This window comes from Haemaphysalis longicornis, unplaced genomic scaffold, assembly GCF_048455015.1.
Source record: "Haemaphysalis longicornis isolate Haplotype H1 unplaced genomic scaffold, Haemaphysalis longicornis Haplotype H1 scaffold_10, whole genome shotgun sequence".
In the NCBI taxonomy this organism is placed as follows: Eukaryota; Metazoa; Arthropoda; class Arachnida; order Ixodida; family Ixodidae; genus Haemaphysalis; species Haemaphysalis longicornis.
The window spans coordinates 143,111,687-143,183,775 of NW_027526204.1; the positions used below are offsets into that span (position 1 = coordinate 143,111,687).

At 46.7% G+C, this 72,089-nt stretch overlaps 1 long non-coding RNA gene and 1 other non-coding gene across 2 annotated transcripts; both read right to left on the reverse strand.

The window, feature by feature from the left end:
- Positions 1-1,958: 1,958 nt before the first annotated feature.
- LOC144157979 (uncharacterized) lies at positions 1,959-55,576 on the reverse strand. Its single transcript, XR_013319919.1, has 5 exons — positions 55,443-55,576; positions 41,947-42,151; positions 22,802-22,923; positions 13,024-13,195; positions 1,959-2,216 (listed from the first exon to the last, which is right to left on the reverse strand). It is a non-coding gene; the product is annotated as an uncharacterized LOC144157979 (long non-coding RNA).
- On the reverse strand, positions 9,103-9,175 carry Trnat-ggu (transfer RNA threonine (anticodon GGU)). The gene has a single exon. It is a non-coding gene; the product is annotated as a tRNA-Thr (tRNA).
- Positions 55,577-72,089: the final 16,513 nt, after the last annotated feature.

Below are 72,089 nucleotides of genomic sequence, written 5' to 3' on the forward strand. Positions count from 1 at the left end.
CAAAGATCATTAGTGAATAGCTGGTGGCATTTTGAAGTAATTACCACCTATCAATGCTGTCGGATTACAAAGCTGACAACATTATTTGGTATTTGACTTGCCAGGAGCCTTTTGACAAAAAAAATATTATGGTAGTGCAGCCTAACCACGATCTGGACCCTTTTTTGTTAAGTGCAACAGCCACGCCCCCTTTCTCAAAAACACACGCACCTCAGCTCGCAAAAAAACGCCGTCAAAAATCTCAATGTCGCCGGAGCGCGAAAATTTAAACTGATTCTAAAAGTGCAGTGCCTTAACCACTGGCCGCATTAGGTGTATGAGAAACGACTACAACATGTCGAAATAGGCAATATAAATCATCGATCACCGGTGATCGATTTGAATAGGCGTGGTAACGAAACAGTTAATGGGAGAAGCCTTTGCCATGCAGTGGGCGTTGATAGGCTGGTGGTGATGATGATGATGACAGACATTATGTACCCTAATATAAAGGTTTGTTATGCACCCGTTTTTTAGTTCGTCGCTGCAACTGCATTTACCATTTTGATTTTGGTTACTCGTCACAACTCCCTCTGCAAACATCTCCTTAGCTCGACACAAAAAACCAATTCTAGAAACACCTAGAACTACTTGCGTGCTTTGAAGGCGAAAGCCCGGCCTGCTATTGTAATGGGGACATTTTATATACCCGTCCACTCATCGACAGAGCTTTTTCTCTATTTTACCGTCCTTAATTCATCTTAAATCACCGTAATCCTTGTTAGGCCGCCTCGATCCATCTTAATTATCCTCGATTTATCCTAATCCACCTCAACTCCCTTACCAATCCTTACTATGAATCCCTAGCCACAATTAGTAATTATTACCTCACTTACAAATATTTCACTAATCATTACTATCAGTCGGTAATCAATAATTGTTACCCTCTTCGATTAGTCTTGAACTATCATGATCTATTCTTACCTACTTTCATCCGGGTTATTCTATCTTATTCCACATAAATCTCAACTTATTCCACCTGACTAATTATTACTATCAATCATCACTGATTACTAACTAGTTTTGGGGATAATTAATCGTCTCCTGAACACGGCTGCCATGCTTTAGCATGGTTCAGGGCTGGCCTTAATTTGGTTTTTGTGCCGTTCGTGCCGACCCTGGAGTCATTCGAATTTGCCGTTTAATGAGACATATAAGGAGTCCTGCCTGTTTATTGATATTTCCAAATTTTCACAATAAATAAATACAACAGCATTTCCGTATCACAGGGGGCATCAGGTTTTCCGTGGTTACATCTCTTTCAGTTGGTAGGACGCGGAGCAGTATTTTTTTAAACGCCCCGCGCCAGTCTCTTACTATTACCAATCACAAGTACGGCCGTTTTTTCCGCTTTCTTCCAAAAATAAGCAGTCTTCGTTTGAATAGTTAGAAACAGTCATCAAACAGGCTTTATTTGAAACACCGCCGAGAACGAAACGTCTTTCTCGCTTCTTCGAAGATAGGTGCAGCGTTATTCTACGTTAAAAAAAATGCAGCATACTTTCTTGGCTTATGTCATTGAAGCTGCGGCTGAATCATAAGATGCGTGCGTCATACCATGCATTCCTTTTCTGCTTTCGCGCAGTACTGTTTGCAGACCACAGCGGCCGTATGAGTACAATTCTGCATTCACCACGTCCAGCCTGTCGTTGAACAACTAAGGCACATGCAGGCTCCGCAAGACAAAGTAGGTTTAAAAAAAACATCGCGTAATAATGGCACTGCTACAAACGAAAAATGCAGCTTTCATATCATTGTTTATCCCCAGGGGTCTTCTGCACCTTAATACATTCTCATCGTAAAGCTGTAGGCATTCATCCTCCGATGAAATCTCTCAAATGGTCCACTGCTTCCCGAATACAGACAGCTGGCAACATTGTTCATTGCCGGATTCGGATACATTATTGTAGCGGATTGCACTAAAGAACGCAAAATTTATTCAAAAACATTTACATGCTTCCGAAACGCTACATCACATATATTGGCTTGCTGATACAAATTCTACGCATGCGCAGCCAGGTTTTCATTTTATCATGAGTTTGGAACTCCAGAATCTATGCTGTGGTACTGCAGTGTTGTGGTTGTACTGTGGGCTCCCTTTTTCGACACGCAAACTTGAATTGGCGTCCTCGTTGTTGCAGGGGTAAAAGAAACGAAGGTTCCGTTGAAGCATCGCACTGGAACATAAATAAAAATGGAGAGTTGGACCGGAGAGTAAGAAACAAATCAATGATATTTATGAATACACAAAGGCACGCGACTGCAATATGTCTGCTTGGAGTACAAACAAGCGAGCTGATCTCTAGAATGTTCCATGAACTTAAAGAAACCTCTGATTGGGCACCTCCCTAGATTTTGAAGGCTTTCCCTAAGTGCACCTCGAGGACCATTATTGAATTACGCCTTCTTATTTATTGATTTATTGTAGGGTTTAACGCGCCGACGCAACGCAGGCGATGAGGCGCGCCGTAGTGGAGGGCTCCGGATTAATTTTGACCACCTAGGGATCTTTATCGTGCGCCGAAATCTCGTACACACGGGCGTTTTTGCTTTTCGCCTCCATCAGAAAAGCGGCCGCCGCGGCCGGGAATCGAACCTGCGACCTAGTGCTCAGCAGCGCAACGCCTTCTAATGGTTTAAGTGCCTCTAAGCCATTTACACCATACATAACACTCATTATATATATATATATATATATATATAATAAAAAAAAATAAAAAGAGTAAAAAAAATAAAAAAGAACCTAAAAACACCCCTATGCCTTCTTTGGCGTTGTAGACTGCCGACCTATCTTTCTGTATATATATTATATATATATATATATATATATATATATATATATATATATATCAAGGTTGCAGTCGTCATTGCCAGTGCTATTCGGCTTTTTTTCGAAATATTTAATAGGGCCGAATGACGTGTGCTTGTCACGTTTCTTTTTTGATTCATTGATAAATAACCGAAAATATAAGTCGAGAAAAAATCCGCCGTTTTCCGGGAGCGGGACTCGAACCCACATCTCCGCATAACCGGTGCGGTGCGTTAGCCATTACGCTATCCCCACAGCGGCTTCTCTCTCGACTTTAAAGCGGGGGTTTATATTTACAAGAGCTCTGAGGCCGGTCAACTAGCGCCGCCCCTATTAAATATTTCGAAAAAAAGCCGAATAGCACTGGCAATGACGACTGCAACCTTGATATGTATCTTTACCGAGTCCCTCGTCCCGTATCTCTCTGTTCTGCTACATGCATTACGAGGCACTGGCTCCAGCAGTTCGGATATGCCAATTGCTAACCCCGACCTCCGACCACGTTCTACGTGGCGGCCGCTGGGAAAGAAGACGTTCTACGTCTCCCGCGGTAGTCGAGGGGCGGCGCTAGTTGACCGGCCTCAGAGCTCTTGTAAATATAAACCCCCGCTTTAAAGTCGAGAGAGAAGCCGCTGTGGGGATAGCGTAATGGCTAACGCACCGCACCGGTTATGCGGAGATGTGGGTTCGAGTCCCGCTCCCGGAAAACGGCGGATTTTTTCTCGACTTATATTTTCGGTTATTTATCAATGAATCAAAAAAGAAACGTGACAAGCACACGTCATTCGGCCCTATTAAATATTTCGAAAAAAAGCCGAATAGCACTGGCAATGACGACTGCAACCTTGATATGTATCTTTACCGAGTCCCTCGTCCCGTATCTCTCTGTTCTGCTATATATATATATATATATATATATATATATATATATATATATATATATATATATATATACATACATATATACAGAAAGATAGGTCGGCAGTCTACAATGCCAAAGGAAGCATAGGGGTGTGGTTAGGCTCTTTCTTTTTCACTACGGTTAATTAGGTAAACATTTTTTTTAAATATACAGAAGAAAGAAAGAAAGAAAAACACGCGCCCAGAGTGGGGACCGAACCCACGCCTTTCGATTACATGTCGAATGCCGTACCAATTCGGCTATCTGGGCGACTGTCTCACCCAATATTTTGAAAAAAGCCGAATAGCACTGGCAATGACGACTGCAACCTTGATATATATATATATATATATATATATATATATATATATATATATATATATATATATATATATAGTGTTGGTGCCATAGGGAGCTTAAGAGGGTTCAACGCTGGTAGACCCCTCTTGACATGTCATAAAAATTCGAGTCATGGCCCGGGGGTTAAATGAAGGTCCCTTTCACCCCGATTAGTCCGAGTGGCGCTGGCTACCACCCGCAAGCGCAGGAAATAAACATAAATACCCGAGAAAGTGAAGTGGAAACAGCCCCGCCGGTAGCGTAGTGGTCATCACACCAGACGCGTATTCTGTAGGTCGTGGGTTCGGATCCCATCCAGCAGGCATTTTTTTCCCACTTTCATTCAAAAATTAAGTATCTGTGTCCATCACCTAACGCAGTCTCCCCTTTGCTTTCCGGATCTTTAATCCGCGCACCCCCGGAACAATCGCCCCCGCTTGCGCCCACTACATCAGCAACAACTCAGCCCACTGCCCACTCTCACAAGGAAGCCCCTCAATCCCCACGCAATGCAACATCCAGTGAAAGTACTAACCACGTCCTGCAAACTTCTCAGCAGCCACAACCCCAGCCTGATTATGAGGCGGTATTCTCAGCACGCCTAGCACAACTACAGAGCAATATCATGACACGGGTTCAGACTATGATTGAACGCGCAGTTGAAACATGCGTTCGCACTGTCATGGAGCGTCTCATGTTCACTGGAACGCTCCCTTTTGGGGGCTCCATGGCCACCCCACCGACGAACGGAAACTCCCTTTCTCCTGCGAATGCCAATTTTCCCAGTCAACCCTTCAACGTGAACCATGGCTCGCTTTCAGTCTCAAAGTAGCGCCTCAGGTCGTGGTCGGGATGCAGGGGGAGACATACCGACCGTGATTCAGTGGAACTGCCGTTCCCTAAAGAAAAAGAAAGCAGACATGATATTACGATGGGGACTGTCACACAGCGGGCGCAAACCTGCTCTGCTGTGTTTACAAGAGGTAAACGGACCCATTCCACGTCTTCCAGGCTACGAAGGCTATGGTTCTCCAGAAGATCCGGGCACACCAACACGTACGGCCATGTATGTAGATAGAACCCTGACACACACTAGGCTGGATACTGATCCTTGGTGCTCAAGCAGCGCCAGCGTCACTGGGTGTAGACTTCAACTCGCGTCAAAAAGAACAATGGTCGTTTTCTCGGTATACCTCAATCCAGAAAATACCAGAAACAAGTCTAAGCGCAGTCCGGCAGACCTCAGCTTCATACCACACTTCCAGAAAGTCTACCGTAGTGAAGAAGTGCTTGTTTGCGGCGATGTTAATGCCCAGCACATAGCCTGGAACTATACCAAGTGTAGCCCCCACGGAAGGCGCATTCTAGGCGATCTCGACCACTACGGACTCACGCTTCTGAATTTACCACAAGCTCATACTAGACTTGGACAGGACCGACGCCAAGCTGACACTACTCCGGACCTGACGTGGGCCTCGCGACCAAGTGAATTTCGATGGAGCCTTCTTGAGGATCCGCTGGGTAGTTATCATCTCCCCATAGCAATAACTGTGAAGAAAGATACCACGTCCACGCGACGGTCTAACAGGCTTAAAAGGGAATGCAAGGTCACTCATTGAGACAAATAAAGAGCACTCCTGAGGGAATGTGACTCCATACAGAGCATAGATGCGCTTAAAGAAGCCATGGCTAATGCCAAACGCCAATCCACCAAAACACTTCGCGTCTCTTTTGACGATCCCGATCCCGATCGACACCTTCTTCATTTATGGAACAGAAGACTACGAATACAGTCTTCTTTCCGAGCCAGGGGGCGTCCTAAAACACTAAAAGCAAAACTGAATGCTGTCCAAAGAGAAATCGAGCAGTATACCGCTGAACTGGCGTCTATACAGTGGGCTCGAATGTGCGAAAAAATCAACGGTTCAATAAGCTCTCGTCGATCTTGGGGCATACTTAGGTCCCTTCTGGGGCAACGTAGGACTGCAGATGGGGCAGCCCGCATGGCTCTCAAAGAAGGCATTGGCTCTGAAGCGTTCGCAGAGAAAGCGGCTGAGGTCTGATTTCCACAAGCATCGAGTCCCAACTCCCTAACCTACGAGAAGGACGACACTCCTGCTGGATAGGACGAACTTAACCAACCTTTCACAATGGCAGAGCTCGAAAATGCCCTACGCAGAATTAACACGCATGGCGCGCCAGGCGCAGACGGTATCACTGGATCGCACATCAAGAACCTCCCAGAAGAATGCAAGGTGACTCTCCTTGCGGAATTTAATCGCGTCTGGCAAGAAGGCTCCATTCCCGATGACTGGCGGCACTCAATTGTAAAACCAATACCGAAGCCAGGCAAAGAACCTAACTGTCTGAGGAACTTGCGACCGGTATCCCTTACGTCATGCTTGTTTAAGCTTTTGGAGAGCATGGTTAACGCTCGCCTTGTATGGTGGCTGGAGGAGCGTAGCCTTCTTGCTCCCACACAATACGGGTTCCGCTCCGGTCTGACGACACAAGATATCATGTTACGCCTCAAAGAAGACGTTCTTGACCCGTTGTCTACATGTCCCCGTATGGTAGTAGGTGTTGACATTAGGAAGGCTTTCCTCATACTTCGATCATGCAAGCCGTAAGAGATCTTGGCATCAAGGGATACATGCACAATTTCATTGCCGCCTTCCTTCGGGATCGAACTTTCCAGGTCAAAGTTGGAAGTTCCCTAAGTCGCTTTCATTACAACCGGGTAGGAGTCCCTCAAGGCTCTGTCATCGCTCCTACATTATTCAACGTAGCACTGGCGGCGCTTCCTGGAAGACTGGCCAAAATCGAAAACGTCGAATATGCAATTTACGCAGACGATGTGACGCTCTGGACCGAACAAGGTTCGTTAGGTGCACAAGAGCAGGCACTACAAGCGGCCCTGGATGCTGTCTAAAGCTACACACAGCAGATAGGGCTAACGCTAGCACCCGAGAAGACAGAGTTTGTGGTCATCCACGGTGGCAGGAAACCCCATCCAAGGATGAGGACAAGGCTAGCGTCTACCTCACAATTGGGGAAAGGCCTATCCTTAGAAAACGCTCCATACGTATACTCGGGATGTTTATCGACGAGCAGTGCATAGCATCCACCTGGTTTGGCCGGACAGTTCGTGTCACTAAACAATTCATCCAAGTCCTACGCAGGATCGCCAGCCGCACGAGAGGAGTCAAAGAGAACGAACTGCGACATTTTGTACGTGCATTTGTACACTCCCGTATCATATACGGAGCACCGTTCCATCCGATCACGCGCACGCAGCTAAGCCTTCTTGAGCGCCTAAATAATGAAGCCAGGAGGTTGATAACCGGGCTTCCGCAATATACGCCGCTTCCGGCTCTCAAAAGCTGCAGCGCGTTGAGCGATATAGCGGACCTCATGTCTACTCATGAACTCACGCATATTGCGCGATTAAAGTCCACCAAAGCAGGCAGATTCACTCTTAGAAAAGTTGGTTTTGAAATCTCGACATTACGGCCACTCCCAGAAATATCTCCCCCCTGGGAGCACATCGACATCGTAGACTCCAAGCCGCTACCCCAGAACATGGGACAAGAACAAACGGCAAGGAGAAAAGCTTTAGCAAGAAGACACAACACCCAAGCAAGGCAACTAATCGATAGCAAGGACCTTACTCGCAAGACCCATGTCATCTATGTAGATGCAGGAATCGGTGAGCAGGAGCAGCAGCCAATGTTCACCACGGCATGGACAAGCCATGATGCAACAACGCGAGGAAACAAACTCCACCTCACCCGTGAAGCCGTCAGCAGCTCCCTTGCAGAACTGTGCGCCATTGTATATTTTGCCGAGCACGTCAGTTTGGCTCAACACCAAACGGGGGAAGATTGCTCCCATCACTACCGAGTCTACACGGACTCGCATGAAGCCTATCGTGCCTGCCAAAACACTCGCACTACTACCGTCGTTTTCAAGAAACTTCGTCTCCACGTTAGCTACCTCCGTGCTCTGGGACACGACTTTCACGTACACTGGATCCCAGGACACTCCGGAATACCAGGAAACGACCGGGCCCACCGACTAGCGCACGCTTTACTTCTAGCCGCGCAGTCGAAACCATCCGAGCGATTTTCCAGCCGGTTAGCCGACTACGTGGAGACGCACAATCAGTGGCTAGATCCCGCAATAACAGTTTCTTTTGCCAAGCATCACCGACGCAGCTTTCTACGCAGCGCGTGCAATCCACTTAATATCCCTCCACTTCCTCGCAAGGCTGCTACCCGCTGGCAGCAAGTTACGCTCCGGCGGGTACAGACTGGCACCCTCCTTACCCACTACCTTTTGCAGCGCTTCCGAAGCAAGGAAAGCAGCTGTTCCCTCGACCAACCCAACACTGGAATGTGCAGCCTATGTGGAACCCGGGCTGACCTGGAACACCTCCTGTGGTTCTGCCCGCTGTACTCGGCTCCTAGAGCTCGTGCGCTGGCCTCACTCCCGAGTGAGGTAAGGCCGAACTCCCTTCAGAGCTGAGCTGCACCACCCCCGTGTACAACTGCAGTGGTCGCCAACGAACTTTGGCGGTTGCTAAACCAGTTTATGGATGATGCAGAAGCTCCTGCCACCGGTTCCCGGCTCGGACACACTGCCAGAACCACAGCCCGTCACGACCGAAGCCAGTGATCAAACGACGAAACGTTTACCTCTTTTTTTTCTCTCTCTTCTTTTCTTTCACAGCAGCCTTAAATTGGCTACAACATGTGAAATAAACGTGTTCAACAACAACCTTCGCTTTCCAAGGTTTTGTTGACTGCTAACATTTATTTCTGTCTTAATTCAACGAGGCCCTGACTTGCGAATCTGATTCGCTACAGGATATACATACACATATATTTATATATATATACAGAAAATAAGGGTTGGCAGTCAAGAAAACCTCGGAAAGCAAAGGGGAGGTTGTGGTGGGTCATAGAAAGAGATGAAATTTTTTTTTAGTGGAAAAGAAAGTGGTGAAAAAATGCCCGCCGGGTGGGATCCGAACCCACGACCTCCAGAATACCGGTCTGGTGCGATAACCACTACGCTACCGGCGGGGCTGTTTCCCCAGCACTTTCTCGGGCATTTATGTTAACTTATTTTTGTTTCCTACACTTGGGGGTGGTAGCCAGCGACACTCGGAGTACTCGGGGTGAAGGGGACCTTCTTTTTAACCCCCGGGCCGTGACTCGAGTGTCTACGACATGTCGAGAGTGGTCGACCAGCGTTGAACCCTCTTAAGCTCCCTTTGGCACCAAGACTGCCAGAACAGAGGCCCTCGCTAAGCATGTAGCGAATCAGAAAATGGGAAATGAGGGGCTCCGTGAAATAAGACAGAAAATAAGGGTTGGCAGTGAAGAAAACCTCGGAAAGCAAAGGGGATGTTGTGGTGGGTCATAGAAAGAGATGAAGATTTTTTTTTAGTCGAAAAGAAAGTGGTGAAAAAATGCCCGCCGGGTGGGATCCGAACCCACGACCTCCAGAATACCGGTCTGGTGCGATAACCACTACGCTACCGGCTGGGCTGTTTCCCCAGCACTTTCTCGGGTATTTATGTTAACTTATTTTTGTTTCCTACACTTGGGGGTGGTAGCCAGCGACACTCGGACTACTCGGGGTTCGCTACATGCTTAGCGAGGGCCTCTGTTCTGGCAGTCTTGGTGCCAAAGGGAGCTTAAGAGGGTTCAACGCTGGTCGACCACTCTCGACATGTCGTAGACACTCGAATCACGGCCCAGGGGTTAAAAAGAAGGTCCCCTTCACCCCGAGTAGTCCTAATGTCGCTGGCTACCACCCCCAAGTGTAGGAAACAAAAATAAGTTAACATAAATACCCGAGAAAGTGCTGGGGAAACAGCCCAGCCGGTAGCGTAGTGGTTATCGCACCAGACCGGTATTCTGGAAGTCGTGGGTTCGGATCCCACCCGGCGGGCATTTTTTCACCACTTTCTTTTCGACTAAAAAAAAAAAATCTTCATCTCTTTCTATGACCCACCACAACCTCCCCTTTGCTTTCCGAGGTTTTCTTGACTGCCAACCCTTATTTTCTGTCTTATTTCACGGAGCCCCTCATTTCCCATTTTCTGATTCGCTATATATATATATATATATATATATATATATATATATATATATATATATATATGTAAAGAATGTCAAGACGACAGCCGACACGCCGGTAGCCGTTTGAGGTTGTTTATTTGCAGGAGCGAAGCCGATGGGAACGCAGGTCTGAGCGTTGAATCACCAAGCACGTTTTTTTTGCGCATGCGCCTCCTGGGGTTCCTGCCCTTACAGTGTGTGGATTGGGCATAATCCTATATGGTCTGTGCTGGTGAGGCACATACCCCGATGTCTTGATGACGTGTTGCGTCTGTTCATTACCCTCGCTCTAATACATATATATATATATATATATATATATATATATATATATATATATATATATATATATATATATATATATATATATATATATATATATATATATGTATATATATATTTAGCACAGTGGCTTCACTAATCCAAATTTGACCAGCAAGTCTGAACAATATGTTCTGGGTATAAGGCTGCGGTACCATTTTAGCTTTGATACTCTCACCTTGTAATCAGTTTGTGCACGCGAGCGTGTGTGATTGCTTTCCTCTCCCCTTTCCTTTTTGTATTGCTGTTTTCTAATATTCGTTGCTGACCGCCTTGGCGTTCCCTGAACTGGTGCCATGTGCCGACCAGGCGTGTACCGCCCGGTGTGCGTCATGCGTGTGCACCTGCCTTCTGTTATCTTCCTTTTCGTGACCTTTTTGACCGTGTCTTTTTTCCCTGCTTTTGTCTGCTCTTTGTATACCAATGTACAGTCATTTCCTGTCGAAACTGCCTGTAGTACTGCTTTTGGGCCCGACCCTTGCCTCCCACGAACAGAAGGCAAGTGTCTCATGTTTCAATTTCCTGACTCTGATTCTTTAAACGGGTGTGTATGGGCAGATGTTCGCCTTTTGTGTGCATAGGCATATCTTCTTTGGACCTTCTTCATTTCGCGTGACTGATTTTTTTGCCTATGCCAAACACTTGCATGGGAATATCTTGTTTGGCGCCTCTTTCACGCCTGTTGCCACAAGGGAGGGGGGAATTACATTATTTATTTTTTTCCGGTTGTTTCTTTTCTTGTTTGGCTCTTTTTTCTCATGTTCGTACCGCGTGACTGTGGGTTCTTGTTATCCGTTTTATTTATTTAATTTAATTTTTTACCTCCCTCTTCCACTTCTCTGATTTCTTTTGCTGCCCACCAACCATGATCCCACTGTACAAACTCTCCCTACCCTTGCCATGCCCTCGCCCTTGCTGCATTTTCTGCATAAATATAACCCTGAAACCAACTTATTCTGTACTCTGAAGAAATAAAGTCGTCTTCCTGAAACATCAGTAAACTTTTATTTTTATTTTTAATGTCTTTGTCGTGTGTCCCTGTCTCTACTTAACTCATTTTTTCGCGCCGTGTGAGGTTTTGTTTCCAGATATATATATATATATATATATATATATATATATATATATATATATATATATATATATATATATATATATATATAGTCGAATCCACTTATAACGATACCGCTTATAACAATATATCGGATATAACGATGGACAATGATTGCACCGTCCAATTTTGTATGCTTTCTATGGTAAAATAACCCGCTTATTACGATGCTCCCGAGCCGCGATATCGGATATAGCGATTGAATCCGCTTACCGCCCGCGCCAAAAATGCGAAAATGCGTCACGAGGAGGGAGCAGGCGAGTAGGAAGCGATCCCAGGGGAGGCCACGGAAGCACCCAACGATGAAGGGGTGCCACAGTTATGGTCGGCGCTTCACGAAGACGCGTCGGGTCTCGACGATTTTCTCCATGCCGACGATGGTGTGGAAACATCCGAGTGCCTCAGTGACGAGGCGATCGTTGCGAGTGTGCGTGGTGCAGCGGACAGCGGTGAGAGCGACGACGACGACGACGCGGCTGAGCAACCTACCCACGTACCGTCATCGCACGAGGCCCAACGAATGATACAGTCCCTACGGGACTTCATTTTTGCGAAGGACCTCCCACTCAGCTATGTGAAGCAATTAGATGCTCTCGAAAAAGATGTGCGTCAGCTTCGCGTGAAGCAGTCAAAGCTGACTGACTATGGCTTTTCTGCAAACGAGTAGTTGCACTACCTCACTTGCATGCTAATAAAATTTTTTGATCTCTCTTGTGGCTTTTTTTTCTCGACCCGCTTATAACGATTATCGGTTATAACGATGGGATTTTCTTGGCACTTGGATATTGTTATAAGTGGACTTATATAGTATGTGTGTGTGTGATAAACTTGCCCACAACATATAACAGACCTAACAATGACTGCGGCTACAATACAATTATCAATGTTTGGGAAAATGCGGGACCTTATTGGCGCTTTCCTTCAATACTCCTAAAGTGACGTGCAGAAAGATTCTTTTGTTTCCTGTAAAATGGCCTTTTTACTCCCTCAAGGGAAGGATAGGAAACCATTTGTATGGCAGTGCGCGTACTAGGGCTATATAGCGGAATGACATGTGCACCCAATACATATTTATTACCTGAATAAGACAACCGTTATTGATTTTTAGAAACGACTATATATTGTTCGCTAATGAACGCTCAATAAAACTGAGAAAACACATATTTTAATTGATGACGCTGCTTCTAGAAAAACAACCATGCTGCTGCCTCAGTGTGTGCGTATATTTGCTTCCTTTGAAGAAGTTCGTAATGTTTTGTAAGATGTTTCTCTTCGTAGTGGCATTATAACCACCTAATGAACACAAGGTGATCATTGATATGCATTTTGTATCAGGATATGTCTGCGTGACGTGACACTGATCTCCACTTACACGTTGCGTTGCAGGGGCAGCGAGTAATGTAAACGTTTTCGAATTTTTCCTCGCCGCACAGGCTCCCGATGGTGCCAAGCTTCTCGCACTTGGATTTTCCGGAAGTAAGGTTGTATACACAGCAGCCCGTCTTGCATTGGTTTGAGTCTCTACACTCCAATTCGGTTTGTGTCTTCCTCATGAAAAAGAAAAGATGTGTTACAATTACACAAAAGGAACAACTGGAATAACAACAAGCATGTCATTAAATGGTTTTATTCACTCCGGTAGCTTGAAACTGCTTCCACAGATATTTCCGGCGGTAGATAATAACTCGCACACGGGCAGCACATCTGGGCGGAAAATTATGTAATGTGAGCGAAAACTGTTAGCTACAAGCCGACAGCTAAGGACAAAAAGCCACAGCATTTATTGCTATTCGATCTAAAACACCCGAACGTGGAGGTTACAAACTTTGAAGAGACCGACGAGGGAAATTTGTTAAATAATGATGCGAAAGCATCGATTGTCCAATTAAGCGAAAATTACGCGCGCAGCGCATAAAAAGGGGGCGGTGGTTCAGAAAATGGCCGATAGCGAATATCGATTAAAAGATTAAAAACGAAGTGGTGAATTTGTGTGTTTGCTGGCAACGGTGCTGTTAAACAATTATACGGGTGTTTTAGGCACCACTGACATCATGCCGACTTGTCCTCATCCAGAAAATGTAGCAGCCAGGGCACTTATCCGCAGCGCAGTATATTTTAATTTGTTTTTGAGGACAAAAAAAGAATATTAAACACAATGACATAGATGAAAACAATGTAAAGCAGCATGATCGGGACCTTTTAAAACGAACGTTGGCTCTGATTCCGTCATTGTTACGCGTTTAAAGTTTTCGACGATACTGGTCGGTACTAGTGCATTAAGTTGATTGATTGCGTGATGGGGTTTAACGCGCCGACGCAACGCAGGCGATGAGGCACGCCGTAGTGAAGGGCTCCGGATTAATTTTTACCACCTGGGGATCTTTAACGTGTGCTGGGGACCTTTAACGAAATCTTGTTCACACGGGCGTTTTTGCTTTTCTCCTAGCTCTGAAAAGCGGCCGCCGCGAGTGCGTTAAGTTGAGATGCGGCGCCTGCCAGGAATGGTGCGGGCACACGGTGTTGCTGGGGATGATTGGACCGTGTAAGGACACGCGAGCAAAACGAGAAGATGTGTTTCTTGATGCGGGGTGTTAGACAAGAACTCTTCGGTGGACGTGTCCGTAACAGCCTCGAAAGTGGTTGCCGAATACACCCCTGATGATGCCTTGATTGAAAATATCTTGAAAATGCATTCAGGGCAGTATGACCGCCAAACTGGCCCCTTTGAGGCCAGCTACGCCGACGATACCGGAGTCTCGTGTAACCTCATACACGAAGCCATCTGCGCTGTGGCACATGAAGAACTAAGGAAACTTCTCCCAACGGCACTGCAAACACATGTCGCTTCCTTCATCGACACCATGCGTGGAGCAGGCCAGTAAGTGTTGGGTACTTCAATATCGTTAGAGGCAATCAGCGAGCCACACGCAATCCATGGCTTCCTCCGCTACTGTTCGCCGTACAGGTCCCTTGCCTCGTCATAGTGGCCTCGACAGTTACCTGCCGCCCCCTATACTGCAACTTTCCCCTAGAGAAAAGACCGATGCGTTGCGGACATCGGATGGTCGCCCGCTGGGTAGCTTGCTATTGCGGAGAAGCAGGTCTCATATACCATGTACACCCCTACAAGTGACTCGGCCGGCGAGGCTTTCCCCTCAATTCACCACGCCGATTATCTGGCGAATGCCCAGACGAGGTCGTCGAGTATCTGCCACAAACCACGCATCCCTCCAGTTTGTTTCAACTGTTCCCCTCATTCGCACGAATCACCGAGCTACCCCAGAAATTATTACTTCACTGGTGGAAAGATCCCCAACCCACGCGGAGGACACTGAACGGAGCAGCTTCGTGTGGAGATATCGCTTTATGGAAAGAAGGTGTACCTTCCAACGGCACAGTGCCGTGCCGGTTAACAGGTCCCGCGACGCGCACACAGCCCGGCGGTGCGGTGTAGCACTCACGCAAAGAGTTAACAAGGCGATGACCACACGACGCGATGCTAACCCGGCGCCACTAAGCCCGCTAGGCAAATGACTACAACGTGCAGCAATCTACCGTCAACATGCACTACCCGCGATGAACGTCCTGACGCAGACGAAGTTCTGGGACAGTCACGTTTTACATACAGCTATCCATCGCCGGCCAAGGTGTAGTAATCGTGATAGACAGGGGAGCTGTCATGGCGCTATTTGAGGAATTGACAAAAACAAGCAAACAAACCTGCAGAGACGCAGAGACGTCTGCAAAAAAGTTTCTGAATTTTTCTCTGAGAAATTAAGGGAGAAATATCGTCTCCTAATTCGTATCCGTTCTTATGCCATTTGTCCGGAGTGTGAGCTCTTTACAGCAAAATTTGACTATGAGTATCCGAATACTTTGTGTATTCTAATATTTTGCAGTTTTTAAACAGCAAAGCGGTCTAGAAAATTCTAATTTTTCACGTCCGCAGAATCACCGCTGGGGAGCCGGAGTAAGCGGACGTGTGTCACGTCGACTCCGTGAAATGCCCATTTTCTCTGGCGGAAAAAGATAATGCACGTTGATAAAGTGCTGCGTGTGTGTTCCGGATGTTTGAAAGATTTTTTGCGTCTTTTGTGTTCGACCACGCCCATCGCCTCCTGTATTTTAAAATACAGGAGGCGATGCCACGCCATACGCCTCGCTTAGCCTAAAATTAGGCCTAGTGTCGAGGCAGCCGGCGCATGACGGCCGAACGGCCCAGCGTTGGGTTGCGAAGAGTCTGTGGCGGGACCATGGCGATTGAAGTGAGCGTAAACGGTACGCATGTCGATCCGCCACATTTGAAAGCTCGGACTGGGTAACGAATGTGTCAAAACGTGCCGTAGAGCTTCGGTCACGTCAGGATAGCGCTACAAAAACGGGCACGCCAGGATAGCGCTACAAAGATGACGTCCCTCGGCCGCGGGGGTGGGGAAGACGGCAAGATGGCATCGGCCGGCTACAATAGCAACAAGCAGGGCCGTAGCCAGGACATTTTTTCGGAGGGGGTTATGGGTTTTGGGAAGGGGGTAGTTCTGCCGAAACCAACAGTAAGTATTCCTTACGCGCTCCCTCGAAAATATTTCGGGAGGGGTTCGAACCCCCAAACCCCCCCTCTGGCTACGGCCCTGGCAACAAGTATGGCGTCAGCGGGGGAGCCTCGTTGAAGGCGGAGGGAAGAAAGCCCCGCGGAGTGTTCGTTGGCGTCGCATTTGCCGCGCCTTGAAAACGCGGATCACAAGATTACTTACAGGCTCAAGGAGTATTCACCCTAACAAAGCTCTCACTGCCAGTGGTTGGGGGGAGCAATAAGGATGGCGTCGGCCAATGCGTGGCGAAAAGGTCCAGAGGATGACAGGATCGTTGTGAACGATAAGAAGGGAACACTAATATGCAGAATGCCATACGGGGACAATACCAAGAAAATGTTGGCGCTGAAGTTCATAACGCTAGATGGGAAGGAGTACGATGTGACCCCCTACATGGTAGCACCCGAAAGCTGTGGCAAGGGAGTAGAGCACGGACTCGATCTGAGGCTGCTTATAAAGAAGTGGAATTGGCCTTCTGACACCGGCAGAATCCTCCCATTGTTGGTGTGTGCTGAGGATGGGCAACTCAAACTCCGCGATCATCACCTTTGCTGCGACTATGTCCCGAGATGGCTGATCTGTTTCGGGGCGCCGATGAAGTGTTTTCTGTACAAGAAAAGATACGAAGTGTGTTACAAATGTGGTGAGCTGGGACATCGAACGGACGTGTGCGACTCCTCCGCATGAAAAGTGCAGAGGATGTGGGGAGACCTCCTTGACAAGGAAACACACTTGTGGGCCGAGGTGCTGACTGCGTGGTAAGGATCGCATTACCGGGGACCAGAGGTGCAATTCACTTTTCCCAACGCCCTATATTATCAGGAAGTGACAGTGATGAAGCTGGAAGATGAAGCGACGAAGCTGGAAGATGAAGCGACGAAGCTGGAAGATGAAGCGACGGAGCTGGAAGAGGAAGCAAGGAAGCTAGACGAGCGTTTCAAGGCCGACGCGAAAATCAGCGCCACAGCAGGAAGGATTAGTTCCAAGATCGTTCTTAGAGTAAATCCAAGAATCGCAGCCATTCGAGAAGGCATTCGGAATCCTTCCCTTGACTGTCACCGCTTGAGAAACAGGGGCCTCACCGCAAGAAACCTCAGGACAATGGTTGCGGCACCCAAGTAAAGCCAAAGTCTGCTGGATTCTCAAAGGTGAGTTGGGTAGTTGATTAATGCTTTTAAAAAGCAAAACAGAATTATACAAGAGCATAATGTGGAATTTCGGAAACAACTTGATGAGATTAAAACACGACTAGCCAGTAAACCTGAGCCGGAACCGGAAACATCCGTAAAGAAGAAGAAAGCCGAGGAGAGAGAATCCGGGGAAAATGACGGAGGGATAATTTAGCGCTTGAGGCTGAAGCACACTTGTGGCATGGAATGTTTCAGATGGTACTTGAGCAGCTGAAACAAGTAGGCAACGTTATCGAGCAGATGAGGGGTGAATGTGACTTTAGGGACAAGCCGATCCAATAGCTCTACGAAGAGGCCCAATAACTCGAACAAGATGGCTCTGCACTGCAGTAACAAGACGTTTTGCAGTGGAACTGTGTGGGGATTCTCCCGTACCTTTTTGGCCAATGGCGATCTACCGGAGGTCATTGCGGACCAGGAGTCCGAGAAAAATGCTACATTAGTGGGTTACACGTCATATACGTGGTCGAGTAACTATAACCAAGTTACTACCTTCGTAAAGAGAAATATTAGAAGGCTGCAGCACGAGACGGGGAATGCAAGGGTCGATCATGTTTTGGTAGAAGTCATACCTCGCAAGAGCAAAGACAAAAATCTCTCCACCCTGCACCTGTATGCTTCACCCAAACAGCGGAAATGTGACTTTGAAGATCTTTTTAGGAAAACCAAGGTTATTACAAAAAGCAGTCCACTTTTGATAGTGGCCCACTTTAATGCGCACCATCCTGCATGGGGTTATAAATTCACGCAGGTTAAGGGGAGAAATCTATGGGATGAAATTCAACAATGTGGATTGACGGATTGATCTTCATTACGAACCCGATGAAGCAGACGAGGAAGGCAAATAGCGTATCTGCAGACACAACACCAGACCTAACCTTGATCGGTAGCGGCATCGAGGCCACGTGGTTCGACACCGGGGAAGACCTAGGTAGCGATCATAGGCCTCTAGAGCTCATAGTTCAGAATGGCCCGCCAGTGGTCAATAAGAGGACAGTTAAGGCTACAAACAGGGACGCCTTTATAAGAATAAGGTCAGGACAGGACCTGACAAATAAAATTTACGATTCGAATAACGGGGTTATGCAGTACGTTCAGGATGCCACCGAAGAGATTGAATTTGAAGATGATCAGAGAGTTCTTAATAGCCATATTGTGAGTTTATGGAAGCAAAATAGCCATATTGTGAGTTTATGGAAGCAAAAGAAAGAATTGGAGCAAAATATCAGCAAAATGTGACAGGAATAACCGAAAGCAACTTGCTGCATTAAACAAAGAAATTGAAGAGCATGCTTTAAAACTGACTAAGCGAAATTGTGGTAATATTTGGGATAAAATGGATGGAAATTAGCAGCGCCGGAACATGGCATCTACTCCGACGTCTATTAGATCCAGAGAAAACTAAAACAGAGGCTCGGCAGCAGCTTGAAAAGCTCGTGTACAAACATGAAGGTCCGACGAAGATGCTGTTAACCGAGGTTAGGGATCGATACCTCAGTTGTGCTGGAGTTTAGAGTCTTCCTGACTAAACGGGCGGGCTCGGAAAACGTGGAATTGGACAGTCTCAACATGGTCGCGGAAGTGAGGGGCTGAAATCAACCGCCTCAGAATCAAAATAGCTGCCGGGCCGGACAAAATCAGGACGCTCAGGAATCTCGACAACAGTTCTATTAGTAATCTAACACCCTATATGAAATAACGCTGGGACAAGGGAGAGATACCGCTAGTGTAGAAAGTGACGAACCTGTTTTTCATTCGGAAGCAAGGGAAGAAGCAAAGCTTTGAGCACCTCCGGCCAATTTCCATCACATTTTGTGTTGGAAAATTGATGGAGCATGTAATCCAAACTAGACTGAATAGGTTCACGGGAGATAAATACCTGTACCCTTATACTATGATAGTCTTCAAGCCACACATGTCGGTATGTAATGTCATGTTGCAGCTGAAAGAGCAGGTTATCGACAAAAAGACTCTTGATACTAGGGTAATTGTGGGGCGGGATGTCTCAAAGGATTTCGATAATGTAAAACACGAAGCAGTATTCGAGAACCTCAGTTCACTAAACGTAGGCGTGAAGACGCATAACTACGTAAGGAGTTTTTACTCGAATCAGGCTGCAACCATCCGCTTGGGAGGACGGTCGCTCGAAAATATTAAATTAGGGAATAGCGGGGCAGCGCAAGAGTTCGTCCTCTCTCCGAAACTGTTTAACGTGGCCATGATCGGGCTTCCAGGGCTGCTGGACAAAATACCTGCATTACACCATACATGCGGACGATTTCACGCTGTGGGTGAACAGGGGTAGTGATAAACAAACTGAAAGCACACTTCAGAGGTTCATACATACAATAGAGAAATATCGTAAGCCGATCAGGTTGAAATGCTCGGGAGCAAAATCAGAGGCTGTTTTTCTACCTTCTCAAAAGAGGAAAAGCAAAAGTCCCCCTAGCAAGAGCTACGGCATAGCTTTACGAGTGAACGGCAATGCCATTTCGACCGTAGACAGTATTAGAGTCCAAAAGCAGAGCATTGAAACAAATGGTAAAAACACTGAAACTATCAGGAGACTTGAAGCGAGTGCCAACCAGACGTTCCGTTTACTGAAGCATTTTTAACAACGATGTGGGGATGAAGGAGGCCAATCTTTTGAGATTGGTTCAGGCTTTTGTGATAAGGCGTGTGCTATTCGCTGCCCCCTATCTCAAACTTGGTAAAGCAGAGAGAGGTAAAATTGAAATCATACTCTTCAAAGGGATCAAAACCGCAGTAGGTCTTTCTCGGAACACCCTGGCGGTAAGGATTCTAAGACTAGGTGCCTCTAACACTCTGGATGAGCTCATAGAAGCCGCCATGGTGTCGCAGCATCAAATACTTTTAAGAAGTAAAACTAGAAGGAAAAGTGGCAGTATTTCCACTCCATGGATGATGGCGAGGGTGTAGAGTACGGGGATTCGAAATGACATACAAGTTGCGCCCCGAGTGATATTCGATTTTCGCCCCGACCGTCATTCGATTTGAGCCATGAGGTGCACAATGATTATTCCATACATGAAACTGCACCTCGCGGCCCAAATCGGATTTCACTTGATTTTCGCTCGATGGTGGTATGCGCACGGATGGCCGCGGGCGGACATTGGGGGGTCCTAAGGAACTCCGCAGCGTTACAGGCGAGGGAGTAAGCCGTTTGACTCTCGGGTACTAACTCACGGTCGTAGCCCCAATTGGTAAGTCGACTGACACTTAACACTTCTGGTTTACCAGACGCAGGTTCGAATCCTGCCGGCGCCTGTGTGATTTTTCGCGATTGTAAATGCTATGCGCACGGACGTGGACGGACATTGTGCGGTCCTACTCCGCACCTAAAATCATGGAACGCATGGGCTTCGAACCCTCTTAGTGCTCCAAGCAGACTGATACCATACCTAGACCAATTAGAAATAGTCTCTTGATTATAAACTTCACCCAACAGACTTCACCCAACGACAGAGTAACGTACTACGGTGATAGATTAAAGCACGAACAACGGAGTGCGTGGCTTTCAGTACATGCCGGGCATCCTGGCGACGAGCCGCGCATGCATGCGCACAACTAACAAATTAGGACGGTTCGTGTCCAACATTGGTATGTAATGACCATAGTCTTTCCATCATCTGTATAGCTCTGAGCTCGAAATGTAAAAATTAAGGAATATGGCTGCGTGCGCTGTTTTCAATCATCGCCGCGACGAGGTTAAATAACGCTCACGCGAGCAGGCGGTGAACGCGGGGGAACACAAACCAAAATGGTCGCACGTCGAACGATGGCTTTTCCATACCCAGATTGGACACAATTCGCACTCACATACGTGGCTCGTCGCAACAATGCGTAGCATGTACTGAAAGCCACGCGCTCCGTTGTTCGTATTTCAACGTATCATGATAGTACGTATTATGAAAAAAATATCGTTGCGATTAACTCTACGTTAACGTACAAGAGGAACGGTCCGCAAGAATCGGCACTACTTCATCTCCCTATCCTGATTCTTAGTAGTGGATTCGGTCAGCAGCTGCATTCTCCTAAAAATGTCCCCGTGAAGTCATAAACGTTGGGAAAGAAAGTGCTTGGTAAACAGCGACGACCTAATCTATTAGTGCGCAGCACTTTGGCTGCCGCTACTGTGGTTTGGTGACGGCGATGGCCCCGGCGCCGGAATTGTAACCGAGCGAGTGAAGACATAAAGAAAACGGCGGAGGAAAGTGTGGCGAAAGTGTGAGGGGGAGGACGGCACGCACTCCTATGGTGTCATCTCTCTCACTGCCTCCCCCTCACACCTTCGCCAGCCGCCCATTTTTTGTTCGTGGCTTTTATTTATTGTTTACTTTGAGAGATTTTTATTTGATATCCTGGATCCAAAGGGCTGCTCGGCTTCTTGGTTGGGTTACAGGGAGGTTCTTACATGATTTGCAACAACATGCGCCGCGCTGCGAGATCACTTCCTGACACGCAGTAGATATGCGCCATGACCACGAAGACTATATAGATAGAAGACTAGATAGATAGATAGACCGAGTAGATATGCGCCATGACCAATTTCGGTATAGGGAGCGCAGTAATCGTCAGTGCATTTTTTCCTGATTATCTAGCCTACTTGTTCAAAGTTCGTAATGAAGTGGAGATCTTTGCTATTAAGATAAAGCCGTCTTTTACATGAACCAAACTTCCATTTTTCGGTCCTGGTCCCTTTGAACTACAAAGGTCGATTTTTTTCACACTTAGTCATTTTTCTTAGCGAACCGGTTCCCGATCCGTTTAAAGGCTTGCAAACCGGTTCACAGACCGGTGTGGTCTAATTTAGTTGAACAGGTGCTAAACCAGAATGAAATTATTTCCAGAATACAAACCTTAACACAACCGCTATTTTTTTTTCGGTTCGACCCACTGGTTTTTGTCCATATAAACTTCTCGTTTTTCTTTCAATTCTTGGCTGGGTGGCTGAATTCAGGGACAGACCGACAGCCAGACAGTGAGGCGAAAATTTTCGGGTTTAAGTAATCCCATCAAGACTGTCGTCTTTAATAAACTCTTATTCAGAAAATATTCTAGACGTTGATAGAATATTATACCAGGGCTCTAGATTACACCGGCCGCTTTCTTCTGGAATGAAAGCTTACCTGGCGCACACGCAGTCACCGTGGCACCTATGAACATAAGTTCAATGGGCGCTAAGGTCTGCTTTGAGTGTTTTAGCTCTGTACCACATGACAGAAACCGCCTCGTCAGGTTTTACACCTCTGTTGTTTCTATGCACTCGCGCTACACCCAGCGAAGTGGCGAGGGGAAGGAGCTACGTCCCCGTCGATTTATTCTGATTTGTTCTTTGCTGAGGTCTTACCGTTGCATCGGGATTTTTCGTGGTTGGTCGTTGGCCTTGAGGGGTGCAAGCATTCCGCCACTTGACTTCGACGAAGTTCATATTGTCGTCAAAAACAGGGTGGTTCCCCTCTACACATTTCACTAGAATAGAAAGATGACCTGATAAGCATTTTGAACACCCTCAAAATTATTTTCGAAATTGGTGTTTTAGACGTACGAAACTCACTTCCGCTACGAGGCACTCTACAGTGGAGTGCTGCGTATTAACAGAGCTCTTCCATACTCTTCTGGTCACGAAACTTCCGCGTTACTCCAGTGGAGAGCTTGATATGCTGCCAAGCACGGTGGCTACGGGGCGCAGGCGGTCGTAAAGGGGTGGTCAGTGGTCGCTTCCTATCAGGCCTGCCGCAGCCGACGTGCCGTGGCAACGGCGGCTGCCCGAAGGTATAGTGTGCTGCGCGTGGCATTCTCAGCAACAAAGTTTATATCTGCAGTGCCATGCGAACTTCATGTGCATGTGCACCGCGCACAAGGTAGACGACATGAAACGTGGGATCAACAATGCCTAAGACGTGGTGTCCGTGTCACGGGCTGCCGTTACGAATACAAAATCATAAACGAAAATGGGTCGTCATTTTATTTTCCGACCAGCGCCCTGCTCCGAGAGAAATTATAAAGAGCCATACCGCAGTTGGAAGCTGGTGGTTTTAGCTATAACTCTAGGAATGTGCATGTTTACTAAAAGCATTTCGATGCCACCGACATTATCAGAACTGATTGGCACGGGATGTTCTGTGGCTAAAGCGCGACCAAGCAAGGCTTAAAGGGACACTGAAGTGATTTGTAAACATTGCTGGATTAGTAGCGCAAATTGTAGTCCGAAGTCCCTAGGCCACGTTTCGACCACTCTGGGTGCGCTTATGCGAATTTATTTATTAAAAAAAATCAATTCGAAAATGCTGTCCTCCTCCCTGCATCCTCGCCCATTTTCTGTGGCGTTTTCGTGTGACGTCACGATCACGAAAAAATGACCTGGCTTCACTGCGCGACTGCACGGCTCGCCGACCTTCGGACAGAGTCAGTCGGCCCAGCGTTTAGTCCACCAGCCGCCGATGGGTCGTCGCAATTCGTTCGCTCAGTTGAAATTAAGCCCCGACACGTTTGTGAATGAAAGAATGTGCCTCTCTTTAGTTTGTTAGTTTGTACACTGTAGCAAGCTCCAAGTCCAGGTCGCTCCACACAAGAGCTGCACAAGCGCACATGCGACGATTCGCTGACTGGTACGCTAGTAAGAAAATCTAAGGCCAATTGAAGGCGGGAGAAGAGTCAGCGAAGTTTATACTATAAGTACTAAGTAAACAAAATCAACTGAAACATTTACCGCACAGCGTAAAACTAGGGAGCAGGAAGCACTTTTTTGCGCTGGGTGAACAAGCACAGCAGTAAGCAGCACGACCACATATCTGCGAACGCTTTTCTGTCTAAGAAATGCAATTGCTAGACGTGAGATATTGTGGAAGTTTGTGGGATGCTGTCTGCACGAGCGCAATACAACAAATAGTCATCTAAGCTGCTTGAAATTATAAAACTAAATTAAGTGTAAACTGGTTTTAAATTATATACCTCATATTTCTAAAGCTGGCAACGCTGGCTCGTGTCCGAGTGGTCTGGAGCACTAGGCTGTTACTTTGAAGTGGCAAGTTCGAAGGATGCACCCGAGGGTGCATCCTTTTTTTTTTTAAGTAGATAAGTAGATAGACGGCTTGAAATTGTAGTATAATCACTAGCCGAGCGGCTAGTGATTATACTACAATTCCAAGCGGTCCTGGTAGGCTTATCTCAGGCATTTTAGAGCCGACAACATGACAGAAGCGTGGTATGGCTATTATTGAGATATCAAGAATGCCCATCCAACGATAACGTCTGATGTCAAGCATGATGTTTCACAGAACCGAAGCCGAAACTTCTTTGAATGCTAATATTGGATATTCTCCAACCAGGTAGCACCTTTACCTGACGTCACTGCGGTTAGTTGGTGAGCCACCGCAAACCGCGAGTGGCAGTTTTTCTTCTTTCAGGCTTTATAAAACAAATGCCGCCTTATCGCCCGGATAAACGATAAAAAGTGTGGTCATTTGAGCCAGTCTACTTAGTGCAAGCAAAAACGGGGGCTTGACAAATTCACTTCAGTGTCCGCTTAAGCCCGGTGCCGTTTCAAGGATTTTCGAGGGCTTCCCGGCGTACCCGACATAGCCAAAATTAATTTTTAAGTAATTAATAACACTTGAAATGGCAAACATTGGCAAACGCCAAGCGGGACGGCTTCCCGTGTACATTGCGGGAAAAGAAGTGATCCATCATACGTTAGGCACGCGAAACTCGTGTTAGTTTGAAAGGCGCTCCTAATTGTGCGTATGAGGCCAAAGACGCGGATACGATTCCCGGCCATGGCGGCCGCTTTTCTGATGCAGGACAAAAGCGCAAACGCCCGTGTGCTTGAGATTTCGGCGCACACAACGATTCCCAGGTGGTCAAAAATAATCCGCAGCCCTCCAGTACAGCGCGCCTCATCGCCTGTGTGACATCGGCGCGGTTCGTTAAACCTCGTAATCAAATTATAAAAGCCCCAAATACCAAAGCATTGGACTGTGAAAGCGCTCGACTGCGTAATCGCACCCATTGCGCCCTCGCGTCATGGAAGCGATGGACGCGAACTAAACGACAGGTAAACTTTATTGCAAATGCCATTCAGGATGGGGCGGTGACCGATATTTTCAGCCCATGTCCACATGTCCACATAGTGTGAATGATGGTGTTCTTCATGCCACATGAGAGACAGTTGGGGGAGGGATACAGGGCGGGTAAATAAGGTGCAGTTTGTCGCGATAGGGCAAAGTGTTTGTTTGAATGATACGTCATAAGCGGTCTTAGAGAATGTATCATGAACCAGCGGGAATATGAGGTGGGTGGGGCGGTAATGCGCCGTAATCCTTACTGTAATCCTGATAGCTAAGCGAAATTTCTCGGGCTGATCGGGCTCCATGTAAAGAGAAGATGCTCCGGCCTGCTCGGAGTATGAGTTCTCGAGCTGCTTTGTTGGCCGCCCCATTGCCCCCCCCAGCACTGTACGGGCAGAAGTCGAAATCAGCTCCGTGGTGTCGCTATAGGGGCACTAACGGGCGTCCGCTACAACTGCATACCTGGGTGATAATTTAATTCAAAGGTTTGGAATAAAATTTCTTGCTCGACCATTTAGTTGACTTGAATACTTGGGTTGCAGAGCGTGAGAAACGAGCCGAATAGAAGCCAATGGGACCGCTCTTGTCCGGCTTACTTGTGTTTTATCCCCTTCACGCCCCTCCCTCAATTTTTCGCACTGCAACGATAGAAAGCTTGCACATCACCAGAGTCCTGTAATGCTTCGGTCACATACGCATAGTCGTTCTTTGCCCAGGCGCAAATATAAACACGTTCTCTGGCCGGTCTGGCAATAACTGCTCGCATAGGTGAGCCCGGAAGCATAAAGTGTTATAAGCATGGTTTTCCAACACGTGAAAGCTATCACTTCTCATAATACTGCATGTGATTAGGGCGGGAGGAACCCATTATCAGAATGCGTTAATACCAGGATTGAGAACATTTTAAATACGCAGCTGTTTATAAGGTATGCTCGCATTCATAAGTAAACAGTATGCTGGCGCTTCTAAGTAAAGGTCTCTCAGCCTCATTCGCCGTCGACGCTGGATCGCACTTCAACTTAATTTACTTTTCGCATTGATGCGTTAAATCACGTTAAAGAAAAGCTAAGAATAAAAACAGGGCAGACGCAATTGCGACGAAACTTCAGAAGCAGGGGGCATATATTTATAGTACACGCGGTTACTCGTGGCCAACTTACGAATGGTGGCGCCCCCAGCGAAAGTACGACGGACGTGTGTTCCCAGCGCAGCGACGATGGCCCAGACAGCGAATGCGATAAGTCTGTTTTGTTTTTCTCTTAGGGAGGTAATGCTGTAGAGTAAATACAAGTAACGTTTAGTGTTAGTAGTGTGTTTAAGCACCTTTTTGGCAGTGCACCAACAAAGGAAGATACTGTAGGCAAGCATCGCACGGTGTTTGTCTTTTCTTTTCTAGCGTAGCTCGTGCGGGAGAAAGCGGTAGTAATAACTTTGTTGACGGCAGTCAGGTAGCTCTGAAACATGCCGACGAAGAAGCCGGGCGTTGCGTGCATGATGTGCAAGCGGGAGTATCCACTCGAGGATACAAGGTTCGAGACAGCTGAGGATGCGGAAGGGCAGGACTTTATGTGTAGAATGTGTGTAATGGAGTCGCGCCTCGACCGGCTAGAGCAGGATGAGGAGCAACTGAAGGTACAGGTGGACGGGTTAGTGGAGGAGCTGAAAGCCGAAAGGCAACAGCGGGAGGTGCTGGAAGGGAAGCTAGCCCAGGTAGAAAGCGTGTGTGTGCCGAGGGATGCCATTCCGGAAAGCAATGGCGTACGCCACGGGGCAAGCGCACCGAGGGTGCCTGGCTCCCAGGCGGGAAGACAAGGGGAGGCCAGGGCCGCCGAGCATGAGGCAGCGGGCGGACATGGCAGTGCTGGTCACGGAGAAGGGCCTAACGCTGTCGTGGAAGAAGGGAAGGAGTCGTCGCCGGGCAAGAGCTACTCAGAGGCAATTAGCGCGAAAGCCTCGGCGGTAAAAACACCTGTGCAGCCAAAAGAACCAAGGGAGCGGCGAGTCACCATTGTGGGCGACTCGAACATGCGCAGGGCAGAGCAGGTGATTACAAAGAGGGTAGAGGAGGACAACAGAGTTAAGGCTAGTACGCTCCCTGGAAAGACGATTAGCGTGGTGATGGAGAAGGCGAAAGAGCAGGTGTGGGACACAATGACAGAGAAGCACCTAGTGGTGATAATGGGGGGCTTAAACGCGGTGCTTCAGGGAAGAGGACGAGGCATAGCGAAGCAGGTGGCGAAGGGGGTCAATCTCCGGGCGGTTTCGGACGACGTCCAGATCGCGGTCTGCACGGTGCCGGAAGTTGAGGGTAGAGGAGGCCACGTAGCAAGGGCAGTGGTAGAAGCCAACAGGGAAATTTGGACGCTCGCTAAAGCAATGAATTTTGAAGTGGTTGACCTCAACCGGGAAGTGCACCGTGCGGGCGGGGCCGGGCGTTTGTTAGGGACGGAGTACATTTCACTGAGGGCGTAGCGGAGCCGGTGGGGAGGCGACTAGCTGCGCGGGCGGTAGCTTTTTTAGTGGGGCCAAGGGCATCCCGAAAGCTGGACTAAATAACAGGCACAGTGAAAATGCGGCAGGGACAAGCGATTGCGATCGAAGTCGAATGTACAGCGCAAAGGAAAGTAAAAGTTAGCACACAGGGCGCACAAAAGCTTAGAAAGGGGCATGAGGTAGCAATGCAGGCGAGCGAGGAGGCAAGCGACGTCCCCCCGGTGACCGACTCTTATCCCAAACATCGGAAAAGAATTTACCGAAAGAAAAAGCGTGGGGTGACTAAAATTAACTACATAAACATGGACGGTGGCAGATCACGGGAAATATGGTTAGAGGTTCGCAGTCAACTAGAAAAAGAAAAAAACTAAAGAATATGCCTTTACAGAAACTTTTTTTCGAGATTTAGAAGAACCCCCAGCAATGCATGAATATATATGGCAAGGCTGTAACAGAACGGTAGGTACTAGAAGGGGGGAGGGGTCGGGATGCTTATTCAACCGGGAGCCAATTGGCACAGAGTAAACGAAAACTGCGAAGAACACATGTGGTTAAGGGCACGATAGCGGGAAGAGAAACACTGTTGGGAGTCGCCTATCTGTGGTCAGGTGATGACAGGGAGGTTAGAGAAAAGAAAGAAAAACTGGTAGGATGCATTAAGCGGGACCTCGATCAGTTAAGACAATCGGGAGAAGTGATATTCTAGAGGGAGACATGAATGCCCACATTGAGGACCTGGACGGATACACAGACCCCAACGGCAAACTCGTACTAGATATGTGTGAAGAACATAATATTATTGTTGTAGACAGAGAGAATAAATGTGAGGGACAAATTACTTGGGAACGAGGGGAAGAGCAGTCCAGTATAGACTACAGCCTCCTTTCAGAAGGAGTGTATGAAAGGTTGACTCTAATGGAAATAGATGAAATAGGTGCCAGTAGCTTAGGAAGTGACCATAAACGGATAACATTGACTTTTGGAAAAATAGAAGGTCAAAACCAGAAAACGGTGGTACACGACTTGAAATTAAACGATCAGCAAATGGCTAATATTGCGAAAAGCCTGGAGACGGAAATCGAGAGACAACCTACGAAAGATTGGGAATACAGCGAACTGATTGGTTTCATTTAAGAAAAGATAAGGAACACGAAAGAACGCAACTACTGGAAAGGAAAAGAAAACCTAGAAGCTGGTGGAACAAGGAAATCAAGAAAGCTATAACACAAAGGCAGCAAGCCTCGAGAGAGCACAGGGAGGTCAAGCGAGTGGGAATGCAAACAGAGGAAATAACTTTGAGGTGGAATTGGTATGGCCTTAAAGGGAAGGTGAAGCGGTTTTAGAATTAAAAGAAAAGTTGACTAGCAGCAAGTACACATTGAATAGTTCCCGTGTACGAAATATTTTCGCAATACATGCAATAGAAGCGGCGCAATGAGCAAACAAAAATGGCCCGATGCCCCGCCCCCATCTCGCCGCGCGATGCCGGAAGACCGAAGAGCGCGGGCGAAAACCGGCTGAAAAACGTCATACATGGACTTCCGGCCGGATCGGCCGCCTCGGCCATGCTCTTTTCGCCGTGTTTCCTTGTGAATGATACTTGTCGTTGTTGGGGTTGATAGTACTCATTTGTACAATTTTCGTGTTCAAAAAGTATGCACGAACGCCAAACGAGGCATACGTTATCATGCCGTATTCCTAAGCAGAATAATGCCACGCCGGGAAGTTTGATAAAATACGGAAGCGACAGCCGAGGTGGCTGTGCTTGATGACAGAGAATATACTACACTACGTTAAATACTTTGTAAACCGCTCCAATGCGTTTTTTTTTATGCGACAGACGTGAATGTTCACATCAGATTCTAGATTTTGGAAGGATGGGGAATACTGCTGTACTTTGGCCGCGGTTGTTTCGTTCCATTCCAGAAACCAAGTCACATTTGTTCAGGAAATACTTGTTTCGTTAAACGCGTCGGTTTTCTTTCCCTATGGGCTGAAAACAGTGTTCAAAAAAAACAATTTTTTGGCGAAACTAAAACAAGGGGCCAATCCTGATAGAAGTTCTCTCCCGGCTAAGAGGTAAACAGTATTCCTACAAAGTAAAAGAACCAAGACAACCAGATTACTTATTTTGCAAGTATACATGTCACGATAAGGTGATGTTTGTCTGGAATTAAAAAAAAAACACCACTCCGAACCACCACCGTGCCATAATTTGTGTTGACTGCGGGGGCCTAATTTTTTTCCCAAGATTCAGTGTGGCTGCATATTATAACCTGGCAAGCACTTGTTGTCACTGAACCTCAAGTGTGCTCCAGTGATAGTTGGTGATATATATAATGATGATACTAAAAAAATTAGGAGCGAAGAGTAAATATACGGCCTCTGTCCGGCTAGCGCGGTAAATGCTTAAATCTAGAAATTCTGAAACAGGCCAACGATTCATTATCACAAACGTTTGGTGATTGTTACCTAAAGTAACGTAACTGCAACGTAACTGCCTTGTCCGACTGGTCTGTTAATTATAACGAGGTGGCCGTAATATTGTAGCAGAATGCGCAACGCACAAGCGAAAATCAAGCCCTACTACAGCCAATAATGCTGAGCAGGCACTAGTATGCTGCAGTGTTTTCAGAATAAATGCATGTGAAGCAGTAAGACGCCACTCATCGAAGTGCAGCTAGCGATCGCGGAGGCGCCGTAGCGCCGCTGCCGAAATGGCGCGCGCGTGTGAGTCTGTGTACGGGGATGAGTAACGGGGCTGGGGTGGGCGACAACGAACAAAGGAAATGTGGAAGCAGAGTCTGCTTGTTGGTTTATGCGTGTACCGGCAAGATGTGTCTCGCATATACGTTTACGGCGCATGAACGCTATTTTTTCGCGCAGTGCACGTACGTGCTTTTCGCTGGTAGATTGTTTATAAAACGCCCATTAATCTTCGGCATAAATGGTTTTGTGTAAAATAAGAAACAGTTAAGGCAGTACCTAATATTAAAATAAGGTATAAAATCCCCCTATGCTGGTTGCCTAATTCAAAAATATTTTGATGGAACCCACTAGTCGACGTCACAGTCACTGCTTTGGGGTTCTCTGTCGTGTAAAGCAAATACAAGCTCCAAGATAATTGAACCAACAGCACGGGAAATATATAAAACAAACTTCCAGTCATGTGCGAAAATTAAACTGCAAGCTAAATTTCCGCAAAGGCAACCGTGCGATCGTTCGCAATGCTTCTGACAACCCGCGCGGCCGAAGGGTGTCCTCCTTTGACGTCATGACGGGCGCAACCAATCAGGGGCGTCAAAAGACGAAAAGCGCGCGGCTTTCAAACGGGGCCGCGCTTTTTGCAAGATAAATGCCACTTGGACTCCTGTACGATAAATTTCAATGTGATATTCGGAATCAGCGCGCAAGAAACTATATACCTGTTAATCTAACTCACATTTTTTGGAAAGCGCTTCAGCTTCCCTTTAAGAAGCTGGAAGTACAAAAACTTGTACAGCAAAAACTTAAACGAGAAAGTGAGCGATGGGTCTCGAATATACGGGCAAAGGATAAAGGCGCGCCGAGAAAGTTTTGGAATGATGTAAAGGAACCAAGGAAAAAGACCGAAGAAGTACAACGTCATGTCATAAACGGCGAAGGCCAGGTACTAAAAGGGGAAGAAGCGGTATTTCACGTACGCTCAATGATACAAGAGAAGTTCAGAAGAACGGAGAGAGGGCTACAGCATTCAGGGAGTGGGGCAAGCGAAGTGCGTACAGATAGAGAGCTAAAGTTCCGCGAGCCCATCTTTTCTAGAAAAGATGGGCTCGCGGAAGAAAAAATGAAAACTGCTGTGATTCCATATATCCACCGTTTATCACATGGTTTAAAGAATGTTGCCGGGCGTTTCGGGGTTAGAGTCCTTTTTTTCCGCTCCGAATAAACTTGGTAAGTTGTGTAACATGGTGGAAAGAAGGTTGTCCGGTCAGAAGTCTGACAGATATTGCAATGTTAAGCATGCTTCGCCTTTTGTCCCGTGCAAGACAGGAATTGTGTACTCATTGCCATTATCATGTGACAACGTTTATATCGGCCAATCAGGCAGATGCATCAATGTTCGTCTGATGGAACACCGGAGTTCGCTCAAAAACAACCCTCATGCACATATCACTCGACATTGCGCGACCCACAAAGATAAGACCCAGGCGCAATGCTGTCCACTTTTTGAAAACACCAGTGTGTTATGGCGACACAGGCACCAATTGACACGCGAAGTAATCGAAGCTTTTTATATAAGAAAGCACGAGGATAAGTGGATCAGCCACGCGTCGGTAGCACTTCATGAAAAAGAATTTCTGTTCTTGTCAAATGCATTAACTTAGATGTTTCGCTGGTTGGTTGTTGACTATGTGCAGTGTAATCTTGTGTGTTTTTTCGAATCGTAATCCTGTGACCTTTGTGTTTATCAAACTGCATTTTCGGGTTTGACCTGGGCACGTGTTCTTTCTTTTGGGTATATATTTGTGTTTTCGTCTAATAAAGTCAGTTGCGAGTTAGTGCCGTCGTGTGTGTCTCCTCTTCTGTGTCCCGTCTCTAGCGCTACTTACGATGAACTACTAGCGCCTCTTTTTTGAAAGAGCTCGATATGTTATGGCAATTTTGCGCAACCTTGCTCATCACGGAAATCCGCTTATCTAGAAATATTTTCGGATTTTTACTACTTCGTATTATATATATATATATATACATATCAAGGTGTCGAACCGGAGCTGAACCGGTTCATGCCGAAACGGTTCGACCCCGCGTTGTTGATATTGCACAGTCAATGCAATTCAGGCCTTTTTTCTTTCACGTACCATCAACTTCGTATCCTCTCGCACACTTTCCTCTCCAGACAATTGAACACCATCACGCCCTATGTAACAACAGGGGAAATGAATGAGCACCAGTGTAGCAATGGTCTGTGTCTGCTGGAAGCGCGAGCGTAGTGCGAACTGACCAAACGAAATGTCATTCTCGGCTACTTGTAGTGGATATAAAACGACTTTGCCCTACCATAGCTGTGACTTTATTGGAGCAATCAGGCTGCAGGAGTGCTCCACTGCGCAACAGCGAAAGCCCACACCAATTCTCTACAAACTTTTTGCATTTCATAATTTGTTTAAAAGGTCCGACACCTGCAAATTGTTAATACTTGACAAGTATGACCGCAGCAGCTGCTCAGTGGATAAGCCGTCTGCTGCTGACCACAGGTGGCCTCGATCTCCCTTCCCCACGACCGTTTTTCTGAAGTAGATGGAAATCGAGAACGTCCGTGTATCGAGGTTTTCATCCACCTTTAATATCACCAGCTGGTTAAAATAAGTCTGCCGGCCTGCAACATACGCTGCGCCTCGGAGCAGAGATATAGCATGCGGCATCAAATGCGCTAGTTTTTTAAAATGTGTTTGCACGGAAAACAAGAAAAAAGAAAAGGCGAATCACGTTGTTTTAAAATATTACGTAAAAAGAAAAAAAGAAAGCGAAACCTAATAAGTAAAACAAAAGCACCAAAACATGGATATTGCTCTATACTTTTCATTGCCATGCATTTCACAACCAAACGTGTCATCAATGCGAAAGAAGTTAGTGCCGTGGTCGGTTTTTGAGGACAGTACAGTGGACAAGTTTGGTTTTTTACAGATACAAATAACACCAGATATGTAAGAAAAAACTGTTAAGGTGCGCACTTAATCCCTTGGCATGAAACTGCATCCCTCGACCTTGTCTTGCAAGCAGAAAGAGTAATAAAGCCTATGACACGTGCAGAAAGGCAAGCCGGTACCTCACACTGCCCCATTCGCCCAGCGATCATTTTTCTGCTTGTTCTGCAGTTTTGTCTCTTTCAGATCTGCTTTTTTTCGAAGGTGCACTTGTGCTGACTGCCCAACTGGCTACATTACTTCCACTGCTACTCATTCCGGAGGGGAGTACTGCTGTGGACGAATTAAAGAGCATCTACGCAAAAAGTCCCATCTCATGCTCCACGCGTCAAATTTCCCTTTCATTTTGTAAGATTCTGCAATGTAGCACACGGAACGATGGCCGGGGGTCAGGCGGTACGATGACATACTGATTGTAACGCACACATCCGGTATAGCTATCGCCAAAGAAATTGCAGTGGTCAGAGCAATAATGCAGTGACTGAGCGTTAACTAAAGCGTACTTCAACAAAAGTGTGGCTAACCTAACACATTCGATGAGGTGACTAACAAATTATTATGGGTGATCAAATAATCTAATTCATCTGTAGTATTTATGTGCCTGTTGTAGTTTTTTTTTGCTTTATAACAAATATAAAAAATGTGCGCCATGGGTATTAGGCGCTGGTATTTGAGCACGCCAGTACGCAGGCCTAAATTTAAGGCTCCAAGGTTAGCGGGATTGGTGATGCCATAGCGAGAATTGCGATTTCAACAAAAAAGGAAAGGGCACAAAATATATCCCAGCGTCATAGCTCTTGCGGTGGCTTTATGAATAGCCGTTATGGCAACATAAAGTCTTGGCCACAAAGTAGGTGGTAAATCGTCGCCCCGTCATCTGTTTTTCTAATATCTCGGAATTGCCTAAAGTTTGCTTTGAAATAGCGCCACTGCCCTTAAGGAGCAGCAGCATTTTGAATTTTTGCTTGTATTTTGATTTGACTGTCGTTTTAAACTACTAAATCTTTTTTTCTAATTTCAGTGATAATTCAACCTAAAGAACCGGTTCACGAACCGATTCAATCTTGCGAACCGGTTCGGCGCGTGATTTTGTCAAACCGGAACTGAACCGGAATGAAATGATTTCGCCTGAACCAGAATTGTACCGGTATTTTTTCCAGTTCGACACACACACACACACACACACACACATATATATATATATATATATATATATATATATATATATATATATATATATATATATATATATATATATATATATATATATATATATATACATAAATATATATATATATATATATATATATTTAAATATATATATAGATATATATATATATATATATATATATAGGAAATGAGGGGCTCCGTGAAAATAAGACAACCCCTATTTTCTGTCTTATATACAGGGTGTCCCAGCTATCATGCACCAAGATTTAAAAAAAGAGAAATTGCGTAACTCGAAGAAAACCTAGTGCATAATGTTTGCAGTACTGTGAAGAAGCGGAGAGTAATTTTTTCGTTAATGAGACTTAATTAATTATTTGTAATTAATTATCTAACTCGAGAAATACTGTCCTAATCACTAAAGTGTCAATGAGGCAATTGTAGGTAATTATGAGGGGCATCTAACTGCGCTATTTTCAGCGACGAACTAATTGCGTACTCATTTATTCTGACTGATAAAGGAAACCCGCGAAATATGAAAAATACCACGTGACGACGTTACGCGCGCATTGTAAAGCAGCGTCCCCAAACAAAGCTGATTGAAAGCAACTGCTTCGCGTGTTACCCGCCCGAAGAGACAGCGCATCACCTTGATAATAGCATGCATGGAAGGAGCAGCAGCAGCAAGATTCGCGCGACGCGTGTGCAGATAAGGAACAAACTCGGTCGCGATTTCATCTTTCTTTCTTTTGTCTATTTCATTCTGGCTAACTCAGAGGCAGCCTGTTTGAGGGCGTTGCTTTACGGTGCGCGCGGAGGCGCCATCACGTGGTATTTTTCATATTTCGCGGGTTTCCTTTATCTGTCAGAATAAATGTGTAAGCAATTAGTTCATCGCTGAAAATACCGCAGTTAGATGCCCCTAATGGTTACCTACAAGTGCCTCATTGACACTTTAGTGATTAGGACAGTATTTCTCGAGTTAGATAATTAATTACAATTAGTTAATTAAGTCTCATTAAAGAAAAAAATACTGTCCGCTTCTTCACAGTACTGCAAACATTATGCACCTGGTTTCTTTCGAGTTACGCCTTTACTCTTTTTTTAAATCTTGGTGCATGATAGCTGGGACACCCTGTATATATATATATATATATATATATATACATATATATATATATAGCGAATTAGAAATTGGAAATGAGGGGCTCGGTGAATTAAGACAGCATAAAGATTGGCAGTCAAAAAAACCTCGAAAAGCAAATGAGGGAATCCTGTAGGTCAAAGAAACAGATGAAGAATTTGTTGGGTCAGAAACAAACAAAGTGGTGAAAAAATTTCCGCCGGGTAGGATCCGATCCCATGACCTCCAGAATACCGGTCTGGTGCGATATATATATATATATATATATATATATATATATATATATATATATATATATATATATATATATATATATATATATATATATATATATATATATATATATATATATATATATATATATACAAGAGAAGAAAAACTTTGAACCAGGTAAAAGCACGATTGTGGCCTACGTTTCAGCAAAGAGAACTTGCTCAGCCCTGAGGAAAGCAAGTTCTCTTTGCTGAAACGTAGGCCACAATCGTGCTTTTACCTTGTTCAAAGTTTTTCTTCTCTTGTGTTCTCTACCATCTTCAAAGTTCTACTACTCCCTATATATATTCATATATATATATATATATAGATATATATATATAACACAGAAATAATGGTTGGCAGTCAAGAAAACCTCGGAAAGCAAAGGGGAGGTTGTGGTACGTCACTGAAACAGGTAAAGAATTTGGAAAGAAAGAAAGAAAGTGGAGAAAGTGGAGGTCGTGGGTTCGTATCCCACCTGGCGGCCATTTTTTCTCCGCTTTCTTTCTTTCTTTCCAAATTTTTTGTCTGTTTCAGTGACCTACCACAACCTCCCGTTTGCTTTCCTAGGTTTTCTTGACTGCCAAGCCTAATTTCCCTGTTATTTTCTACGAGCCCCTCATTTCTTACTCTAATTCGCTACATGCATAGCGAGGGCCTCTGTTCTGGCAGTCTTGGTGCCATAGGGAGCTTAAGAGGGTTCAACGCTGGTTGACCACTCTCGAGATGTCGTAGACACTCGAGTCACGGCGTGGGGATTAAAAAGAAGGCCCCCTTCATCCCGAGAAGTCAGAGTGCCGCTGGCTACCACCCCCAAGCACAGGAAAAAAATTACATTGACATAAATACCCCAGAAAGCGGGGGGGGGGGGGGGGGGGGGAATCGCCCCGCCGGTAGCGTAGTGGTTATCTCACCAGACCGGTATTCTGGAGGTCTTGGGTTCGGATCCCACCTGGCGGGCATTTTTTTTTCCGCTTTCTTTCTTTCCAAATTCTTTATCTGTTCCCTTTGCTTTCCGGGGTTTTTCTTGACTGCCAACCCTTATTTCTGTGTTATTTTCAAGCCCCTCATTTCCTATTCTGATTCGCTATATATATATATATATATATATATATATATATATATATATATATATATATATATATATATATATATATATATATATATATATATATATATATATATATATATAAGACAGAAAATAAGTATATATTCTCAACTTTTTCAGAGAGATAATTTCGCCAGAAACATGAGGGTACGAGAGTATTTCTACGATCACCCCGCGACGGAAGAAGCCCGCATCGACATGTACATCAAAGCTGTCCAACGCGATGTGCGAAAAGCATACCAAACACAAATTTCTTACACTTTTTACAATTTCTTTCCACCACAACATGACTACCAACGAAAAGAAAGCCCTAGAGGAACTCGCAAGCTATCCCGACATAATTATTAAACCTGCCGACAAGGGAGGCGCCCTCATAATCCTTGACAAAACCGACCATGTTAACGAGGCCAATAAGCAACTATCGGTATCGACATTCTATAAAGCACTACCCAATGATTCCGCTCAATAAGCAAATCGACAAAGATAAACTTGCTGTGCTTGTTAAAAATAAAACAATAAATAAAACCACTGCCCGTTCCCTGATCCCCTTAAGCCCAGTAGGCGGTAAATTTTATCTTCTCCCAGAGATTTACAATGTGAACCACCCAAGGCGCCCCATTGTTTCTGGCATTGGCACTGTTACCGAAAACCTCTCGCGCTATGTGGATAATCTCATTCGACATTCCGCCCAGCTTTCCCTCCTTCATTAAGGATACCAATGACTTTCTCTCAGACATCTCAAAAATTGAAACTCCTGATAACTGCCTCCAAGCCACCCTCGATGCTGCTTCACTGTATACTAACATCCCCCATGAAGATGGCACCGCCGCTTTACCCCTTGTGTATGAGCAGTCATCGTGCGACAAACCTATCGATTCTTCTGCTCTCCAAACTTTCCTTAGGCTTATTCTTGAACTTAAAGGGACACTGAAGGAATTTGTAAAGAATGCGGGATTACGAGCGCAAACTGTAGTCCGGAGTCCCTGGGCCCTGTTTCGACCACTCTGTGCGCGTTTACGCGAATTTATTTAGTAAAAAAATCATTTCGAAAATGCTGTCCTCCACTGTTTACGCTCGCCCATTTTCTGTGGCGTTTTCGTGTGACGTCAGCAGGAGAGGAGCTGACAATTGGCTGCGCTACTGCACGGCTCGCCGACCTTCCGCGACCGAGTCAGTCGGCCCACCGTTTAGTCCGCCGGCCGTGGACGGGTCGTCGAAATTCGCTCGATCAGTTGAAACTAAGCCACAACACGTTTGGGAATGGAAGAATGCGCCTTTCTTTACTTCGTTAGTTTGTACACTGTATCTAGCTCCAAGTCAAGGTCGCTTCAGACAAGCGCTGCACAAGCGCACATGCGACGCTTCGCTGACTGGTACGCCAGTAGGAAAATATAAGGCCTCTTGAAGGGGGAGAAGAGTGAGCGAAGTCAATATAGGTAATAAGGAAATAAAATCAACTGATATTTTTACCGTACAGCGTAAAACTAGGGTGCGGGAAGCACTTTTTTGCGCTGGGCGAACAAGCAGAGCGGTCAGCAGCACGACTACGCATCTGCGAACGCTTTCCCGTCTATGAAATGCAATTGCTAGACGTGAGCTATTGTGGAAACTCGGGGGACGCTTACTGCACGAGCGCAATACAACAAACAGTCACCTAAGCTGCTTGAAATACTAAAACTAAATAAAAGTGTAAACTGGTTATACATTATATACCTTATATATTCTGTCGCAGCCAGCGGTCCCCCGTGGCCTAGTCGTTTGGGGAGCTAGGTAGGTCATCGCAAGTGTTTTGCCAGTCACAAGTTCGAATCGCCGCGGGTACATGTTTTTTTTTTATGAGTTAACTTTTTCGTTTTTCGCCGATGTTTTCTATACTGAGTTCACCTTTTTTTGGGCCGCAACGTTCATTGCTCCACGAACTAGTCCACAGAACTCGCGCAGGCTAACACTGGCGCGCTAGCGAGTTCTCGTTGGCGTGCTGTTGCCATAAGCACCGACTGCTTGCGGGCAGTGGGCACAGGCCAGAATCAACAAACCCTTGGCCTGGTGCGAACACGCTTTTTACGATACAGGCATGAGCGAGGCAAGCTCCAAATATGGGGGAAAAGCGCATGCATTTGAGCGTCTGCGGGAACGCGGAGGGCGTTCATGCACTGCGTAGGCCTCAGATAGTGAATGCTACGATTCCAAGCCGTCCTGGGAGGCTTATCTTATGCATTTTACAGCCGACAACATGGCAGAAGCGCGGTACTACTATAACTGGGATATTGAGAATGCCCATCCAACGACGCCATCGAATGTCAAACATGTTGTTTTACAGACCGAAACCGAAACTTGTTTGATTGCTAACCTTGGGCATCGTCCAATCACGGCGCTACCTCCTCCCAACGTCACAGCTTAGTTTGTGCGGCCGCCGCAAACCGCGCATGGTAGTTTTTCTTCTTTCGCGCTTTGTAAAATAATTACCGATTTTTCAACCGGATAAACGACGAAAAGTGTGCTATTTTGAGTCAGTCTACACAGTGCAAGCAAAAACGGGAGCTTGACAAATTCACTTCAGTGTCCTTTAACAATTTTGAGTTCGTGGAGTTCATTACGTGGAAGTCAGCGGAACGTCAAAGGGATCTCGAATTGGACCTAACTACGCCAATATCTTCATGGCTCACATCGAATCAAACTTTCTTGACACCAAAAATGTAAAGCCACGGTACTCTAAAAGGTATATTGATGACATATTCATGATCTGGCAAGACGGTGACGCGCAGCTCTTCACCTTCATTGAGGCATTTAACCTAGCCCATCCTAGTATTTCCCTTGCTCATTCCTATTCGGAACACAGTGTAAACTTTCTGAACGTCACCGTTACTACCTGTCAAGGTCGGCTTCAAACTAAGCTGTATAAAAATCGACAAGAACGCGGCAGTATTTGCACTTGCAAAATAGCCATGTCAGACACTGCAAGACAACAATACCTTACAGCTAAGCCCACCGATCACCGATTTAGGAGAATTTCCTCAAACCAAGCCGACTTTGACTCAAACTTTTAGAACTCAAGACCGCCCTCCTGAATAAAAAATACCCGGAACAAGTTATCGACGACGCTATTGTGCGAGCCAACCAATTAGACCGTAACGAAATCTGTAAGACAAAAGCCCCGAACAGTAGCACGCAAAATAACCTAGTTTTAACCCACTCATCCTCGGCTCCAAGAGTGTCAACCGTACTAAAAAACATCACAATATCCTAATGCAGAGTGACCGCTTCAAAAGTATATTCTCCGAACCACCACGCGTCATCTACCTGCGTAATAATAATTTAGGCGACTTTCTTTCCAACTCTCGTATAAACCGACCGGAAACTACTGGCTGCATGCCCTGTAATAAACCCCGCTGTAAAGTATGCCCACACATGACCACTACAGTTAGCCACCAGCACGGCTTCAGACGACTACGTAAATATAAAAGGTAACTGTAACTGTGACTCCGCTAATGTCGTATACCTTGTGGAGGCCAAGCCCCTCAAATCGGGGCGAGGAGGCGCTAGCGACGTCCTCCTCCTTGGTGGGGCGAGGGCGATCATCGCGCGCCTCCCTCCTCTCCCTACGAGGCGACGGGGGATGCACGCAGGAGACTCCTCGGAGAGACCGCCCTTGGGATGCGCAGCGATCGCACGGTACTTAAACGCCCTTCGGCCACTTTTGGCCGTTTCTTGCATTGGCCGTTGTTTCCCACTTCCGTGGGTCACGGCACCCACCGTGTCGATTAGCGTATGCTCGATTTGCGTCAGTGCGTTTATCTAGGATACCCGGCCAGTCTCCGCGGGCATATTCCACTCATTGGTGGGTTGCCCCCGCGTCCGCGATGTGACGGCTTGCGCCGTCTGAGGTCAGCGGACGAGCGCCGATGCCGCCCGGTCGAGTCCAGTGGCTTGGAAATGTGTAGCGGCCACAGAGAGCCCCCTTCCCCTACGTCAGCGAGCGTTGCGGCCGGCCAACGCCGGCGGACGCTAACTACTGCCCGACTACGGGCTGGCCACACGCTGGCGGGTGTATATGCCCCTGGGGCTAAGTGCGTAGTACAGTGTAGTGTTTGTATCGTGGTTGTCCGCGTAATAAACCCCTGTACTATGAAATATCTCGCTTCCACGTGAAGTGACTGAAAACGTACACGCGCGGTGAGAGTCGTGAGAGTCGTATATATATATATATATATATATATATATATATATATATATATATATATATATATATATATATATATATAAGGCGGTACAAAAAATAAATTACCACCGTTTTTTAATTGTGAATTGTGTGAGAATGGTTTGTCGACGGCGGCTCGACGCCTACAAACGATATTTGCATAACACAGACGGACTTCACAAAAAAGAGAAATAGAAGCCCATAGAGCAACTGAGCGAGGCAGTAAGCTCAGCCCATCCTTGCAGTATAATAATGATGATAGCACCGATCGTCCTGTTTTTAAAAACATATCCGATTTCCAGAAAATGATAACTTTCTGCGTACTTTTTTTTTCGGCGAAAAATACTTTTTTGTTTTTTTAGGAACCCACTTACTGTTTGGTCCGCATGGGCATAGATCATTATATACACCGTCGGCCGTGTGCGTTTTTGGGTCACAGGAGCGGCCGGATCCACCCTTCTTCGCACAATAAGGCATATTCCAGTCCTCATCAGCATCGCCTTCCAGCAGGCAGCAACCGGACACGCAGTCAGTAGAGTTGGTGCAAGCTTCCCCTAAAGGTACATACGGCTCCGAACTCTAGGTAGGAAGAAAGATAATCAGGTGTTGAGAATCTCCAAAATTATCGTAATAAATATGCTAATTTAAACGTATGAAAATATTGCAATTAATGTTAGAACGATCCGCTACAAGTGCGGGGATCGCGCTCACCATTATGAACGTTTCGGTGTTTGCTATTGCGGTGAATACTTAATCATTGAAACACTGATTAAGAAGGGTGAAGAGCCGATTTAGCAGAAAGATGCAATATACTATGTGGCACGCCAACGGAGCATCAAATATAATGCATTAAATACCAGGAATACACCTTCCACGAGAGAGAGAGAGAGAGAGGGGGGGGGTTGTTTATTGTGAACTGGTGAGGTCAGCGCTGCTCGGGAGAAGGCTTGCTTCCCCAGATTGAGGTGACTACAATGATGAGTGGTGAATATTAGACATTACGGGTACGGCAGGAAGAAGACAAACAAGAAACGTTAAATCGAGAAACAAGAAATACCAACACCAACCCAATATATATATATATATATATATATATATATATATATATATATATATATATATATATATATATATATATATATATATATATATATATATATATATATATATATATATATATATATATATATATATATATATATATATAGATATATATATGAACACCACAGCGCCGGTTAAAACAAAGCTTCTTTTGTACTTTGCATTATTTGAGTCAAATATAAGATACTGCAAGTTTTTCTGAGGTAGCTCCACTGCAACCAATATTAGTAAACTTTCGGTGTTACAGAACGGCGCATTGAAAGCAACAGCAAACGCGCCAAGTATGTCTTCTTCCGACAACTTGTACTCCAAATATAACATAATTAAACTTACTTCTTTCTATGATTTCCGCTTCCTACAACTGTATAAATCATTATCCGAACGTCCGGCACCTTTTCTTGAGGAAAAAATTATTTTACAAAAGAACACGCACTGCCACCCAACACGTCTCCATGAACGCTGGTGCGTGCCTCACCCACGGACTAATTACGGATTTCAAACGTTCTGCCTACTCTGCTTAATCGAGTTGGTCTCCCCAATTCTTGTGATCGTTTGCCATCCTACCAACAGATAAAAGCTTTCTTTTTATAAGGTGCTTTCAGTGTATGTATTACTTTGGTTGCCTATTGTTTAGTAGTTCACGTGTCTTCTTGTTAACCCTGCCTCTGCCATTTTCTTTGCGATGTCTTTGATACCACTTGTGTTGGATATATTTCTGTTCAATTCTTATGTAAGAATATTTTTAATAGCTATGTATAAGTATTCAACTGTATTAGATTACACCAAAAACTGCATTGCTGTTTTGTTTCTTGCTACCTGCTGTTCGCTACCCTTGTTGCCGATGTAGCTCAGGGGAAGGGAGCGTTGTCAAGCTGCTAAGCTACGGCTTTTTTCCCTCCTGTTCAGCCATGTAATTTACATGTCTCAAATAAACTTGAAACTTGAAAAGTAGATATCATGAGATACTTGCGCTTTCTATGATTTAGCGAGATTTTTGCAGTTCAGACTCTCGTAAGAACTGAAGCAGAACTTTTGTAGCCAAGGTACTGTCAGCACTATTGTCTCAGGGCCCAAGAATATGACAAAGTTCAAGCCTGCCTCCATGACGTACACAGGACAGGGAGCTCGCTGCAGTTTTTCGTGCAGCAGCGAATCGAGGGCAGACGCACAACAGGAGATTTACGGCCTCCCTCTCGGCGCAAATCCGGCACGAGGGGGAATTAATCGTCTCAACCTAGCTTAAACACAAAACTCGGAGTAAACGCCACATCCAGACGCAGTCGGTGCAACACGCCTTCACACCGCTTGTTGAGGGCGCGTGTAAAGCGGCAGTCACAGTGCGGATCAGTGGCCTGCAATGGTGGATACCTGCGATGAGGGTCCTGCCACGCCGACAATTGTGCCGCCGATCCGCTTGCGAGGTAAGGGTGGTGCTGTCCTCTCGGGAGAAGAGAAGCTGGGTCGTGTTGCTCAGCAAATGACCTGCGCTGGTCACGCATGCAACCTGTGGGCTATCCGCAGGAGTTTTGAGCATGTTAGCAACGTGTTTATCCGGCTTTCAGTGAGGACCGTTTCTTTGGGCATTTTCTTACACCCAAGAGAAAGCTTAGTAAGTTGTGAACCAACAGCTCCTCCACCGGCCCCGCGTCCGCGGGTTCGTAGACTCCTGGTTTTCGTTACAGTCATTATCCATAGCTTGGTTAAAAAAGACGTCATTATTCATCAGTAATTGATGAGAATGTGTAATACCTTGTAAGGCTTGGCTTTGGAGATTTAAAGTGCTACGTGGGCCACATGTGGGCCACACGCGCTAAAGGGCCGCACGCGCTCAGGACCGAAACATAGCACTGATGTTCACGCCATTGTAATGCGAAACTCTGTCGAGAAGAGCGGAAATTATGGGTAGTGCACGTATTTGCAATTTAAAGAAGGAGCGCAGTTAAGACAACACTGGACAGAGACTAAGAGCAACATGGTTGCTTTTATTTTTTTTTTGAATCCCCTGTATTTACTCGGCTACTGGTGGGTTACTCAGTATATATGTTGTCTCCTGACATAACAGGGATATGGTCCATGTACGTAACCTGTTCTTGCGTCTTGTTTAACGTTGACCGCCCTTACTGTAGAACGAGATTTTGTGGTAACGTTATTTTTTACGTCACTGTTATCCCTGGTTGAAGTTTATGTTTGGGCGAGTTGGTGTTCCACAATCTTAAATTCACAGCGCAAACAAGAAACGATGACGATAGGGAGAGCACGCCACACAGCGCCTGTGTGTCGTGCTCTCCCTATCGTCCTCGTTTCTTGTTTGCGCTGTGAATGCAAGACTACTACCACGCCTTTGAAAAAGAGTTTTAGCATATCGCTACCGTGTTTACGTTACCGTCTACCATGTTTGCAGGAGCCGACTGTGCATGCGTGAGAGTTACCGCGACGGTAACTTAACGGGAAGACTTTACCGTCGCCAGCGAGCTTCCTGAGCATAAAAGCATTCTTTTATCCGATAAAAAGATCCGAAAAAAGATCCGATAAAAGCATTCTTAGTTGATGTTGTTTATTGCGGTTTTTTGTGTTAAATGATGTTCAGGAGACCGAAAAACGACAATTTTTCTCACATGGGCGAGCAAAATGGCCGCCCCTACTCGGGCTTAGCCTCTCTCGCCTCAAGTAGTTAGGTTAAGTTTCTCAGTTCGCAAGGTGCTTTTAGGCTTCAAACATTGGGCTGGATAGGTTATTCAGAAATTGCTGCATCATAATTTGCTAATTTCTTGCCGAGATATTCAGTGCGGGAGTAAATTCTAGTTCGCCTTGATTTCAATTCTACTCAGTAGATGGCGCCAAGAATTGTGTTTTCGTTTTTGTATCCCTACAGGTGATGGCAACAATTTTCTCATAACAACTGATGCTATTGTGAACGCTTCGCCCGAAAAGTGAAACATTCAAGCTACTCTAAACGAAAGCAAATAGATATGAGGAACAAATTTACGCGTGATTTGCTTTGAGACTTATTCACCAGGAGTCGCTATCTGCACAATGGCGGCCGTAGTACGAAAACCGCACACGATTCGCTAAAACGCGGCCTACAGTTTTCCCCGGCAAACGGAAACACCGGCAACCAGCAACACGGTAAATGGTAACGCAAACACGGTAACGATATGCTAAAACTCTCTAATTTGTTCTGGCATACCAACAGGTAAGAGACGTCGAAGTTTTCATGTTTGGATGATATAACAACTTCACGTCACCAAATCTGCAAAAGCAAATGAAACTGCCTCAAAAGCCTTTGCAATAATGCTGTACTACATCATCAACTCACTCCATAAGAACGATTGAGCTCAGTATCAGTCATACGCAATTACGCGCGCCCTCGCGTTTAATGTACTCTTCTGTAGTATTCGTTCCGATTTATGTTCTCCTGCTCCCCCGTACTTACAGTTGTCTGTACTAATGCGTACCCATTCGTTTATACTCACTCGCACTCCCATGTTATCAATACACTCGTGCTGACGTATGCTTACTTTTACTAGTGCTTGGGGTCACATTCACCTGGGCTCATATTCTTTATAATTACTGGTAAATGTCCGTAGTTACACGTAATGGTGCCTAGCAACATACATTCCCTGTATCACCCACCTGTATCTACGGACTTCGCTAGAGCACAGGCGTAACAACTAGTAACTTCAATTACCTTTCGTTAGAAAATATGGCCCTGTAAGGCGCAATAGCTTTGGCCGACTAAGAAAAGCTCAAAAAGACGAGTGCATTTTTCGTAGGGTAACAAACAGAGGACATTAGATTAAACTGGCAGCACATAGCTCAAGCTCTGAATTTCATTGCCAGAGTGACCTTGCAATGTTCCAATACTCCCATTACAAGCAAAGGAATGAGCCTTATACATTCAGACACTATATACGTCACAGCTTTCGGTGAAATTAGTATTGGTTCTTTCACGGTTTGTGAGGGATAAAATATACCCAGGATTGGTTAATTTTCATTGCGTTAACGTTTTGGTGCATGTTCACAAACGATGACAGAAATGTAATTCAGGAGACACCACAAGAACCGCAGAGCTTATAAAGTTTAGTATAAAGTTAAACCACCGCGTTAAGTTGGCTGAAATAACCTTAGCTGTGAACTACGCGCTTTTGCTTTTCGCATCTCGGAATGATCCCACAGCATTTTCTTCCAACATCTCTATCTGCCAAAAGGGAAACTAGAAGAAAAATTAATAAGCAAACTGCAGAAATTTTTTTCGGACCCGTTCACAACTGATAGCAGTGCACCTGGCAACACACTTGTTGCCAGGTGCCGAAGTTGATAAATGACCTAGCAGGTCTCGTGTATGGCGGAAGAAGGTTTGCCGGGAATATCAAATGGCTGAATAAGGCTGGCGAAAATAGTGCTGACTTTTCTCGGCGTTGACATAAATCGCAAGAACCAATTTACGGCCTGACACCACGGTACAAACGAGGCCAAAAACAGCGCCGATGTCGGTCGTACGTACCGGCTACCCTAGCGGCTAGCAGTGTCTTCGTCTTCGTCAGCACGTTGTTGCAGCCCAGTCATGTGTAATTGTCGGTACGAAGAGAAGACGTTTATTGCCACCTTGACAAACATTGTGGAAGTATAAAACACCGCTACTAAGGTGAAAGAGGCGAAACAATGCATCTGGTACTTTAGATCTCAATCATTCAATGATTCGCTTAGAAGCCACCCTTCCGCTGCTCAGCCGCTACATTAAGAAAGTCAGAAAGGTTGTAGACACAGTCAACGGTCCCAAGCCGGGTAAACTGGATCTACGAGATGGTGCGACAGTATACGTACTGATGCCAGCACTCCGACTTACAAACTACAGAGAGATAGTCGGGGAGTCCAGCGGCCGAGCCCCTGTGGTATCTCCGTGAAAATAAAGCCAGCAGCGGGTGTTATTGGCGAATATTATGAAGGTACACCGAGCGAATATGTGGGGCCAATATTAAGAATGCGCACAACAACAGGCAAGGCACAGCAACCTTTAACGACAACGACGATTATGGTGATGTTCCTATAAGCGAATGGCAAATACACAACTTAGGGATTGCCAAGTCATCAGCCATCGAGAAAAAAAGTTGTCTTAAACGAGGTAACTGCTTCAAGTAATTTAAACGTGTTAGAAGCATTTCCAAGAAAACTAGAGGCAGAGCGAAAAAATAATTTCAGAGTTTTGTGACAAGACAAAAATTTCATGATTTACAAAAGAAGTAGGGACTAATTATAAAGGCAATCTTGGAATGTATGAGGCTTTGCAATGAAGCTCAACAGGCCAGAACCTCGAGAAATCTACTTTCTCTCTCTTCAGATGTTTTTAAATCGTCGACAGGTAAATTGGAAGTGGTCGACGGACTCGTATTCATTCCAGCCGCTGGAAGGAGCTGTTTGTGCCGGGCGATACCTCTGGAAGTACCTATACAGTGGGGTACAAACGGCAAGGAATGAAGATTTTAATAACCTCAAGGCTACCTGAAGGGCACCATTCAGGTAGCCAGGAGAATTTCAGGTGATATAAACGCCCGAAGACAGTAAAACTGATAATTTCTGACCTTGAAGCGTTGCCATCCCAGGATCGCTGCATTTAACACTTGTTTCTGTGTTGGGACTCAGCCCCCCGAATTGCAAAAAAGATTCAGCCGTCTTCACTACAATCTTGACCGAACACTTTTTGTCAGGGTACGGATGTATGTATACAGTTAAACCTGGATATAACGAATTTGTCGAAAATTCGAAATTTGTCGTTCCATGCAGCATGTCGTTCCATGGAGGTTTCGAGTTAAGGCTGGCGTGAATGTAGTAGAAACGAAACCGAAAAGAGAGACATCAGTGACAGTGAACTCACCTTTCAAAAATTTATTTCAGTGAAAAACTGCGTGATTTCCGCCTGCTTTCCCACGAGCTTTTTCACTACACGTCACTCAAAGAAACAAGGTCACTTACCCCTGTATTCATAAACGTAACTTAAGTATCAGTTTTTCTTTTGACACTTTTCGGAGCCTTAACGCGTTTCAAGGACCAAAAGTATGCTTAAAGGCCGCCTATTTGCGAATATTATTCACTTTTACACCCTCAAAATTGTTGAGAGGGTCCCAGCTGGGATAGTGTACCGGACGGCGACATTATGCGTTCTCGCTGACGGGGACGGCATTTATAATTGCGAAATTGTGTTGAAAAGACAAGACTTTTCATTTTATGGCAGCAGAAATGATCACCGACGAACCGACACCACAGACAGCAGTGGAGAAGCGACGCCGACAGGCAGGCCTAGCACATAACCGACATCCAAGCTCACACGTGAAAACTCTCGGTAGTTTGAGGTGGGGGCAAAATTCACTAAATTAGTGCATTTCACCATCCGATTTTTCATAGAAAGTGCGAAAAACAACGGCTCATCAGCGTAGCGAAGGGGTTACATCCAGGTTAACGGTCGCAGCGCCTTCGTTACATAGAGGTCGCCAAAACATGGGTTTCAATGAGGCTGGAAAAGAGGAATTGAAAAACTTCGTTAATCCAGGAATTCGTTATATAGAGGTTCGTTACATCCAGGTGAAACTGTGATCGCTCCTGCACTTTGCAATTCCCGCACGTGGGCTTAGCGAGGACGCTCCAGATCCATCAACCAGCGTGGGTAAATATGCGAATTTGGCAAATGACGAGGCCCACCATGCGATTAGAGTAACAAAATGTGGTTGATCTCTCTTTCATATGAATCGGTAAAATACGCAAGGGAAATGCGCCTTCACAGGATCAGTTGAATGCTTATTCTGCATCGATATAAACTTGCACATTGCTACTTATACTCCTTCGGTATGACACCGTGAGACGCATCAAGATTAGACACGTGCCCGAGCACTGCGTACACTCTAATGAAACCACATGCGCTCGCAAACCATGCGAACGAAGCCGAACGGGTTGCCAGCGAACCATTTGGTGAATTTACGATCCACTGCAGCGAAAGAGCATGATTTGCGGAACTGTGTTGTGGGTGTGCTTGCCGAGCGCCGACCTGCTGGCGCGTCGCTTTGGCAAATGTGCTACCACTGCGTTCCTTCTCCCTGGAGTGTACAGAAGACGGTTTCATTGCGATGAGCTCAGCTGACGCCAACTGTCGGCGCTCATTAGCATCGTGATGCACAACTGCGCTTCACCTCTCCTAGACGGCAGCACCATCTAAATGGAGGAAGTTATAAGGAGGATGTATGGCGCGTTCATAAAGCCGTCTGTGCTTCAGCTGATAGCGCAGTGAGTACAGCGTCTGGCACCTTCCGTTCCGGCGACAAAGACCCCGGCTCGAATCTTGGCGCAGCCGCGTCAATGAAACTTTGCTGGCGATGACATTTCCGTGATGGATATGACGTCAGTCAGATCTCGGTAGATCCTGCCATAAAACGCTGTTGTGTTAAAATAGAATCGGCGCTCGGAAAGCAGCACACGACGTACATTTCACGTGAGAGTTCTTTGAGCAGCGAGCGCATCCTGGCAAAGCGCTCACCTTTGGCTCTTTCAAAACAAAAACTGCGCTTAAAAGTTTGACAGCGACCAAGGCACAACAGACACAGCTGGTCCCTCCCGGTCTTTTACGCGCAGCTGTTTTTGTCATTGCCCGATCTCATCCGCACAGTTTTTTTCTTTTGAAATGCAGGACCATCTATCCCAGCAACAAGCTGTGGGGACATTTGACTGCTGTAAGGACGGACGCCGCTATACACACATGCGCGCAGGTGGGCGGGATGTATTTGTCCGCTGTCATCACCAAATGGCGGCTGTGGCGAGACCTTCGCCGGACGGAAAAGGTGGCGGGTGTGAACTCTATGGGTTCAATCAAGGCCAATATTCTTTTCTTGGATAACGCACGCTTGGAAGCTGCGCGATAAAGTCCCGTGTTGCCAAGGGGTCTGACTAGATGAATCGTCGAACACTCGCCTCTTCCGGGCGGGCTCCCTCTGCTCTTCAAAAGAAACACTGCATTTGGAGGCCACCTTTGCGCGTTCTTTATCGTTTAGATATTTCGCACTTGTAGTGGTGTTGTCGTTTATGTTTAGAGAGAGGGAAAGAAGGTGAAAAATTACGTCCACCTTCCCTCGCGGGAACCCTGGTGTGATGCGACGCTGAAGGGGGTTCCATTGTGCGTTTCCGTTGGGTCGATTACTCGAATTGCGTGAACAATCGTCGGGTAATGCGGACGACCGTCGACTGAGAGACCGGCCGGAGCGCGGGACTCCGGCAGCGCAGCGCAGCGCAGCGCACTCGGCCGCGCAGCAGAGTGCAGCGCACCCGAAGGAGAGGAGACCACGGAGAGAGAGGGCGCTGCGCATGCGCACAGCGTAAGGTCCCTGTAGCTTGCGCCGCGCGCAAGCTACAGGGACCTTACGCGCTTGCGCCGCGCGCAGCGCGGCGCGCAGTTGTTGGCAGAGAGTGTTCGCTATCGGCGCTATCGGAGAGAGCAGAGGAGGCGAGCGGAGGAGAGACGCAGCTGTGCGGACGCGGACGACAACGACGCAAGAAGGACAGGGCCGCCGGCAAGAGATGTTCCTCTCAGCGTCGCATCTAATAAACTATATTGGACAAAATATTAGTATTTTTTGAACCCGTGGCGATGAAAGGTGTTCTTATTCCAGAAGTCACTGGGCGGTCGCTGCCTGCTTGGCCCTTATGAGCAGCTGAAACTGATTGTGGGGATGCAGGTGACTAGCATGATGTTTCTCTTCTCACTGATGAGAAAATGAGTGAGAATATGGAGGGGAGGGATGAAGCAAGGCGGCAGCACTCACAGGTCTTGTGATTGAGGGTGAGCAGTAGACGGAATGTAATTTACAGGTGGAAACAAGGAAGTGGGGTGAATGGCTTGTAAGTAAGGGCATGTTAGTATGTCTTTGTAAGAAGTCATAAGTAGCCACTCGATTTTAACACGAATGGGTTTTATGCCCGGGTACACCAAGCTCTCACCAGCGTCATATCCGTCACGGAAATGACATCGCCAGAAAAAGTTCCCTTGACGCGGCTCCGCCCGGATTTGAGCCACAAACACTCTCGCTGCAACGAGACGTACGCAGCGCTATGCCCACTGCGCTATGTATTCAAGCGCAGGTAGGCCTACGAACGCGCCTTATATCTTTACAACTACCTCATTCATTCAGATGGTGCTGTCGCATAGGAGAGGGGAAGCGAAGTAGTTCCTCGTGACACTAATGAGCGCCGACAGTTGGCGCCTGGATGCCAGCGTCTTTGCGTGCACAGGACGTGGTTGAATTGAGGCACCCTCCGCCACTTAGAGCTTCGGGTTTCACTTTCGGTTCGGTTTGGGTCTCACGCTTTTCAATGCGCTGTGATTTCAGTCGGATTTACGCAATGTTCCGGAGCGTGCAATCCAGTGTCTAACGTTCATGCGTCTAACGCTGTTATACTGACGTAATATGAATAGCGATGTGCAAGTTCATATGGATGCGCAATAAACATTTCAATTCTACTGTGAAGGCACATTTCACTTTCGTGTTTTACCGACTCTATGAAAGAGGCATCAACCACATTTTATCAACTTGCTGTGGGGCGTTGGTAGTGCGCGGCGTTCGATGCCGTGGTGTTGAAGTAATAATAGTATACTCTAGGCATAGCCTGGGCTTCTATGAGCGGCAATTGTTGAACATTTCAATCTACGATTACTATGAAGCCTAAAGGCCAGTTTTGTTCAGTTAATAATGACATGGTTTATTGAGAAGTGATATGAACTATCGCGGAACCTGATGGTACCACGATGTGCACACGATAATATCTGTTGCTCACATACGTGTATGGGTGGGAGGTTCCAGCATCATTTGCAGCAATACACATTGCTGGCCTTGTGTAAAAAGAGCTGTAACTCTCAGACTAACTTTCATGGGATACATTTGCTTGATGCCGTATCTTAAGCAAGTCGATGTGGTTCTAATGCACGAAAGAGGCATGGAAAATTTCGTGTAGGTAGCATAACCGTTAGGATTTTCAGCATTTGTTCGCTCCACTTTTAAATAAGCCTTCGTATAAGGCTTTGACGCCACGCGTTTCCTGCAGGCCAATGCGTGCAAAGCGAAATCCAACACAGCTTCGCATGCTGGAATCAGCTGTAAACCAGCGTTTGTTTTCTTGAAGGTTTTCTTGCCGGTAGACCTTAGTGATACACAGACGTGTATCTGGCTAGGGTCACGTACATTTTTATCGTGGGGTTAAACTCTCGGCACTGTACTCGTAAAAGCAGCTTGTTCTCAGGTTGCGCAACTTCCATAACCTAGGTTTGACAGCTGTCAACGCTCGGCGTACGGCGCGATGATTAATCGCCTGCTTCGAAGAAAACAATGGCCGTTCTTATACAGCCTCTGCGGTAGCGTTTTAAGGAACTTAGTTTGGCAGCGTTGAGTATGCATTGCGATGGACCGGACACGCGTGCTGACGACTACCTAAGGGCAGCGTGCTGACGAAGAGCAACGGCGGTAACAGCGGCGCCATTGTGAGAAATTACGGCGTTCTACGAAAAACAACGCCGTCGAAGCTCGTGCTACAGAGGGCGGCCATAACCTGCATGCAAGACAGGAGCACGTGCACCAGTGGCAAAGTGGATAATGCGGCACAAACACGCGAGCATTGTTGTGCCAAAGTTAAAACATTAAGGGATTGCCTGATTATTGGGTTTGAAGCACCGACGCAACGCAGGCGATGAGGCGCGCCGTAGTAGAGGGCTCCGGATTAATTTTGACCACCTGGGGATCTTTAACGTGCTCCGAAATATCGCACACGTGGGCGTTTTCGCTAAAACTTTAAAGGAACGAACGCAAAAATTTTCGACGGACGTTCTGGAGCGAAAATTCGATTGTAGTTGTGGATTGTGTGACCCATTCTGGTTTGCAGCGTATTAGGCTATGTTCAGACTACCGACGCAAAAGCCATATCGTGATCTATGGGCGTAAAAAACGGCGTGTCACACAGTTCGGTTGGCTGAGTTGTGTGACCTATTCTGGTTTGCAACGTATTGGGCTATGTTCAGACTACCGACGCAAAAGCCATATCGTGATCTACGGGCGTAAAAAAACGGCGTGTCACACAGTTCGGTTGGCTGAGACGTGAAATGACGTCATTCTTTAAAGTTATTACGACAGTTGAGGCAACATGTCTTAGTCATAATTTTAAAAAGTTAGAGACACCGCAAAACGTCGAAGCAACATGGCAGTGTTGTTGTTGAGGACCTTTCCAGACCTGGAACGCGTTTCAAATTGCAAACTGTGTGGTACGTGTAAATATTGGAGAGATGCGTTGTTGAAAGGTGCCTTGGCGCGCTTGTCTATCACTCATGGATAAGTGCACCCTCTATACCCAAAGCAGCTCCCACAATTGACTGCCGTCGATTAACAGCTGGTTTAGCCGGGGCTGCCATACATCTTCATCTGCCTTCTCACGCGTGGAGTAGGACATTCTTTACGATTTCTTAACGACACAGTGTGTTAACCTCAAATCGTACCACTTCGTTGGCCAACCGTTCTCTCAGGGCGGAATGACTCACTTTTTCTTGGACCTGCCTGTTCTTACATCTTTGTTATTCATTTTGCGCACTTCACCCTATACCAAGCTACGCTAGAAATAATGAAGCGTATGAAATTGAAAGGCAGGGTAGTAAATGTGTGAGGCGGGCGTCAATCATCTTGTCCCAAAAAGATAAATTTCCTTGCCAGCACCTGCTGTACATCGGGTATGACTTAACTTGGCGTCTGTGTAGATTGTGCCAAGCACGTAAACACGTGTTGATGTAGTGGTGTCCTATCACAGATTATACGTATGTTTTTTTGTTGCTGTTGTTCGTATTCTATTTTTTTATTTTTTACTGGTGTTAACAAGACAAGGGTGTGTATAAAAGGTGCAAGGGTTCTCTTATTAAAGTCAGTCAGAAGTCAGCGCTCGTTCCGTCGTCTTTATGTGTCCTTGTTTCTATTGGAGCTGTAGCTGTTTTTTTAAATGAACTACCAACTCGCCTTACAGTAGAATTTGTTCACTCTATACAGTCAGCGATATTAGGCTTACAAGTCTCAACAATGCCAGTCGAATCGAACGCTTCTTTAAGCGGGATGCTAAAAATGAACTCTCCCTCTGCCGAAACGACAACGGTGGGTGAACGCCAATCCGTCCAAAATCAAATTCAACACCAAACGAGCAAACCGAGAAGCGATTAGAATAATTTTATAATGTTTCTTGTGTGTTGTGCAAAGTATGACGTAAGACAGTGCTCTCGTTATACGAACGCATATTTCTTATTAGCATGGTTTACTGCAATGCGACTGTGCTCTGTAGTGTTTTAGTGATACGGGCATTGAACCATCGTCGCCATTAGACAGAGAGGACCATTTTCTGTCTAATTTTGCGTGTCTAGGCACCCCTCTCCAAATCCAAGCTGCTTCAATGGTGACGGGACGGCGCAATCGGGTACACATCGGCTCAATAACGCGAGGGACCCAGGTTCGTTTCCGACCGTGGCAAGCGTGTTAATTTTTCTTCACTTCATCCCCGATTATCATTATCATCAGAGACAGTTGGCTTTCCTGCATTGCGTTCTGTGCGGACTACAGACAACATCGGTGAGAGGCTGAAAGCTTCGCTTTCAAAAGTTTTGAAGTCGTAAAGGTACGACCGCCGCTAAACGGTGAATTCCCCTGTACCGCGTAGAAGCGTAAAACCGAAGAAAACCTAAACAACTTGAACAGAACGTGATGAGAAAGCTCACCTTCGCGCTGGGAAGAACCGTACTTGAAACTCGGGTACAAATTAATCTGGAAACAATAGCAAGAAACAGCCCTTCAGTAATATAGATACAAAGCGCACGTTTCATTTTGTAGCGCGGGAGAAAAGGTATTAGGAAGCTGTGCTGTTAAAGTAGTTTACTATTTTATATTTATAGGGTCAGACAATTTCAACAGAATAAAACATAGCCAAATGTCTTTCCGCTCTATATTCACGCATACACACACAAAAATCAGCGTTCAGGGGAGCAAAATGGTACTAAATGGTAGGCAGTCACCTTTTGTCTCGTGGTGTTTAGGAATAATGTGCTCCTTGCACTGACGCAGTGCTTAGCCTTTGTATAAACATGATCAGAGATGAGTGCGATTACTGAGCAGGGAATTTTGAGAATATATTCAGTGAGTTGGGAAAGAGATTTCCCGGAAATGATCTTTCCTCTCCTTCGGTAAAATGGGTGCAGTGCAAGTGCACTTCCACGATATCCACTTAACGTCAATGGATACTTGGACCAAACGAATGGCAACAAACCGCCGAGTAAAGAACAGCACAATCGAGGGGATATATGCGGCCAAAAACCTCCCAACGGCTCCGCTGACGAAAGCAGCGTAAGGCAGACGTCTTTTCTTTGTGAAGTTAGCGCAGAACGAAGCATCAAATGTAGGTTATTTGCGACACTGGTATTCTTGGTTATGTAGTTACGTATTGTGTGAACTGTACTGAATGCTTCTTTTCTTTACAGAAAATGTTAGTATTACTGAATGTTAACGGTGGTGCAGGCACGCTGCGTTTAAGTTTTCTTCGCAATTAAGCAGCGCGCCATTGTCTGCATCATGGTGGTTAGGGGCATCATTTCTAGGGCGCTATTCTCGACTTCATAAATTCACCGTGAACTGTGAATTCGCCCCAAGCCTTGTCTGATTGGCTTTCAGCTTTGGCCACGTGTTTCCGGCTGACAAAGCGGCTATGTGGGCTTCCATCGCTTTGACGTTTGGCGACGTTTACTAGCCCCAGCTTTAAAGTGTGCCTTATTTGTCCCTACTGAAAGCGCATAATACTTGGCCGGCAATGAAAAATTTGACGAAATTGAGGAGGCATGACAACGTAGGTCTGTACTTGATATTCAACAAAAATATGAATTCTAGGTCACACCATCTCCATCATTGGCTGAGAAGAGTGACGTAGTATAAGCAATTGGCGTGAGCGTTTACGTGACACATTGGAAACTTCAGTCTCCGTAAAAGTGACGTGATGTTACGTACCACTTTGCAAATGGCGGCTGCCGTCGCCGTGAAATAGGGCAAAAAATTTCACCGACCTTCGGCGCCGTGAAATCCCCGTGAATTTGCAGCAGGCTAAGTGTCGCATCACGCGTGGTTTTAAACCATTTTGAAGCGAAAAGAATAAGAGTTTTGACTGTTTACAAGTAATCGATAACGGAGCATAATATTAACGTCCCGTATTTTGTCGTCATGTTTGGCAATCAAATAATTATTTTTATTTTTTTCTTTGGCGTAACAGACACATAAGGGGGCAGTATCAGACTCAATTACAACGAGCCCAACGCGTGGCATTTGTCCACGCCCCTCCTAGTAAGCTGGCGGGTCACATGATCGAATTCAAGAGAAAAATAACAAAGATATGACTGTTTGATTTATTACTGAGCTGATTCAGCTAGAGCTTCACGAATGATTAAATCGGCGGCATCAGTCCGCTCCGCCATTATCAGGCGTAGCGTTTCGCCTTCCTTTCCGCAGTAGAGAACCCATGGTCATGGCCACCTTTTTCTGCGATCCCGCCATAAACTTGTAGCATAGCAGCAGACGACAGCGTGGAGGTGGTGACGGCCGAAAAGGGGACAACGCAACAAAGCTTGCATTGAAGCAGAAAGCGCAACCATAGTACTGAAAGCGATGGAAAGAAATAAAACGATACGCCCAAAAATTGCGTGATATTCTTTCGCTTAACAACCGCCTTTGCTCGCTTTTGGACGTTAGCTAAAGCCTTGTGGTGTTGTCGCCAAGTTTAACCCTAAAAATGTGCTTCTCTTGGCAGCCTCAGGTGCCATCATAATTTTAATAACACATGCGAAGTGTTTTATATTATTAGTGCGCAATATTTGATAGCTTGCTCGTGATCTTTATAAGTGAAGCGACAAATTACACTACATGTCGTAGCTATACGTGCTTAACGTCACTGATTCACCGAATTCACCGTGAATTTATGCAGTCGAGAATAGATCCATCGAGTTTCTTACTAGGTACACCAAAGAGGATTCTGGCGTTAGCTTCTATGCGGCTCATATCAAGGCCGTCTGTGTCGTCATGAGCCGCCGTTATACCATGCGCTCACCTTAGTTTCGTCATGCATTGGCTTGCATGAAAACATTTCAGTGGCCGTATATTCAATACAGTGCCACTAAAATGCAAAGAATAGTGTGTTATTATACAAGTTGAAAATAAAACAGGCGGTTTTCAAGCTAAGGAAAGGGGAAGTAAAGCGTATTTTTGCCGGTGTGGTTGTGCCGACTATTCCGCAGGCAAAGCTGGCAGTAACAACACTGTTAATATTTTGCGGGAAACACACTACAGACTCATTTTATTATTTTACCATTATTTCAAATAATACGTTGTTTGAAGAGCTTGGAAATGTTTTTGAGCTTGCCTATCGTTTTCGCGGCGAATCGGTGAACCGACCGTGAGCGACAGTTTAACAAAACTTGTCGCTGAGCAAGTTGGTTCATTTTTGAAGAAAAAATAAAACGTGGCGTTAAACAGCGGTGGACGAGGACAAGATAGGACGGATACAGGCCCACGTATCTGTCGTATCTTGTGTTCGTCTCAGACGTTTGGTTTCTTTTTCCCTCAGGTGCAACTTTTGCGGCTCAGTCATACGTTCCTTCGACTCCGGCATGACGAACGTTAGGTAGGATGACGCAGTGCCTGCTTTTTCGCCCAACACGCATTGATTGATTGATTGTAGGGTTTAACGCGCCGACGCAACGCAGGCGACGGGGCGCGCCGTAGTGGAGGGCTCCGGATTAATTTTGACCACCTGGGGATCTTTAACGTGAGCCGAAATCTCGTACACACGGGCGTGTTTGCTTTTCGCCTCCATCAAAAAAGCGGCCGCCGCGGCCGCAATCGAACCCGCGACCTCGTGCTCAGCAGCGCAACGCCTTAGCCACGGAGCCACCGCGGCGGGGCCGAACTCGCATTCGCCACGCCTCACGGCTACCTCGTAGCTCGTAGACGTGTTAATAAATAGTGAAGAAAGCAAATAAAAAGAAGCCGCTTAAGAATCCAACTGTCATGCCAAGCCCAAGCCAGAAGCTGTGGTCTTTCAATAACCCCGAAGACATGGATTGCCAGGCGCAGTTTCCTCTCTAGTATACTTACTAAGAAACTATGAAAAGAGCCCATTGCGAAAGGGCCGCGCTCCTCACGACCTTTGTTCGTAACATTGTACTCGCGTAAGTTTCAGCGCCCTGCGCAAGATACCAACAGTTAAGGTTACCACGAGTCTAGCCACGCCCGCCCACACAAAGACAGCATCTATAGGGTAACGTGATGCTAATAAAAGCAGAAATGAACGAACGGCTGTCGCAGATGACAAGACGTTAATGGTGACATTGAAGCCGACCAATCCAGTTGTAGATAATAGAGAAAGCTAGCAGGAACTGATAGATTCATCACCGCTGTCTTAATTTACGTCTTAGCTCTGTCCTATTGGCACTGCGTGCTGCTAAAAATGGTTGCTTACCGGATTAGCAATCGCCACTCCTTTATCGATGCCATAGCATGCTATACAGGCAGCTTTATCAGGAAAAGTGTAGATCTCACAGTGGCCTCTGTCGGGTGCAATGTGCCGGTAGATTGTATTCAGAGAAAAGCTCAGCTGTCAATTTCTTCACTTGGCAGCACTGGAAACAGCCACGGACATGTCCGAAGCGCCATGTACATGGCGCGATTTCAGCCACTGCGCCCTCACGCTGTAGAAAAAAAAACACCGATTCTCAGCTCTGGTGTCAACAGATAGGTTATTAATTGCACTCGCATTGGAGTCGAGGCATGATCTTGCGTTCGGTGGGGTAGAGTTTGGAACGTCCAAAATATATCATGTGCTTAGCACACACAAGTACCGCCATCCCGCGGATCCCGACGTACCCACTGACGGCGCACTGACATGGTTGCCTGCATACGCACCTCGCCAGTGAATAGAACCTGTAGAAATAAGAAATGAGGCTTGCCTATATACAAACCTGTTTCCATTTGCCATCGAAGAGAGTGCTTATTTTGCGGCAGTAGGGTACCTACAAACATAAAAAAATTCGTCTAGAAAAGTTACCGCAAAGACCCTGCTGGTGTTTTCGAAAACACGATTCGCAAGTCAAGCGGCATATTGTACGTTTGGGGGTAAATAATTAGATCTATGATCACGGCCAGCCTCTCCCACAAGAAACATTTTTACTTGAAGCGATTCAAGTGTGGTGTAGTCTCCTGCTACTATAGCGTAAAAAAATTATTGACTTGGTCTGCAGATCAATTATTGCACCGTTGTCCGTCAAACACACACCATCGTCACGCGCACCCGCTACCCCCCCCCCCCCCCCTCACGTGTTCGCCAGCGTCCCGCAGGTGAGGGCCTCGTGCGGGCACAGCCTGCTGCCCCCCTCCCTCACCGCACACTTTCAGAGAGCGCTTGCGCCGCCACGGCGAACCGCCCTCCCCTCACTATTCCGCGACACTCTCCTCCTTTGCTTTCTTTCATCGTTTGCCCCTCTATCTCACTCTCTCTCTCTCTTGCCATCGTTCACTCGGTTACTACGACGACGCGGCTCAGCCCAGAGACGGCTGCCGAAGGGCTGTGCTTTAAATTTTGTAGAATTCAAATTTGGCGCCCTTCGAAGACCGCCTCATAGTCTCTACAATGGCAGAAAGAGGGCGCCAGGAGTCCGCTAGAAGTAGGAGTTCCTGTATAAACATCCCCCTCGCGAGGGGCACGATCAAATGCAGAGCATTTCCGGGGGCGCACGACGTTAAGTAGTTTGCGTTAGGTTAATGTTGTTGCACTTGTGGCAACTGCTGACGAGAAAGCGCTCGTCAGCAGTAATTTGAATGAGCCAACGATATAAGGCGCGTTGGTAGCGTCCGATTCCGTGTCGGCTTTGTGGCGTAGTGGGAAGCGCACCATGTACATTGCGTTCTGCCCGCAGGGTCGAGGGATCGAAACCGGCCGCCGGACAGTATTTTCTTTTTATATAGTAGAGAGGGGTGCGGTGCGGACTACGGACGCCAACGCGGGTGACATCGTGAGTTACTGAAATGCTCTGCATTTAAAAGGCAGCAAACGTTGATACAGATATATTAAACCCTGCAATTTGCGTCCATTTTTGCAAATACCATCGTAACGCGCGTTGTTTTGTAGCAGGGGTTCCCAGATATTACCCCGGAGTGCGTATAATTTCACGGTATAATGCCATATCATACTGCATGAGACAAAGCTGTTATAAGCCCTTCATTTGACAGTCATGAGGTGAGGACTCCGTTAAAACTTATTCATGAGGCCAAAGTCACGGCAAGTCATGTGACTATAATGCCGCATGGTGGTTACTAGAGAAATGAGGTAACCGTTTGTTGTCCAGAGACAAGACACGCAAAGGGCGCAATCCCCTTCAAAGAGGGTATGTCTAATGGTTGTGTGGGCAGCCTAGCTAGCCGTTGACGAAGAAGACGCTCTGGTGGAGTAGCATGCGCACGAGCAGAGCGACCTAGCTGCCTGCCTGAATCTGCCTTGAAAATTATCTGTAAATAGAGTATTCTCCGTTTATTACTTCTAATATGCGTTTTTCCTGCTCCGCAACATCTGCGGTGATGGTGCTACCCAAAACGAAGCTTCGGAGCGGCCGCCGCATCCCAGAAGGAACGATGTTGACTACGGGAGCCTCTGGATCCGAGCCACCGTTCGTCATCTCCCACCCTCGCGAACCCGCTTCCTCTACGATGGCGTTGAAATCGAGGCTTGGCTCAAGGTCTATGAGTGCGTCAGTGTCCACAACAAATGGGACCCGACAATCATGCTGGCCAAACTAAGATATTATTTGAGGGGGACACCGCAGGTCTGGTATGAAACGACCGAACACAAGCTTACCATCTGGTACGATTGCAAGTATCGATTGCGGGAACTATTTGGCCAACCAGATGGACGTCAGCTTGCGACGAAAAAACAACTAGCGACACGTGGACAAACAGCCACAGAGTCCTACGTGTCCTATATCCAGGATGTGCTGTCCCTCTGCATGAAGGCTGACGCCCAGATGACAGAGGACGACAAAGTAGGCCATATGCTCAAAGGAATCACGGACGACGCATTTCATTTGCTGCTCTGCAAAGACTGCTCCACTGTCAATCCTATTATCGATCAATGCCAGAAGTTTGAGCAGGCCAAAAGCTTCCGCATCGCAGCGCCATTAACTCGAATGCTGAACACCGCTCCGATATCTTTATGCGAGGACCTCGTACCTCGTATGTTGGCCGGCCGAGATGCTCCTGAGGGTCTGACGCGCGTCATACGACGCGAGCTCGAGGCAATGGCATGAGCCTCCCTGCTTCAGCACGCATGTTAGAGCAACCACCCGTCCATCCCGCTTGTACAAGCCGTAGGACGTCAGGAGATGGAAAACTTTGGCATACGCTCCGTCTGCGCTGTGAACCATCCGAGCAGCCACGAAACCCCTTTCCAAACGTCAAGCCGAAATACTTATCGCCCGTCCACTTACAGGAGGAATCCAGCTGAATGGAGGAGCGGGACGACAGGCCGATTTGCTTCAACTGCCATCGGGTTGGCCATGTTGCTAGATACTGCCAAAACCGTCATCTTCGGCCTACCCGCCACCCCTACCCGGATTTCAGTACGGCAACGATGCCCACCGTTTGTTCTTGCCTCCACGCCAGACACACGACACCACCCAAATTTCGACCTCTCGCCTCGACCGCTCACCGTCCCCGCAACGTCGCCAGTCACGCTCCCCGCCGTCTTGCCAATCGTTCTTTCCTACCCCTTACGTCACTTCACGGGAAAACTAAGAGATGCAGCACCTGGAGGTGACGCTACATTGACGACCAGGCCACAAAATCCTCTACTGCCGTTATCTGCAGGGAAGAATTTACTCGACCTTTATATAGATGGCGTACCTGTACGTGCCCTCATTTAGTAGTGAACTCTAATCTCCGCGCCAACTGCGACAATTCGTCATACCTGTCCCAAACAGTGTCGTACGTGTCGCCGACGGAAGAATGTCGGTTGTCTCTGGGCTGTGCACTGCTGGCGTAAACATTTCCGGCCACCAAATCCCCGTCCAGTTCGCTGTCCTTGAAAAGTGTCCCCGCGACGTTATACTTGGTCTTGACTTCTTATCGGAACATGCTGCCCTTATAGACTGCTCTAAGGTGTCCTCCGTTTAGATCTGACTCTTTTTTCAACAGCAAGTGACGAACCAGGGCCCCGCCTTTATTGCGAAAGAAACGTACGTCTGCCGGAAAAAGTCGTGACATTGGTGCCCTTGTCATCGCGGCCGCCCGTACCTAATGGTCACTACATCGTTTCGCCAATACGCTCAGTGCTACTCGAGCGCGACGCCACTCTTCCCCACACCGAAGCGACAATTAGTGAAAATGTGATCAGCCTCCCTTTTCTGAACTTTGGCTTGCCAACGCAAGTGCTGCCCCAGGGTATTTCGCTGGCAACCCTTTTCCCTTTGAACGCTGATCAAGTTCCCCCTCTGGCGGCGGACCACCATCGAGCCCTTTCAACGAGATCCCTGAGGATTCTAGGCAGGACGATGTGCTAGTGGGCATGATTGCCTCCGGACTTCCTGCAGCAGGAGCTGGAGGGCTCTACCGCCTTTTCGAGTCCTATAAAAACATATTTGACTTGGGTGACCACCCGCTGGGCCAGGCTTCTGCTGTCAAGCACCGGATAAACACTGGTGATGCAAACCCAATCCACAGGAAGCCGTACCGTGTGTCGCACGCTGAACGGCTCGTGATACAGCAGGAAGTCGACAAGATGCTCGACAAAGACATCATAGAGCCTTCGTACAGTCGCCAAAAGGCCTGTATATAACGTTCAAGCGGTGTTCTTCGCATTGCATTGGAGACACCTAGTGATAACGCCTGGTTTGAGATAGATAAAATGTGAGCATGCGTGGCCCGTATAAGCGCGATGGCTGTGTTCCTCCCCGCTGCGCCCATCGCCTTGGCTTCCCCACCTTCGTCGACCGTGATAAGCGCTGCATCACTGCGCTGCCCTGCTGGGAAATAAAACCGGAGATTACCCACCTTAGCGCGCACTGGGAGTGTTTTTTGTCTGCATTAATTAGCTCTGGCGCATAGCGGCTAATTCCGTCATCGTTCTTCCAATACGCCGCATAAGTACCGCGTGCACCACTACCCGATTTCTGCGCTGGGCTTTGCACGTCCCTGCTGACGGGCTCATGCCACAGAACTTAATGCTGTGTGCAATCGATCACGGACCGATATCTAGTCAATCTAGAATACCGGCAGCGATGCATTTTGGCGATTGTAGTTTTGGACGGTCCCGCATATATATATATAAATAAAACTCCTGCCTAAATAGCGCAGGGCGCCGCGAAAATTAAGCGTTGCACGTAGCCAAGCGCAGCCAACGCTGTACTAACAATCGCTAATCTCCACTTTTGTTTCCCAGCCCGGCAGTGCAGGCAGTGCTTCTCATGGCGAAAGAAGGTACGCAAGCCAAGGCGACGGACAAAGCCACATGGGAAGCAGCAGTCGCGCTGATGCGGGTCGCGCGTGCTCACATTCTACCGGTCTCAAACCAGGCGTTATCACCAGATGTCTCCCGCGCAGTCCGGAGCACGCCGCTCGAGCGTTATAATAGACAAGCCTTTTGCCGACTGTACAGCGCGCGGGCATCTCATGTGTTACTGGTAAAGAAGGAGGATGGCACCTGGAGGTTTTGCGTTGATTACCGACACCCTAACAAGAAAGACGTTTACCCTCTACCACGCATGGAGGATGCCCTTGATTGTCTGCATGGAGCCAAATATTTTTCATCAATAGACCTACGATCAGGCTATTGGAAAATTTCAGTCGACAAAAACACCGAGAGAAGACCGCTTTTGTGACACCCGACGGCCTTTATCAGTTTAAAGTCATGCCTTTTGGCCTCTGTAAAGCGTCGGCTACTTTTGAAAGAATGATGAACCAACTTTTAAACGGGTTTTAATGGTCCATTTGTATTTGTTATTTGGACGAAGTCATTGTTTTGTCACCCACCTTTGGTCGCCACATCTCCCGCCTCTCTAAAATCCGATCAGTTTTAGGTGCGGAGGACCTTAGGACCTCACAACGTCCGTCCGCGTCCGTGCGCATAGCATTAGCAATCGCAAAAAATCACACAGGCACAGGAACAGGCACAGGCACAGGCTGGATTCGAGCCTGTGTCTCGTAGACCAGACAGAGTTAGTGTCAGTCGTCCTACCCATTGGGCTACGACCGTGAGTTAGTACCCGAGGATCAAACGGCTTACTCCCTCGCCTGTAACGGTGCGGAGTACCTTAGCCTCCCCCCAATGTCCGTCCGCATCCATCCGCGCGCACACCACCATCAAGCGACAATCAAGCTAAATTCGATTTGAGCTGTGAGTTGCAGTTTAATTTAAAGAATAATCGAGGGGCAACTCACGTCTCAATTCGAATGACGGTCGGGCGCAAATCGGATGGCACTCGGGGCGCAACTTGGTTGTTATTTCGAGTCCCCGTACTCCGCAGCCCCGCCATCATCCACGGAGTGGATATGCTGCCATTTGTTTTTCTTTGGGCCGGTCTCGAGCTGAACGCTAAGAAATGCCGCTTCGCATGCCACGAGCTTACTATCTTCGGCCACCTGGTTCATTCGACGGGAGTTCGACCCGACCCTGTTAAAATAAGTGCCGTCCGCAATTTCCCTGAGCCCCGCTCACCTAAAGGCGTCCGTCGCATTTTTTGGTTTATGCTCGTACTTCCGCCGCTTCATCAAAAATTTTGCTACCATCGCCCGCCCTCTTAGCGATCTCCTTCAGAAGAACACAACGTTTATTTGGGGCCCCGAACAATAGCAAACATTCTCCGCACTGATTGGACTCTTGACCTCACAGCCGATTTTGGCTCATTTTGACGCCTCTGGTCCCATTGAAATTCGCACCGACGCTAGTGGCTACGGCATTTGAGCTCTATTGGCTCAACGCGTAGCAGGTGGTGATCGAGTGGTTGCGTACGCCATCCGCCTCCTTTTGCGATCGGAGCGCAATTACTCTATAACTGAGCGCGAATGCCTTGCTCTAGTGTGGGCCGTAGGCAAATTCCGCCCCTACGTATACGGTAGGCACTTTGCAGTCTTGGCCGACCATCACGCACTGTGCGGGTCGTCCTTGATGGACCCTACCGGTCGGCTTGGCCGCTGGGCGTTGTGCCTTAAGAATGCTCGTTTTCGGTGATTCACAAGTCGGACGACGCCTACATACGGACGCCGACTGTTTGTCTCAAAACCCGGTCAGCCCCCCCCCCCCCCCCCGCCCCTCTTTCTCCCCCCGAAACTCGGCGGACGACATGACGCTTGTGCTCTAGCGGTCTCCGACTTCCTGATTGGATCAGAAAAAAAAACTTTTATTGTTGGAAAAAACTTTTATTATTGGAAAAAAAACTTTTATTCCGACTTCCTAAACAACAGCGAAGAACAGAGGCGGGATCCTTCTCTGCGCTGCATCATTGACGGCATTAACCTTGGTTCTGCCTACCCTGCCCTCCACTCCTCCGTGGTACATGATGGAGTCTTATATTGGCGCAACATTCGCTTGGATGGTCCTGATAACCTGCGAGGCGTTCCGGAACACCTACGTCCAACTGTGATGTGCCAGCTTCATGACGCACCCATGGCCGGCTATCTCGGAGTGACCCGCACCTACGACCGCGTGCGACATTGTTTTTTTTTTTCTTATTAGAACTATACCGCTCAGTGCAGCGTTATGTGCGTGAATGTGACCTATGCCAACGCCGTAAGCCATCCTCCAAGCTACCAGCAGGCGAGCTACAACCACTTAAAATTCCCACTGAACCTTCTTTACGGATCCTACTGGATTTACTCGGGCCCTTCTCCTTGTCTACATCTGGAAACAAATGGATTGCTGTCGCTACCGAGCACACTACTCGCTTTGCCATCACCCGTGCGCTACCCACGAGCTGTGCAACTGACGTGGCCGATTTTCTTCTTTACCGTGTCATACTGAACCACGGTGCTTCTCGGCAGCTTGTAACAGACCGCGGTCGAAATTTCCTGTCACAAGTCGTTGCGGACATACTTCCCTCATGTTCGATTCGCCACAAGGTGGCTACAGCTTATCACCCACAAATAAATTGCCTTACTGAGCATTTTAGATGCAGAGCATCTGATTCACTCGCCTTGTCCCTCCGGCGTCGTCGTCGTTGTTGTCGTCGGCGTTGTCCACCCCTCTGTCATTCTCCTCGCCGCGCGAGCTGCGCTCTCCGCCGCTCTCCGCCGCTCACCCCCTCTCCTCTCCGATAACGAACACTCTCTCGCGAGGGGCATTGGATTGGATTTGATTTGATTGGATTGGATTGGATTGGATTGGCTTGGCTTGGCTTGGCTTGGCTTGGCTTGGATTCGGTTGGATTGGATTTGGATTGGATTGGATTAAAGTGGATTGCGTTGGATTGCATTGCGTCATAGCCGCGGCACGTTGCGTCATAGCCGCGGCAGACGCGCTGGGGCCGGCGCATGTGCAGTACTCTCTCTTCCGCGGTTTCCTCTCCTTCGGGCGCGCTGCGCATATAACCGGTGTGCCGTTCTCCGGCGAAGCAACATCCACGCTTGGCTCAAACACCTAGAGGCCACGCCGCTTTACAAGTACGCCAACGTCGTCATCGACTGGGACCAGCTTACGCAGTCCCCTCAACGTTATGAGCGCTATAAAACGCGTTCCCTTCGCCGCTCCGCCTATGCGTCGCATCTACACAGGGGTTCCCGCGAGGGGAGGTCCGGCTCATGTTTTTAATAGAACCATTACGGACGTAATCGCCATGTACGTGTCTGGTGACCACAGCGACTGGGAGCTTGCACTCGCGTGTAATTCCTCGCGTCACGACACTGTAGACTTCTCACCCTTTTACCTTCTCTACGGGAGGGAACCGGCCATGCCACTCGATACCCTTTTGCCTCTCGCCACACATCCGTGCACTGAATATGCCAACGAAGCCATCGCTCACGATGACGAAGCACGTCAGCTTCCCCGTTCCAACCTCGCCATTTCGCAAGTGAGCCAGAAGAAGCGCTATGATGAACGTCACCGCGTCGTGCAGTTTTCCCCAGGGTCCTTCGTCTTACTGTGGTGTCCGACTCGTCACGTGGGACTTTCTGAGAAGCTGTTTTCCCTCTATTCTGGCAATTAAAAGTACTCCCTCAAGTTGCGGACGTCACGTATGAAATCGTCCCCTTCGTCCTGCCAGCTCTCAACCTCGGAGTGACATCGTCCACGCCGTCCGCCTTGAACCGTACCACTGCCTGGCTTGAAATTATCCCCAGCTAGTGTTTTTAGTAGGCGCGAGTCATAGAGTATCATGACAAATCGCATTGCCCATAGAAGTTGTAATTACACGGCCAACACACAAGCAATTTCCATCGGTTTTTTCATCACCCATGACGCTGTAACCGGTAAAAACTTGAAACTTGAAATTGAAAAATTGAAACTTCAATTTAAAAATTGAGAAATTGTAAGAAGTCCTGTACATTCATTGACTATATCGTGGTAGTACTTAATACAGCAAGAATTACGTTAAAATTCGTAAAATGGGTCAGCCATACTTGGGAAATTTGGTATCCCAGCCACACTGGGTATCCATTTTTACCCGAACGTGTCATTTAGTTGTTATGACGAAATATCAATATTATAACAATCCCTGGCCGTACAACGTGAAAAGCTTTTAAATGCATTTATTTGGTACCCATAATGTCAGAACTTGGCGGATGCCTAGTCATGAGGCAGAAGTCACGCCGGGACATTTTACTATATGTTGGGGGCATTTCACAACTTAACTATTTCGTTTGTGGGAACAAAATGACTTATAATGTCAGATCAGTTTGGTTTTAGTATGTTTTTAGCTAGAAATTGAAATCCACGGGAATAAGATTGAATTGTCGCTATTTTTCAGACAACCCCCGAGAACAAAATGTTTTTTTTTTTTGCTTCTTTGAGGGTACGTGCGAGATCCGTGTACTTGAAGGGTAAACGATCCGTGTACTCGATTGGTAAACAAGAAGAAAAAAAATATCGTGTTTTATTGTGTCGTGTCGTTCCTGCAAAATGTGATCACAGGATATGTGTTCCATTCCATATGTCCAGCCATGGACGGTTGTGATTACACCTGGCTTTCGGCACAGTCACGTTTGCACTTCAATTCTGCATCTTATCACGCTAAGCCTGTTTTTGGAAGAGTCAAGCATATGCACACTCCCCAGAGAAAAAGATAGGCTCTTGCAAACAATATTTGTAGCATAAGAAAATTAAGGCAAAGAAACAGACGACAAATACCACCTTTATTATCATTGTGTGCTTCATGGTGATTCAGCTGCAGCATTAATACATTCGCACAGAAGCAGCTAGAGCCACTCCAGTGTCCAATAAAATATTTAAAGTGGTCGACCGCTCCCCGAATGGAAACGAGCTGGCAATATCCGTCAAGTTTGGGTATTTTAAAATGTCAGATGCGAGTTTACGGTGCTACCTAGAAACAAATTTATTGAACAGAATAATGCTTCCTAAGCGCATGTATTAGCAGAAAACACATTAGCAGAAATTCTACTCATGTGTAGCATGTTTTTGCTTTTAGCAGGTTGTTCGAAGTACAGGAACAATGTGCTGGAGTGGTTTAGTGGGCATTGTTCTGTGGGCGTTCCTTCTTGATACACAAATCTGAATTGGTGCCCTAGTTGTTGCAGGAGTAAAAGAAACCTAGTTTCCCTTGAAGCATCGCACTGAAAGATGAATAAAATGAGTGTTGTAGCAGAAGTAAGAAACAAGTTATTGGTATTTGAACACTAAAATGGCATGCGAGTGCATCATTTCTTCTTGGAAAGAAAAAAAAACTCTGTCTACGCCACGTTCAATGAACTTTAAAAACCTCGGATATTTCAAACGCATGCATGTTTAAGACTCCATCCGCGCGTTCTCAAGGTTTTATTTTCACTGATCGATGTATGCACACACGCATTCACACACGTACGCACGTACGCATGTACGCACGCACCTCTCGGAGGCGCCATAGAACTGGCGCATTTATGGATTCGAAAATGCGTCGCGGGGTGGCTCTCTCTGGCGGTTGTTGCGACGAGTAATGCAGTTTTGACGGTGCAAAGAGGAGAATCATTGCCAAAATGAAGAAAGCCAGAAGGCCAGAAGTGACAACGTTAATTAACCTCCTAATTAGCGTCCCACACGCCAGACCACACAAGCCGAAGAGTGGTTACCGAACGAGTTCGAAGAGTTTCGGCAAACGCTCGTCCCGCTGCTCCCTCCGCTACTCTTGAAACTTCGCGGAAAAGTCAGGGGGCACGCGTACATTGTACATATTTTAAAGACCGAGTGCTAATTGCTCTTTGGGGGACTAACGCCGACACTATGCAGAAAACGTGACCGCGCCTCAAAGCGTAACGAAGTACAGAACTCGGCCGAGTCTCCAAGCATGACTACGCATAAACTTAGGCGAACCAAGAATAATCTAGGTGGGGCCACCAGCTTCGCTCTTTCCCCAGTATTCGCGCCACTAGTGCGAAGCTGCTCCAGTTTGTTTTCTCGCGAATGCCCACTCCATGCTTCGGTGGGTTTTCTAGTTGCTGACACATTGTCGTAGATGTAGACCGCTTCTCTGTAAAAAGATAATGAAAATTACACGGTGCTCCACAACGCCCACTTAGCAAACGTGATTCCAAGGGTCGGCTCTAAGGTCAGACCGAATGAGGATAATAGATATATCACTGAGCGACCACCAGTGCCGAAACAACGTAAGGAGACCTACCGAAACCCTGCGGAACGGCGCTTAGTTGGACCCCTTTTGACGAAACCGCGGCCCTAAGTTTCCAGTCAGGTGCGACCAGTCGCCACACTGCGTGTTTGTTGCATTTAGCTCTTCCAGCAGAGTGTGTTGGGATTTCGCATTGGGGCAAATGACTTGTAACGCAAATGAGCGACGATCACATTGCACCACTACCGGGAAATGTCGGAATCCGTTCAACGGGAACGACAGTACATTGCGTACATATACGTCATCCTGCCCCTGCCCCAGCCGCAGATCCCAGATCTTCGTTTCGGTGACGCCAAACACAAGAGCCATAAAGCGTCGCAACTGGCATACTTGTTGCTTCGCCGCTTGGCTGCAGGGGCACTGCCGCCACTCAAATAATGTCGTGTATATCTACCATAGGCCAGAGTGGCCTCCGTAGGGGGGAGTATTCAGAGCGTATGAATTTCTTATCTAAGCATCGAGGGGAACCTAGTAACGGCCAGCATCCTGAAACATGTATTCCAGTAAGAAGACTTTCCCTCCCCACTCGCATAAATAAATCTTGAGCCCAACTATGTAACTGACCAGGCCTTTATCTGTCTCACACGCTGCCCTGAACATCCACCTAAAGTACCACCATAATAGCGGTTAGGTTAGAAGCACGTGGACATTCAGACCATGGGCAACTCTCACTGAAAGTTATCTGTGCGCTCTACGAAGACAGCCGCAGTTTCTGTGGACATGCAGCCCGATTCGAAGTGGTTGATAAGGAATACTTGGGTGAAAGAAGCTGAAAACATATCAACCGTGGTGACGATCTCTGTCACAGCGCGAAGATTTGGAAAAACACTTCGACTTAGGTGACATGCTTCCTACCTAAATTCTTATTGGAGTCTTAAAACAACATGAGCGAGGTGTTAATTCTATTCCCACCCGCAACTCTGCTGAAATTTCTTTTTTAGGACTCCTAACTTTCTGGGCTCCTAGTAACAGGATAATGTCTTTCCGCTCTAGAATAAATATAATTAACACCAGAGGCCGCTGTATTACTACTATAAATATTGAAAAAAAAACACTGATTTATTTTTCTTCAGTGGGAGTTAGTGCGGTTTGCTGTAAATAGATTTTTTAAACCTGCCACATGACTTCATCCCTCCCAAGCAAATAATAGAAACCATTTGTTTTTTTTGAGATGCAAAATCGGAGCTGATTCAGAAATAAACTTCAGTCCTAATGAATATTTACTCCTCGAGTACAAGAGCTCTCGGAGTTTTCTTGGCTACGACAATTCATCGTGCTCCGTAACGCTCAATCACATGGGCAAAGGAAATATCTTTGCTACTACTAAGAGAGGAATGACAATGCTGTCTTGGGGAAAACGTGGCCATTTATGTTTCGCTGAGTATGTATACCTTCTCTCTTTGAAATACATTCAGTATTCATAAATGTCTCTATTTGTTTATCCTGTTTCGAACATTGTATAACTAACACAAAATACTAAATATTGCCCCACTTGTCTCAGTGCCTGTATGATTCTGCTTG